We start from the raw sequence: 70,775 nt of genomic DNA, 5'->3' as shown, positions 1-70,775 counted from the left end.
TTCTCGAGGCCAATCACATCTAACCACTGGAACTTCCAAAGGGTCCTTCACACCCTTGCTGCAACTCAAGAAGTTCCCCGACATACCCGTCACCACTCGAGAGGAAGCACGTGGGGTCCCTCACACATCCATGGGAGCCCCATTTCCGCCTCCAAACTCGAGATGAGGGATCCTTTCCCTTTTTCGTAGGGAATGAATTCCCGGCGTTCCCGTCGCATCTCAAGAGGAGGCGCTCTCCACAGGAAAGGCGAGCAGAACTCCAGGGTCGTGCCACCATTCCAAGAGTCCCCCAGATGTGTCAGTCCATTCCAGAGGAATGTGTTTTCCCTGCACTACCTTGACGTTCAAGCCGAGGATCGAGTCCCACCACGTGTGCACGTGGGACAGCCCTGAGGAAAGCCTCGTGGGAAAGCCTCGTGGGAAAGACTCGAGGGAAAACCATAGATCCTTTGATCCACGCGGCGGACTGCGTGACACTGCTGCTACCGCTCTGCAGGAAAGCGCAAGTGCATGCCCGCATTCGAGACGAGGACTGACTCCCCTGGGGAGACTCCAGAAGTACCCCAAGATCCATGTCAGCACTGGAGAGGAATCCTCAGGTTCCGGCCCCGACTCCACAAAAGGTCTTAGGCCCCTCATCGACGGGAGAGGAATCACGAGAGGCCCCCGAGGAACTCGCATGGGGACTGGCCTTTCCTGAGGCCACCAGAGCGGGTCCCTGAGGTCCCCATCGTAAGTCGAGAGCACCTTCCAAAACTCGAGAAAATCCAGGAGGATTTGCCCTCCAGGCGAGATGAGGCCCATTTCCGCTGAGGCTTCTCGAGGCTAATCACGTCTAACCACTGGAACTTCCAAAGGGTCCTTCACACCCTTGCTGCAACTCAAGAAGTTCCCCGACATACCCGTCTCCACTCGAGAGGAAGCACGTGGGGTCCCGCACACATCCAGGGGAGCCCCGTTTCCGCCTCCTAGCTCGAGACGAGGGATTCTTTCCCTGTTTCGTAGGGAAAGAATTCCCGGCGTTCCCGTCGCATCTCAAGAGGAGGCGCTCTCCACAGGAAAGGCGAGAGGAACTCCAGGGTCGTGCCACCATTCCAAGAGTCCCCCAGATGTGTCAGTCCATTCCAGAGGAACCTGTTTTCCCTGCACTGCCTTGACGTTCAAGCCGAGGATCCACTCCCACCACGTGTGCACGTGGGACAGCCCTGTGGGAAAGCCTCGTGGGAAAGCCTCGTGGGAAAGACTCGAGGGAAAATCATAGATCCTTTGATACACGCGGCGGACTGCGTGACACTGCTGCTACCGCTCTGGAGGAAAGCGCAAGTGCATGCCCGCAGTCGAGACGAGGACTGACTCCCCTGGGGAGACTCCAGAAGTACCCCAAGATCCATGTCAGCACTGGAGAGGAATCCTCAGGTTCCGGCCCCGACTCCACACAAGGTCTTAGGCCCCGGCATCGACGGGAGGAGAATGCCGAGAGGCCCCCGAGGAACTCGCATGGGGACTGGCGTTTCCTGAGGCCACCAGAGCGGGTCCCGGAGGTCCCCATCGTAAGTCGAGAGCACCTGTCGCAACTCGAGAAAATCCAGGAGGTTTTGCCCTCCAGGCGAGATGAGGCCCATTTCCGCTGAGGCTTCTCGAGGCTAATCACATCTAACCGCTGGAACTTCCAAAGGGTCCTTCACACCCTTGCTGCCACTCAAGAAGTTCCCCGACATACCCGTCTCCACTCGAGAGGAAGCACGTGGGGTCCCGCACACATCCAGGGGAGCCCCGTTTCCGCCTCCTAGCTCGAGACGAGGGATTCTTTCCCTGTTTCGTAGGGAAAGAATTCCCGGCGTTCCCGTCGCATCTCAAGAGGAGGCGCTCTCCACAGGAAAGGCGAGAGGAACTCCAGGGTCGTGCCACCATTCCAAGAGTCCCCCAGATGTGTCAGTCCATTCCAGAGGAACCTGTTTTCCCTGCACTGCCTTGACGTTCAAGCCGAGGATCCACTCCCACCACGTGTGCACGTGGGACAGCCCTGTGGGAAAGCCTCGTGGGAAAGCCTCGTGGGAAAGACTCGAGGGAAAATCATAGATCCTTTGATACACGCGGCGGACTGCGTGACACTGCTGCTACCGCTCTGGAGGAAAGCGCAAGTGCATGCCCGCAGTCGAGACGAGGACTGACTCCCCTGGGGAGACTCCAGAAGTACCCCAAGATCCATGTCAGCACTGGAGAGGAATCCTCAGGTTCCGGCCCCGACTCCACACAAGGTCTTAGGCCCCGGCATCGACGGGAGGAGAATGCCGAGAGGCCCCCGAGGAACTCGCATGGGGACTGGCCTTTCCTGAGGCCACCAGAGCGGGTCCCGGAGGTCCCCATCGTAAGTCGAGAGCACCTGTCGCAACTCGAGAAAATCCAGGAGGTTTTGCCCTCCAGGCGAGATGAGGCCCATTTCCGCTGAGGCTTCTCGAGGCTAATCACATCTAACCGCTGGAACTTCCAAAGGGTCCTTCACACCCTTGCTGCAACTCAAGAAGTTCCCCGACATACCCGTCTCCACTCGAGAGGAAGCACGTGGGGTCCCGCACACATCCAGGGGAGCCCCGTTTCCGCCTCCTAGCTCGAGATGAGGGATCCTTTCCCTGTTTCGTAGGGAAAGAATTCCCGGCGTTCCCGTCGCATCTCAAGAGGAGGCGCTCTCCACAGGAAAGGCGAGAGGAACTCCAGGGTCGTGCCACCATTCCAAGAGTCCCCCAGATGTGTCAGTCCATTCCAGAGGAACCTGTTTTCCCTGCACTGCCTTGACGTTCAAGCCGAGGATCGACTCCCACCACGTGTGCACGTGGGACAGCCCTGTGGGAAAGCCTCGTGGGAAAGCCTCGTGGGAAAGACTCGAGGGAATACCATAGATCCTTTGATCCACGCGGCGGACTGCGTGACACTGCTGCTACCGCTCTGGAGGAAAGCGCAAGTGCATGCCCGCATTCGAGACGAGGACTGACTCCCCTGGGGAGACTCCAGAAGTACCCCAAGATCCATGTCAGCACTGGAGAGGAATCCTCAGGTTCCGGCCCCGACTCCAGACAAGGTTTTAGGCCCCGGCATCGACGGGAGAGTAATCCCGAGAGGCCCCCGAGGAACTCACATGGGGACTGGCCTTTCCTGAGGTCACCAGAGCGGGTCCCTGAGGTCCTCGTCGTAAGTCGAGAGCACCTGCCGCAACTCGAGAAAATCCAGGAGGTTTTGCCCTCCAGGCGAGATGAGGCCCATTTCCGCTGAGGCTTCTCGAGGCTAATCACATCTAACCACTGGAACTTCCAAAGGGTCCTTCACACCCTTGCTGCAACTCTAGAAATTCCCCGACATACCCGTCTCCACTCAAGAGGAAGCACGTGGGGTCCCGCACACATTCAGGGGAGCCCCGTTTCCGCCTCCTAGCTCGAGATGAGGGATCCTTTCCCTGTTTCGTAGGGAAAGAATTCCCGGCGTTACCGTCGCATCTCAAGAGGAGGCGCTCCCACAGAAAAGGCGAGAGGAACTCCAGGGTCGTGCAACCATTCCAAGAGACCCCAGATGTGTCTGTCCATTACAGAGGAAACTGTTTTCCCTGCACTGCCTTGACGTTCAAGCCGAGGATCGACTCCCACCACGTGTGCTCGTGGGACAGCCCTGTGGGAAAGCCTCGTGGGAAAGCCTCGTGGGAAAGACTCGAGGGAAAACCATAGATCCTTTGATCCACGCGGCGGACTGCGTGACACTGCTGCTACCGCTCTGCAGGAAAGCGCAAGTGCATGCCCGCATTCGAGACGAGGAGTGACTCCCCTGGGGAGACTCCAGAAGTACCCCAAGATCCATGTCAGCACTGGAGAGGAATCCTCAGGTTCCGGCCCTGACTCCACACAAGGTCTTAGGCCCCGGCATCGACGGGAGAGGAATGCCGAGAGGCCCCCGAGGAACTCGCATGGGGACTGGCCTTTCCTGAGGCCACCAGAGCGGGTCCCGGAGGTCCCCATCGTAAGTCGAGAGCACCTGCCACAACTCGAGAAAATCCAGGAGGATTTGCCCTCCAGGCGAGATGAGGCCCATTTCCGCTGAGGCTTCTCGAGGCTAATCACATCTAACCACTGGAACTTCCAAAGGGTGCTTCACACCCTTGCTGCAACTCAAGCAGTTCCGCGACATACCCGTTTCCACTCGAGAGGAAGCACGTGGGGTCCCGCACACATCCAGGGGAGCCCCGTTTCCGCCTCCTAGCTCGAGATGAGGGATCCTTTCCCTGTTTCGTAGGGAAAGAATTCCCGGCGTTCCCGTCGCATCTCAAGAGGAGGCGCTCTCCACAGGAAAGGCGAGAGGAACTCCAGGGTCGTGCCACCATTCCAAGAGTCCCCCAGATGTGTCAGTCCATTCCAGAGGAACCTGTTTTCCCTGCACTGCCTTGACGTTCAAGCCGAGGATCGACTCCCACCACGTGTGCACGTGGGACAGCCCTGTGGGAAAGCCTCGTGGGAAAGCCTCGTGGGAAAGACTCGAGGGAATACCATAGATCCTTTGATCCACGCGGCGGACTGCGTGACACTGCTGCTACCGCTCTGGAGGAAAGCGCAAGTGCATGCCCGCATTCGAGACGAGGACTGACTCCCCTGGGGAGACTCCAGAAGTACCCCAAGATCCATGTCAGCACTGGAGAGGAATCCTCAGGTTCCGGCCCCGACTCCACACAAGGTCTTAGGCCCCGGGATCGACGGGAGAGGAATCCCGAGAGGCCCCCGTGGAACTCGCATGGGGACTGGCCTTTCCTGAGGCCACCAGAGCGGGTCCCTGAGGTCCATGTCGTAAGTCGAGAGCACCTGCCGCAACTCGAGAAAATCCAGGAGGTTTTGCCCTCCATGCGAGATGAGGCCCATTTCCGCTGAGGCTTCTCGAGGCTAATCACGTCTAACCACTTGAACTTCCAAAGGGTCCTTCACACCCTTGCTGCAACTCAAGAAGGTCCCCGACATACCCGTCTCCACTCGAGAGGAAGCACGTGGGGTCCCGCACACATCCAGGGGAGCCCCGTTTCCGCCTCCTAGCTCGAGATGAGGGATCCTTTCCCTGTTTCGTAGGGAAAGAATTCCCGGCGTTCCCGTCGCATCTCAAGAGGAGGCGCTCTCCACTGGAAAGGCGAGAGGAACTCCAGGGTCGTGCCACCATTCCAAGAGTCCCCCAGATGTGTCAGTCCATTCCAGAGGAACCTGTTTTCCCTGCACTGCCTTGACGTTCAAGCCGAGGATCGACTTCCACCACGTGTGCACGTGGGACAGCCCTGTGAGAAAGCCTCGTGGGAAAGCCTCGTGGGAAAGACTCGAGGGAAAACCATAGATCCTTTGATCCACGCGGCGGACTGTGTGACACTGCTGCTACCGCTCTGGAGGAAAGCGCAAGTGCATGCCCGCATTCGAGACGAGGACTGACTCCCCTGGGGAGACTCCAGAAGTACCCCAAGATCCATGTCAGCACTGGAGAGGAATCCTCAGGTTCCGGCCCCGACTCCACACAAGGTCTTAGGCCCCGGCATCGTCGGGAGAGTAATCCCGAGAGGCCCCCGAGGAATTCGCATGGGGACTGGCCTTTCCTGAGGCCACCAGAGCGGGTCCCTGAGGTCCCGGTCGTAAGTCGAGGGCACCTGCCGCAACTCGAGAAAATCCAGGAGGTTTTGCCCTCCAGGGGAGATGAGGCACATTTCCGCTGAGGCTTCTCGAGGCCAATCACGTCTAACCACTGGAACATCCAAAGGGTCCTTCACACCCTTGCTGCAACTCAAGAAGTTCCCCGACATACCCGTCTCCACTAGAGAGGAAGCACGTGGGGTCCCGCACACATCCAGGGGAGCCCCGTTTCCACCTCCTAGCTCGAGATGAGGGATCCTTTCCCTGTTTCGTAGGGAAAGATTTCCCGGCTTTCCAGTCGCATCTCAAAAGGAGGCGCTCTCCACAGGAAAGGCGAGAGGAACTCCAGGGTCGTGCCACCATTCCAAGAGTCCCCCAGATGTGTCAGTCCATTCCAGAAGAACCTGTTTTCCCTGCACTGCCTTGACGTTCAAGACGAGGATCCACTCCCACCACGTGTGCACGTGGGACAGCCCTGTTGGAAAGCCTCGTGCGAAAGCCTCGTGGGAAAGACTCGAGGGAAAACCATAGATCCTTTGATCCACGCGGCGGACTGCGTGACACTGCTGCTACCGCTCTGGAGGAAAGCGCAAGTGCATGCCCGCATTCGAGACGAGGACTGACTCCCCTGTGGAGACTCCAGAAGTACCCCAAGATCCATGTCAGCACTGGAGAGGAATCCTCAGGTTCCGGCCCCGACTCCACACAAGGTCTTAGGCCCCGGCATCGACGGGAGAGGAATCCCGAGAGGCCCCCGAGGAACTCGCATGGGGACTGGCCTTTCCTGAGGCCACCAGAGCGGGTCCCTGAGGTCCCCGTCGTAAGTCGAGAGCACCTGCCGCAACTCGAGAAAATCCAGGAGGTTTTGCCCTCCAGGCGAGATGAGGCCCATTTCCGCTGAGGCTTCTCGAGGCTAATCACGTCTAACCACTGGAACTTCCAATGGGTCCTTCACACCCTTGCTGCAACTCAAGAAGTTCCCCGACATACCCGTCTCCACTCGAGAGGAAGCACTTGGGGTCCCGCACACATCCAGGGGAGCCCCGTTTCCGCCTCCTAGCTCGAGATGAGGGATCCATTCCCTGTTTCGTACGGAAAGAATTCCCGGCGTTCCCGTCGCATCTCAAGAGGAGGCGCTCTCCACAGGAAAGGCGAGAGGAACTCCAGGGTCGTGCCACCATTCCAAGAGTCCCCCAGATGTGTCAGTCCATTCCAGAGGAACATGTTTTCCCTGCACTGCCTTGACGTTCAAGCCGAGGATCCACTGCCACCACGTGTGCACGTGGGACAGCCCTGTGGGAAAGCCTCGTGGGAAAGCCTCGTGGGAAAGACACGAGGGAAAACAATAGATCCTTTGATCCACGCGGCGGACTGCGTGACACTGCTGCTACCGCTCTGGAGGAAAGCGCAAGTGCATGCCCGCATTCGAGAAGAGGACTGACTCCCCTGGGGAGACTCCAGAAGTACCCCAAGATCCATGTCAGCACTGGAGAGGAATCCTCAGGTTCCGGCCCCGACTCCACACAAGGTCTTAGGCCCCGGCATAGACGGGGGAGGAATGCCGAGAGGCCCCCGAGGAACTTGCATGGGGACTGGCCTTTCCTGAGTCCACCAGAGCGGGTCCCTGAGGTCCCCGTCGTAAGTCGAGAGCACCTGCCGCAACTCGAGAAAATCCAGGAGGTTTTGCCCTCCAGGCGAGATGAGGCCCATTTCCGCTGAGGCTTCTCGAGGCTAATCACGTCTAACCACTGGAACTTCCAAAGGGTCCTTCACACCCTTGCTGCAACTCAAGAAGTTCCCCGACATACCCGTCTCCAATCGAGAGGAAGCACGTGGGGTCCCGCACACATCCAGGGGAGCCCCGTTTCCGCCTCCTAGCTCGAGATGAGGGATCCTTTCCCTGTTTCGTAGGGAAAGAATTCCCGGCGTTCCCGTCGCATCTCAAGAGGAGGCGCTCTCCACAGGAAAGGCGAGAGGAACTCCAGGGTCGTGCCACCATTCCAAGAGTCCCCCAGATGTGTCAGTCCATTCCAGAGGAACCTGTTTTCCCTGCACTGCCTTGACGTTCAAGCCGAGGATCCACTCCCACCACGTGTGCACGTGGGACAGCCCTGTGGGAAAGCCTCGTGGGAAAGCCTCGTGGGAAAGACTCGAGGGAAAATCATAGATCCTTTGATACACGCGGCGGACTGCGTGACACTGCTGCTACCGCTCTGGAGGAAAGCGCAAGTGCATGCCCGCATTCGAGACGAGGACTGACTCCCCTGGGGAGACTCCAGAAGTACCCCAAGATCCATGTCAGCACTGGAGAGGAATCCTCAGGTTCCGGCCCCGACTCCACACAAGGTCTTAGGCCCCGGCATAGACGGGGGAGGAATGCCGAGAGGCCCCCGAGGAACTCGCATGGGGACTGGCCTTTCCTGAGGCCACCAGAGCGGGTCCCTGAGGTCCCCGTCATAAGTCGAGAGCACCAGCCGCAACTCGAGAAAATCCAGGAGGTTTTGCCCTCCAGGCGAGATGAGGCCCATTTCCGCTGAGGCTTCTCGAGGCTAATCACGTCTAACAACTGGAACTTCCAAAGGGTCCTTCACACCCTTGCTGCAACTCAAGAAGTTCCCCGACATACCCGTCTCCACTCGAGAGGAAGCACGTGGGGTCCCGCACACATCCAGGGGAGCCCCGTTTCCGCCTCCTAGCTCGAGATGAGGGATCCTTTCCCTGTTTCGTAGGGAAAGAATTCCCGGCGTTCCCGTCGCATCTCAAGAGGAGGCGCTCTCCACAGGAAAGGCGAGAGGAACTCCAGGGTCATGCCACCATTCCAAGAGTCCCCCAGATGTGTCAGTCCATTCCAGAGGAACCTGTTTTCCCTGCACTGCCTTGACGTTCAAGCCGAGGATCGACTCCCACCACGTGTGCACGTGGGACAGCCCTGTGGGAAAGCCTCGTGGGAAAGCCTCGTGGGAAAGACTCGAGGGAAAACCATACATCCTTTGATCCACCCGGCGGACTGCGTGACACTGCTGCTACCGCTCTGGAGGAAAGCGCAAGTGCATGCCCGCATTCGAGACGAGGACTGACTCCCCTGGGGAGACTCCAGAAGTACCCCAAGATCCATGTCAGCACTGGAGAGGAATCCTCAGGTTCCGGCCCCGACTCCACACAAGGTCTTAGGCCCCGGCATCGACGGGAGAGGGATCCCGAGAGGCCCCCGTGGAACTCGCATGGGGACTGGCCTTTCCTGAGTCCACCAGAGCGGGTCCCTGAGGTCCCCGTCGTAAGTCGAGAGCACCTGCCGCAACTCGAGAAAATCCAGGAGGTTTTGCCCTCCAGGCGAGATGAGGCCCATTTCCGCTGAGGCTTCTCGAGGCTAATCACGTCTAACCACTGGAACTTCCAAAGGGTCCTTCACAGCATTGCTGCAACTCAAGAAGTTCCCCGACATACCCGTCTCCACTCGAGAGGAAGCACGTGGGGTCCCGCACACATCCAGGGGAGCCCCGTTTCCGCCTCCTAGCTCGAGATGAGGGATCCTTTCCCTGTTTCGTAGGGAAAGAATTCCCGGCGTTGCCGTCGCATCTCAAGAGGAGGCGCTCTCCACAGGAAAGCCGAGAGGAACTCCAGGGTCATGCCACCATTCCAAGAGTCCCCCTGATATGTCAGTCCATTCCAGTGGAACCTGTTTTCCCTGCACTGCCTTGACGTTCAAGCCGAGGATCCACTCCCACCACGTGTGCACGTGGGACAGCCCTGTGGGAAAGCCTCGTGGGAAAGCCTCGTGGGAAAGACTCGAGGGAAAACCATAGATCCTTTGATCCACGCGGCGGACTGCGTGACACTGCTGCTACCGCTCTGGAGGAAAGCACAAGTGCATGCCCGCATTCGAGACGAGGACTGACTCCCCTGGGGAGACTCCAGAAGTACCCCAAGATCCATGTCAGCACTGGAGAGGAATCCTCAGGTTCCGGCCCCGACTCCACACAAGGTCTTAGGCCCCGGCATCGACGGGAGAGGAATGCCGAGAGGCCCCCGAGGAACTCGAATGGGGACTGGCCTTTCCTGAGGCCACCAGAGCGGGTCCCTGAGGTCCCCATCGTACGTCGAGAGCACCTGCCGCAACTCGAGAAAATCCAGGAGGTTTTGCCCACCAGGCGAGATGAGGCCCATTTCCGCTGAGGCTTCTCGAGGCTAATCACATCTAACCGCTGGAACTTCCAAAGGGTCCTTCACACCCTTGCTGCAACTCAAGAAGTTCCCCGACATACCCGTCTCCACTCGAGAGGAAGCACGTGGGGTCCCGCACACATCCAGGGGAGCCCCGTTTCCGCCTCCTAGCTCGAGATGAGGGATCCTTTCCCTGTTACGTAGGGAAAGAATTCCCGGCGTTCCCGTCGCATCTCAAGAGGAGGCGCTCTCCACAGGAAAGGCGAGAGGAACTCCAGGGTCGTGCCACCATTCCAAGAGTCCCCCAGATGTGTCAGTCCATTCCAGAGGAACCTGTTTTCCCTGCACTGCCTTGACGTTCAAGCCGAGGATCCACTCCCACCACGTGTGCACGTGGGACAGCCCTGTGGGAAAGCCTCGTGGGAAAGCCTCGTGGGAAAGACTCGAGGGAAAACCATAGATCCTTTGATCCAAGCGGCGGACTGCGTGACACTGCTGCTACCGCTCTGGAGTAAAGTGCAAGTGCATGCCCGCATTCGAGACGAGGACTGACTCCCCTGGGGAGACTCCAGAAGTACCCCAAGATCCATGTCAGCACTGGAGAGGAATCCTCAGGTTCCGGCCCCGACTCCACACAAGGTCTTAGGCCCCGGCATCGACGGGAGAGGGATCCCGAGAGGCCCCCGAGGAACTCGCATGGGGACTGGCCTTTCCTGAGGCCACCAGAGCGGGTCCCTGAGGTCCCCGTCGTAAGTCGAGAGCACCTGCCGCAACTCGAGAAAATCCAGGAGGTTTTGCCCTCCAGGCAGATGAGGCCTATTTCCGCTGAGGCTTCTCGAGGCTAATCACGTCTAACCACTGGAACTTCCAAAGGGTCCTTCACACCATTGCTGCAACTCAAGAAGTTCCCCGACATACCCGTCTCCAGTCGAGAGGAAGCACGTGGGGTCCCGCACACATCCAGGGGAGCCCCGTTTCCGCCTCCTAGCTCGAGATGAGGGATCCTTTCCCTGTTTCGTAGGGAAAGAATTCCCGGCGTTCCCGTCGCATCTCAAGAGGAGGCGCTCTCCACAGGAAAGGCGAGAGGAACTCCAGGGTCGTGCCACCATTCCAAGAGTCCCCCAGATGTGTCAGTCCATTCCAGAGGAACCTGTTTTCCCTGCACTGCCTTGACGTTCAAGCCGAGGATCGAGTCCCACCACGTGTGCACGTGGGACAGCCCTGTGGAAAGCCTCGTGGGAAAGCCTCGTGGGAAAGACTCGAGTGAAAACCATAGATCCTTTGATCCACGCGGCGGACTGCGTGACACTGCTGCTACCGCTCTGGAGGAAAGCGCAAGTGCATGCCCGCATTCGAGACGAGGACTGACTCCCCTGGGTAGACTCCAGAAGTACCCCAAGATCCATGTCAGCACTGGAGCGGAATCCTCAGGTCCCGGCCCCGACTCCACACAAGGTCTTAGGCCCCGGCATCGACGGGAGAGGAATCCCGAGAGGCCCCCGAGGAACTCGCATGGGGACTGGCCTTTCCTGAGGCCACCAGAGCGGGTCCCTGAGGTCCCCGTCGTAAGTCGAGAGCACCTGCCGCAACTCGAGAAAATCCAGGAGGTTTTGCCCTCCAGGCGAGATGAGGCCCATTTCCGCTGAGGCTTCTCGAGGCTAATCACGTCTAACCACTGGAACTTCCAAAGGGTCCTTCACACCCTTGCAGCAACTCAAGAAGTTCCCCGACATACCCGTCTCCACTCGAGAGGAAGCACGTGCGGTCCCGCACATATCCAGGGGAGCCCCGTTTCCGCCTCCTAGCTCGAGATGAGGGATCCTTTCCCTGTTTGGTAGGGAAAGAATTCCCGGCGTTCCCGTCGCATCTCAAGAGGAGGCGCTCTCCACAGGAAAGGGGAGAGGAACTCCAGGGTCGTGTCACCATTCCAAGAGTCCCCCAGATGTGTCAGTCCATTCCAGAGGAACCTGTTTTCCCTGCACTGCCTTGACGTTCAAGCCGAGGATTGATTCCCACCACGTGTGCACGTCGGACAGCCCTGTGGGAAAGCCTCGTGGGAAAGCCTCGTGGGAAAGACTCGAGGGAAAACCATAGATCCTTTGATCCACGCGGCCGACTGCGTGACACTGCTGCTACCGCTCTGGAGGAAAGCGCAAGTGCATGCCCGCATTCGAGACGAGGACTGACTCCCCTGGGGAGACTCCAGAAGTACCCCAAGATCCATTTCAGCACTGGAGAGGAATCCTCAGGTTCCGGCCCCGACTCCACACAAGGTCTTAGGCCGTGGCATCGACGGGAGAGGAATGCCGAGAGGCCCCCGAGGAACTCGCATGGGGACTGGCCTTTCCTGAGGCCACCAGAGCGGGTCCCTGAGGTCCCCGTCGTAAGTCGAGAGCACCTGCCGCAACTCGAGAAAATCCAGGAGGTTTTGCCCTCCAAGCGAGATGAGGCCCATTTCCGCTGAGGCTTCTCGAGGCTAATCACGTCTAACCACTGGAACTTCCAAAGGGTCCTTCACACCCTTGCTGCAACTCAAGAAGTTCCCCGACATACCCGTCTCCACTCGAGAGGAAGCACGTGTGGTCCTGCACACATCCAGGGGAGCCCCGTTTCCGCCTCCTAGCTCGAGATGAGGGATCCTTTCCCTCTTTCTTGGGGAAAGAATTCCCGGCGTTGCCGTAGCATCTCAAGAGGAGGCCCTCTCCACAGGAAAGGCGAGAGGAACTCCAGGGTCGTGCCACCATTCCAAGAGTCCCCCAGATGTGTCAGTCCATTCCAGAGGAACCTGTTTTCCCTGCACTGCCTTGACGTTCAAGCCGAGGATCCACTCCCAACACGTGTGCACGTGGGACAGCCCTGTGGGAAAGCCTCGTGGGAAAGCCTCGTGGGAAAGACTCGAGGGAAAACCATAGATCCTTTGATCCACGCGGCGGACTGCGTGACACTGCTGCTACCGCTCTGGAGGAAAGCGCAAGTGCATGCCCGCATTCGAGACGAGGACTGACTCCCCTGGGGAGACTCCAGAAGTACCCCAAGATCCATGTCAGCACTGGAGAGGAATCCTCAGGTTCCGGCCCCGACTCCACACAAGGACTTAGGCCCCGGCATCGACGGGAGAGGAATCCCGAGAGGCCCCCGAGGAACTCGCATGGGGACTGGCCTTTCCTGAGGCCACCAGAGCGGGTCCCTGAGGTCCCCGTCGTAAGTCGAGAGCACCTGCCGCAACTCGAGAAAATCCAGGAGGTTTTGCCCTCCAGGCGAGATGAGGCCCATTTCCGCTGAGGCTTCTCGAGGCTAATCACGTCTAACCACTGGAACTTCCAAAGGGTCCTTCACACCCTTGCTGCAACTCAAGAAGTTCCCCGACATACCCGTCTCCACTCGAGAGGAAGCACGTGTGGTCCCGCACACATCCAGGGGAGCCCCGTTTCCGCCTCCTAGCTCGAGATGAGGGATCCTTTCCCTGTTTCGTAGGGAAAGAATTCCCGGCGTTCCCGTCGCATCTCAAGAGGAGGCGCTCTCCACAGGAAAGGCGAGAGGAACTCCAGGGTCGTGCCACCATTCCAAGAGTCCCCCAGATGTGTCAGTCCATTCCAGGGGAACCTGTTTTCCCTGCACTGCCTTGACGTTCAAGCCGAGGATCCACTCCCACCACGTGTGCACGTGGGACAGCCCTGTGGGAAAGCCTCGTGGGAAAGCCTCGTGGGAAAGACTCGAGGGAAAATCATAGATCCTTTGATACACGCGGCGGACTGCGTGACACTGCTGCTACCGCTCTGGAGGAAAGCGCAAGTGCATGCCCGCAGTCGAGACGAGGACTGACTCCCCTGGGGAGACTCCAGAAGTACCCCAAGATCCATGTCAGCACTGGAGAGGAATCCTCAGGTTCCGGCCCCGACTCCACACAAGGTCTTAGGCCCCGGCATCGACGGTAGGAGAATGCCGAGAGGCCCCAGAGGAACTCGCATGGGGACTGGCCTTTCCTGAGGCCACCAGAGCGGGTCCCTGAGGTCCCCATCGTAAGTCGAGAGCACCTGTCGCAACTCGAGAAAATCCAGGAGGTTTTGCCCTCCAGGCGAGATGAGGCCCATTTCCGCTGAGGCTTCTCTAGGCTAATCACATCTAACCGCTGGAACTTCCAAAGGGTCCTTCACACCCTTGCTGCAACTCAAGAAGTTCCCCGACATACCCGTCTCCACTTGAGAGGAAGCACGTGGGGTCCCGCACACATCCAGGGGAGCCCCGTTTCCGCCTCCTAGCTCGAGATGAGGGATCCTTTCCCTGTTTCGTAGGGAAAGAATTCCCGGCGTTCCCGTCGCATCTCAAGAGGAGGCGCTCTCCACAGGAAAGGCGAGAGGAACTCCAGGGTCGTGCCACCATTCCAAGAGTCCCCCAGATGTGTCAGTCCATTCCAGAGGAACCTGTTTTCCCTGCACTGCCTTGACGTTCAAGCCGAGGATCCACTCCCACCACGTGTGCACGTGGGACAGCCCTGTGGGAAAGCCTCGTGGGAAAGCCTCGTGGGAAAGACTCGAGGGAAAACCATAGATCCTTTGATCCACGCGGCGGACTGCGTGACACTGCTGCTACCGCTCTGGAGGAAAGCGCAAGTGCATGCCCGCATTCGAGACGAGGACTGACTCCCCTGGGGAGACTCCAGAAGTACCCCAAGATCCATGTCAGCACTGGAGAGGAATCCTCAGGTTCCGGCCCCGACTCCACACAAAGTCTTAGGCCCCGGCATCGACGGGAGAGGAATCCCGAGAGGCCCCCGAGGAACTCGCATGGGGACTCTCCTTTCCTGAGGTCACCAGAGCGGGTCCCCGAGGTCCCCGTCGTAAGTCGAGAGCACCTGCCGCAACTCGGGAAAATCCAGGAGGTTTTGCCCTCCAGGCGAGATGAGGCCCATTTCCGCTGAGGCTTCTCGAGGCTAATCACATCTAACCACTGGAACTTCCAAAGGGTCCTTCACACCCTTGCTGCAACTCAAGAAGTTCCCCGACATACCCGTCTCCACTCGAGAGGAAGCACGTGGGGTCCCGCACACATCCAGGGGAGCCCCGTTTCCGCCTCCTAGCTCGAGATGAGGGATCCTTTCCCTGTTTCGTAGGGAAAGAATTCCCGGCGTTCCCGTCGCATCTCAAGAGGAGGCGATCTCCACAGGAGAGGCGAGAGGAACTCCAGGGTCGTACCACCATTCCTAGAGACGCCCAGATGTGTCAGTCCATTCCAGAGGAACCTGTTTTCCCTGCAGTGCCTTGACGTTCAAGCCGAGGATCGACTCCCACCACGTGTGCACGTGGGACAGCCCTGTGGGAAAGCCTCGTGGGAAAGCCTCGTGGGAAAGACTCGAGGGAAAACCATAGATCCTTTGATCCACGCGGCGGACTTCATGACACTGCTGCTACCGCTCTAGAGGAAAGCGCAAGTGCATGCCCGCATTCGAGACGAGGACTGACTCCCCTGGGGAGACTCCAGAAGTACCCCAAGATCCATGTCAGCACTGGAGAGGAATCCTCAGGTTCCGGCCCCGACTCCACACAAGGTCTTAGGCCCCGGCATCGTCGGGAGAGTAATCCCGATAGGCCCCCGAGGAATTCGCATGGGGACTGGCCTTTCCTGAGGCCACCAGAGCGGGTCCCTGAGGTCCCCATCGTAAGTCGAGAGCACCTGCCGCAACTCGAGAAAATCCAGGAGGTTTTGCCCTCCAGGGGAGATGAGGCACATTTCCGCTGAGGCTTCTGGAGGCCAATCACGTCTAACCACTGGAACTTCCAAAGGGTCCTTCACACCCTTGCTGCAACTCAAGAAGTTCCCCGACATACCCGTCTCCACTCGAGAGGAAGCACGTGGGGTCCCGCACACATCCAGGGGAGCCCCGTTTCCGCCTCCTAGCTCGAGATGAGGGATCCTTTCCCTGTTTCGTAGGGAAAGAATTCCTGGCGTTCCCGTCGCATCTCAAGAGGAGGCGCTCTCCACAGGAAAGGCGAGAGGAACTCCAGGGTCGTGCCACCATTCCAAGAGTCCCCCAGATGTGTCAGTTCATTCCAGAGGAACCTGTTTTCCCTGCACTGCCTTGACGTTCAAGCCGAGGATCGACTCCCACCACGTGTGCACGTGGGACAGCCCTGTGGGAAAGCCTCGTGGGAAAGCCTCGTGGGAAAGACTCGAGGGAAAACCATAGATCCTTTGATCCACGCGGCGGACTGCGTGACACTGCTGCTACCGCTCTGGAGGAAAGCGCAGGTGCATGCCCGCATTCGAGACGAGGACTGACTACCCTGGGGAGACTCCAGAAGTACCCCAAGATCCATGTCAGCACTGGAGAGGAATCCTCAGGTTCCGGCCCCGACTCCACACAAGGTCTTAGGCCCCGGCATCGACGGGAGAGGAATGCCGAGAGGCCCCCGGGGAACTCGCATGGGGACTGGCCTTTCCTGAGGCCACCAGAGCGGGTCCCTGAGGTCCCCGTCGTAATTCGAGAGCACCTGCCGCAACTCGGGAAAATCCAGGAGGTTTTGCCCTCCAGGCGAGATGAGGCCCATTTCCGCTGAGGCTTCTCGAGGCTAATCACGTCTAACCACTGGAACTTCCAAAGGGTCCTTCACACCCTTGCTGCAACTCAAGAAGTTCCCCGACATACCCGTCTCCACTCGAGAGGAAGCACGTGGGGTCCCGCACACATCCAGGGGAGCCCCGTTTCCGCCTCCTAGCTCGAGATGAGGGATCCTTTCCCTCTTTCTTGGGGAAAGAATTCCCGGCGTTGCCGTCGCATCTCAAGAGGAGGCGCTCTCCACAGGAAAGGCGAGAGGAACTCCAGGGTCGTGCCACCATTCCAAGAGTCCCCCAGATGTGTCAGTCCATTCCAGAGGAACCTGTTTTCCCTGCACTGCCTTGACGTTCAAGCCGAGGATCCACTCCCACCACGTGTGCACGTGGGACAGCCCTGTGGGAAAGCCTCGTGGGAAAGCCTCGTGGGAAAGACTCGAGGGAAAACCATAGATCCTTTGATCCACGCGGCGGACTGCGTGACACTGCTGCTACCGCTCTGGAGGAAAGCGCAAGTGCATGCCCGCATTCGAGACGAGGACTGACTCCCCTGGGGAGACTCCAGAAGTACCCCAAGATCCATGTCAGCACTGGAGAGGAATCCTCAGGTTCCGGCCCCGACTCCACACAAAGTCTTAGGCCCCGGCATCGACGGGAGAGGAATCCCGAGAGGCCCCCGAGGAACTCGCATGGGGACTGGCCTTTCCTGAGGTCACCAGAGCGGGTCCCCGAGGTCCCCGTCGTAAGTCGAGAGCACCTGCCGCAACTCGAGAAAATCCATGAGGTTTTGCCCTCCAGGCGAGATGAGGCCCATTTCCGCTGAGGCTTCTCGAGGCTAATCACATCTAACCACTGGAACTTCCAAATGGTCCTTCACACCCTTGCTGCAACTCAAGAAGTTCCCCGACATACCCGTCTCCACTCGAGAGGAAGCACGTGGGGTCCCGCACACATCCAGGGGAGCCCCGTTTCCGCCTCCTAGCTCGAGATGAGGGATCCTTTCCCTGTTTCTTAGGGAAAGAATTCCCGGCGTACCCGTCACATCTCAAGAGGAGGCGATCTCCACAGGAGAGGCGAGAGGAACTCCAGGGTCGTGCCACCATTCCTAGAGACGCCCAGATGTGTCAGTCCATTACAGAGGAACCTGTTTTCCCTGCACTGCCTTGACGTTCAAGCCGAGGATCGACTCCCACCACCTGTGCACGTGGGACAGCCCTGTGGGAAAGCCTCGTGGGAAAGCCTCGTGGGAAAGACTCCAGGGAAAACCATAGATCCTTTGATCCACGCGGCGGACTGCGTGACACTGCTGCTACCGCTCTGGAGGAAAGCGCAGGTGCATGCCCGCATTCGAGACGAGGACTGACTCCCCTGGGGAGACTCCAGAAGTACCCCAAGATCCATGTCAGCACTGGAGAGGAATCCTCAGGTTCCGGCCCCGACTCCACACAAGGTCTTAGGCCCCGGCATCGACGGGAGAGGAATGCCGAGAGGCCCCCGAGGAACTCGCATGGGGACTGGCCTTCCTGAGGCCACCAGAGCGGGTCCCTGAGGTCCCCGTCGTAAGTCGAGAGCACCTGCCGCAACTCGAGAAAATCCAGGAGGTTTTGCCCTCCAGGCGAGATGAGGCCCATTTCCGCTGAGGCTTCTCGAGGCTAATCACGTCTAACCACTGGAACATCCAATGGCTCCTTCACACCCTTGCTGCAACTCAAGAAGTTCCCCGACATACCCGTCTCCACTCGAGAGGAAGCACTTGGGGTCCAGCACACATCCAGGGGAGCCCCGTTTCCGCCTCCTAGCTCGAGATGAGGGATCCATTCCCAGTTTCGTAGGGAAAGAATTCCCGGCGTTCCCGTCGCATCTCAAGAGGAGGCGCTCTCCACAGGAAAGGCGAGAGGAACTCCAGGGTCGTGCCACCATTCCAAGAGTCCCCCAGATGTGTTAGTCCAGTCCAGAGGAACCTGTTTTCCCTGCACTGCCTTGACGTTCAAGCCGAGGATCCACTCCCACCACGTGTGCAGGTGGGACAGCCCTGTGGGAAAGCCTCGTGGGAAAGACTCGAGGGAAAACCATAGATCCTTTGGTCCACGCGGCGGACTGCGTGACACTGCTGCTACCGCTCTGGAGGAAGGCGCAAGTGCATGCCCGCATTCGAGACGAGGACTGACTCCCCTGGGGAGACTCCAGAAGTACCCCAAGATCCATGTCAGCACTGGAGAGGAATCCTCAGGTTCCGGCCCCGACTCCGCACAAGGTCTTAGGCCCCGGCATCGACGGGAGAGGAATCCCGAGAGGCCCCCGAGGAACTCGCATGGGGACTGGCCTTTCCTGAGGCCACCAGAGCGGGTCCCTGAGGTCCCCGTTGTAAGTCAAGAGCACCTGCCGCAACTCGAGAAAATCCAGGAGGTTTTGCCCTCCAGGCGAGATGAGGCCCATTTCCGCTGAGGCTTCTCGAGGCTAATCACGTCTAACCACTGGAACTTCCAAAGGGTCCTTCACACCCTTGCTGCAACTCAAGAAGTTCCCCGACATACCCGTCTCCACTCGAGAGGAAGCACGTGGGGTCCCGCACACATCCAGGGGAGCCCCGTTTCCGCCTCCTAGCTCGAGATGAGGGATCCTTTCCCTGTTTCGTAGGGAAAGAATTCCTGGCGTTCCCGTCGCATCTCAAGAGGAGGCGCTCTCCACAGGAAAGGCGAGAGGAACTCCAGGGTCGTGCCACCATTCCAAGAGTCCCCCAGATGTGTCAGTCCATTCCAGAGGAACCTGTTTTCCCTGCACTGCCTTGACGTTCAAGCCGAGGATCGACTCCCACCACGTGTGCACGTGGGACAGCCCTGTGGGAAAGCCTCGTGGGAAAGCCTCGTGGGAAAGACTCGAGGGAAAACCATAGATCCTTTGATCCACGCGGCGGACTGCGTGACACTGCTGCTACCGCTCTGGAGGAAAGCGCAGGTGCATGCCCGCATTCGAGACGAGGACTGACTCCCCTGGGGAGACTCCAGAAGTACCCCAAGATCCATGTCAGCACTGGAGAGGAATCCTCAGGTTCCGGCCCCGACTCCACACAAGGTCGTAGGCCGCGGCATCGACGGGAGAGGAATGCCGAGAGGCCCCCGTGGAACTCGCATGGGGACTGGCCTTTCCTGAGGCCACCAGAGCGGGTCCCTGAGGTCCCCGTCGTAAGTCGAGAGCACCTGCCGCAACTCGGGAAAATCCAGGAGGTTTTGCCCTCCAGGCGAGATGAGGCCCATTTCCGCTGAGGCTTCTCGAGGCTAATCACGTATAACCACTGGAACTTCCAAAGGGTGCTTCACACCCTTGCTGCAACTCAAGCAGTTCCCCGACATACCCGTCTACACTCGAGAGGAAGCACGTGGGGTCCCGCACACATCCAGGGGAGCCCCGTTTCCGCCTCCTAGCTCGAGATGAGGGATCCTTTCCCTGTTTCGTAGGGAAAGAATTCCCGGCGTTCCCGTCGCATCTCAAGAGGAGGCGCTCTCCGCAGGAAAGGCGAGAGGAACTCCAGGGTGGTGGCACCATTCCAAGAGACCCCCAGATGTGTCAGTCCATTCCAGAGGAACCTGTTTTCCCTGCACTGCCTTGACGTTCAAGCCGAGGATCGACTCCCACCACGTGTGCACGTGGGACAGCCCTGTGGGAAAGCCTCGTGGGAAAGCCTAGTGGGAAAGACTCGAGGGAAAACCATAGATCCTTTGATCCACGCGGAGGACTGCGTGACACTGCTGCTACCGCTCTGGAGGAAAGCGCAAGTGCATGCCCGCATTCGAGACGAGGACTGACTCCCCTGGGGAGACTCCAGAAGTACCCCAATATCCATGTCAGCACTGGAGAGGAATCCTCAGTTTCCGGCCCCGACTCCACAAAAGGTCTTAGGCCCCGGCATCGACGGGAGAGGAATCCCGAGAGGCCCCCGAGGAACTCGCATGGGGACTGGCCTTTCCTGAGGCCACCAGAGCGGGTCGCTGTGGTCCCCATCGTAAGTAGAGAGCACCTGCCGCAACTCGAGAAAATCCAGGAGGTTTTGCCCTCCAGGTGAGATGAGGCCCATTTCCGCTGAGGCTTCTCGAGGCTAATCACGTCTAACCACTGGAACTTCCAAAGGGTCCTTCACACCCTTGCTGCAACTCAAGAAGTTCCCCGACATACCCTTCTCCACTCGAGAGGAAGCACGTGGGGTCCCGCACACATCCAGGGGAGCCCCGTTTCCGCCTCCTAGCTCGAGATGAGGGATCCTTTCCCTGTTTCGTAGGGAAAGAATTCCCGGCGTTCCCGTCGCATCTCAAGAGGAGGCGCTCTCCACAGGAAAGGCGAGAGGAACCCCAGGGTCGTGCCACCATTCCAAGAGTCCCCCAGATGTGTCAGTCCATTCCAGAAGAACCTGTTTTCCCTGCACTGCCTTGACGTTCAAGCCGAGGATCCACTCCCACCACGTGTGCACGTGGGACAGCCCTGTGGGAAAGCCTCGTGGGAAAGCCTCGTGGGAAAGACTCGAGGGAAAACCGTAGATCCTTTGATCCACGCGGCGGACTGCGTGACACTGCTGCTACCGCTCTGGAGGAAAGCACAAGTGCATGCCCGCATTCGAGACGAGGACTGACTCCCCTGGGGAGACTCCAGAAGTACCCCAAGATCCATGTCAGCACTGGAGAGGAATCCTCAGGTTCCGGCCCCGACTCCACACAAGGTCTTAGGCCCCGGCATCGACGGGAGGAGAATGCCGAGAGGCCCCCGAGGAACTCGCATGGGGACTGGCCTTTCCTGAGGCCACCAGAGCGGGTCCCCGAGGTCCCCATCGTAAGTCGAGAGCACATGCCGCAACTCGAGAAAATCCAGGAGGTTTTGCCCTCCAGGCGAGATGAGGCCCATTTCCGCTGAGGCTTCTCGAGGCTAATCACATCTAACCACTGGAACTTCCAAAGGGTCCTTCACACCCTTGCTGCAACTCAAGAAGTTCCCCGACATACCCGTCTCCACTCGAGAGGAAGCACGTGGGGTCCCGCACACATCCAGGGGAGCCCCGTTTCCGCCTCCTAGCTCGAGATGAGGGATCCTTTCCCTGTTTCTTAGGGAAAGAATTCCCGGCGTTCCCGTCGCATCTCAAGAGGAGGCACTCTCCACAGGAGAGGCGAGAGGAACTCCAGGGTCGTGCCACCATTCCAAGAGACGCCCAGATATGTCAGTCCATTATAGAGGAACCTGTTTTCCCTGCACTGCCTTGACGTTCAAGCCGAGGATCGACTCCCACCACGTGTGCACGTGGGACAGCCCTGTGGGAAAGCCTCGTGGGAAAGCCTCGTGGGAAAGACTCGAGGGAAAACCATAGATCCTTTGATCCACGCGGTGGACTGCGTGACACTGCTGCTACCGCTCTGGAGGAAAGCGCAAGTGCATGCCCGCATTCGAGACGAGGACTGACTCCCATGGGGAGACTCCAGAAGTACCCCAAGATCCATGTCAGCACTGGAGAGGAATCCTCACGTTCCGGCCCCGACTCCACACAAGGTCTTCGGCGCCGGCATCGACGGGAGAGGAATCCCGAGAGGCCCCGGAGGAACTCGCATGGGGACTGGCCTTTCCTGAGGCCACCAGAGCGGGTCGCTGTGGTCCCCATCGTAAGTCGAGAGCACCTGCCGCAACTCGAGAAAATCCAGGAGGTTTTGCCCTCCAGGCGAGATGAGGCCCATTTCCGCTGAGGCTTCTCGAGGCTAATCACGTCTAACCACTGGAACTTCCAAAGGGTCCTTCACACCCTTGCTGCAACTCAAGAAGTTCCCCGACATACCCTTCTCCACTCGAGAGGAAGCACGTTGGGTCCCGCACACATCCAGGGGAGCCCCGTTTCCGCCTCCTAGCTCAAGATGAGGGATCCTTTCCCTGTTTCGTAGGGAAAGAATTCCCGGCGTTCCCGTCGCATCTCAAGAGGAGGCGCTCTCCACAGGAAAGGCGAGAGGAACCCCAGGGTCGTGCCACCATTCCAAGAGTCCCCCAGATGTGTCAGTCCATTCCAGGTGAACCTGTTTTCTCTGCACTGCCTTGACGTTCAAGCCGAGGATCCACTCCCACCACGTGTGCACGTGGGACAGCCCTGTGGGAAAGCCTCGTGGGAAAGCCTCGTGGGAAAGACTCGAGGGAAAACCGTAGATCCTTTGATCCACGCGGCGGACTGCGTGACACTGCTGCTACCGCTCTGGAGGAAAGCACAAGTGCATGCCCGCATTCGAGACGAGGACTGACTCCCCTGGGGAGACTCCAGAAGTACCCCAAGATCCATGTCAGCACTGGAGAGGAATCCTCAGGTTCCGGCCCCGACTCCACACAAGGTCTTAGGCCCCGGCATCGACGGGAGGAGAATGCCGAGAGGCCCCCGAGGAACTCGCATGGGGACTGGCCTTTCCTGAGGCCACCAGAGCGGGTCCCCGAGGTCCCCATTGTAAGTCGAGAGCACATGCCGCAACTCGAGAAAATCCAGGAGGTTTTGCCCTCCAGGCGAGATGAGGCCCATTTCCGCTGAGGCTTCTCGAGGCTAATCACATCTAACCACTGGAACTTCCAAAGGGTCCTTCACACCCTTGCTGCAACTCAAGAAGTTCCCCGACATACCCGTCTCCACTCGAGAGGAAGCACGTGGGGTCCCGCACACATCCAGGGGAGCCCCGTTTCCGCCTCCTAACTCGAGATGAGGGATCCTTTCCCTGTTTCTTAGGGAAAGAATTCCCGGCGTTCCCGTCGCATCTCAAGAGGAGGCACTCTCCACAGGAGAGGCGAGAGGAACTCCAGGGTCGTGCCACCATTCCAAGAGTCCCCCAGATGTGTCAGTACATTCCAGAGGAACCTGTTTTCCCTGCACTGCCTTGACGTTCAAGCCGAGGATCGACTCCCACCACGTGTGCACGTGGGACAGCCCTGTGGGAAAGCCTCGTGGGAAAGCCTCGTGGGAAAGACTCGAGGGAAAACCATAGATCCTTTGATCCACGCGGCGGACTGCGTGACACTGCTGCTACCGCTCTGGAGGAAAGCGCAGGTGCATGCCCGCATTCGAGACGAGGACTGACTCCCCTGGGGAGACTCCAGAAGTACCCCAAGATCCATGTCAGCACTGGAGAGGAATCCTCAGGTTCCGGCCCCGACTCCACACAAGGTCGTAGGCCGCGGCATCGACGGGAGAGGAATGCCGAGAGGCCCCCGGGGAACTCGCATGGGGACTGGCCTTTCCTGAGGCCACCAGAGCGGGTCCCTGAGGTCCCCGTCGTAAGTCGAGAGCACCTGCCGCAACTCGGGAAAATCCAGGAGGTTTTGCCCTCCAGGCGAGATGAGGCCCATTTCCGCTGAGGCTTCTCGAGGCTAATCACATCTAACCACTGGAACTTCCAAAGGGTGCTTCACACCCTTGCTGCAACTCAAGCAGTTCCGCGACATACCCGTCTACACTCGAGAGGAAGCACGTGGGGTCCCGCACACATCCAGGGGAGCCCCGTTTCCGCCTCCTAGCTCGAGATGAGGGATCCTTTCCCTGTTTCGTAGGGAAAGAATTCCCGGCGTTCCCGTCGCATCTCAAGAGGAGGCGCTCTCCGCAGGAAAGGCGAGAGGAACTCCAGGGTGGTGGCACCATTCCAAGAGACCCCCAGATGTGTCAGTCCATTCCAGAGGAACCTGTTTTCCCTGCACTGCCTTGACGTTCAAGCCGAGGATCGACTCCCACCACGTGTGCACGTGGGACAGCCCTGTGGGAAAGCCTCGTGGGAAAGCCTAGTGGGAAAGACTCGAGGGAAAACCATAGATCCTTTGATCCACGTGGAGGACTGCGTGACACTGCTGCTACCGCTCTGGAGGAAAGCGCAAGTGCATGCCCGCATTCGAGACGAGGACTGACTCCCCTGGGGAGACTCCAGAAGTACCCCAAGATCCATGTCAGCACTGGAGAGGAATCCTCAGTTTCCGGCCCCGACTCCACAAAAGGTCTTAGGCCCCGGCATCGACGGGAGAGGAATCCCGAGAGGCCCCCGAGGAACTCGCATGGGGACTGGCCTTTCCTGAGGCCACCAGAGCGGGTCGCTGTGGTCCCCATCGTAAGTAGAGAGCACCTGCCGCAACTCGAGAAAATCCAGGAGGTTTTGCCCTCCAGGCGAGATGAGGCCCATTTCCGCTGAGGCTTCTCGAGGCTAATCACGTCTAACCACTGGAACTTCCAAAGGGTCCTTCACACCCTTGCTGCAACTCAAGAAGTTCCCCGACATACCCTTCTCCACTCGAGAGGAAGCACGTGGGGTCCCGCACACATCCAGGGGAGCCCCGTTTCCGCCTCCTAGCTCGAGATGAGGGATCCTTTCCCTGTTTCGTAGGGAAAGAATTCCCGGCGTTCCCGTCGCATCTCAAGAGGAGGCGCTCTCCACAGGAAAGGCGAGAGGAACCCCAGGGTCGTGCCACCATTCCAAGAGTCCCCCAGATGTGTCAGTCCATTCCAGGTGAACCTGTTTTCCCTGCACTGCCTTGACGTTCAAGCCGAGGATCCACTCCCACCACGTGTGCACGTGGGACAGCCCTGTGGGAAAGCCTCGTGGGAAAGCCTCGTGGGAAAGACTCGAGGGAAAACCGTAGATCCTTTGATCCACGCGGCGGACTGCGTGACACTGCTGCTACCGCTCTGGAGGAAAGCACAAGTGCATGCCCGCATTCGAGACGAGGACTGACTCCCCTGGGGAGACTCCAGAAGTACCCCAAGATCCATGTCAGCACTGGAGAGGAATCCTCACGTTCCGGCCCCGACTCCACACAAGGTCTTCGGCGCCGGCATCGACGGGAGAGGAATCCCGAGAGGCCCCGGAGGAACTCGCATGGGGACTGGCCTTTCCTGAGGCCACCAGAGCGGGTCCCTGAGGTCCCCGTCGTAAGTCAAGAGCACCTGCCGCAACTCGAGAAAATCCAGGAGGTTTTGCCCTCCAGGCGAGATGAGGCCCATTTCCGCTGAGGCTTCTCGAGGCCAATCACATCTAACCACTGGAACTTCCAAAGGGTCCTTCACACCCTTGCTGCAACTCAAGAAGTTCCCCGACATAGCCGTCTCCACTCGAGAGGAAGCACGTGGGGTCCCTCACACATCCAGGGGAGGCCCATTTCCGCCTCCAAGCTCGAGATGAGGGATCCTTTCCCTTTTTCGTAGGGAATGAATTCCCGGCGTTCCTGTCGCATCTCAAGAGGAGGCGCTCTCCACAGGAAGGGCGAGAGGAACTCCAGGGTCGTGCCACCATTCCAAGAGTCCCCCAGATGTGTCAGTCCATTCCAGAGGAATGTGTTTTCCCTGCACTACCTTGACGTTCAAGCCGAGGATCGAGTCCCACCACGTGTGAACGTGGGACAGCCCTGAGGAAAGCCTCGTGGGAAAGCCTCGTGGGAAAGACTCGAGGGAAAACCATAGATCCTTTGATCCACGCGGCGGACTGCGTGACACTGCTGCTACCGCTCTGCAGGAAAGCGCAAGTGCATGCCCGCATTCGAGACGAGGACTGACTCCCCTGGGGAGACTCCAGAAGTACCCCAAGATCCATGTCAGCACTGGAGAGGAATCCTCATGTTCCGGCCCCGACTCCACACAAGGTCTTAGGCCCCGGCATCGACGGGAGAGGAATGCCGAGAGGCCCCCGAGGATCTCGCATGGGGACTGGCCTTTCCTGAGGCCACCAGAGCGGGTCCCTGAGGTCCCCGTCGTAAGTCGAGAGCACCTGCCGCAACTAGAGAAAATCCAGGAGGTTTTGCCCTCCAGGCGAGATGAGGGCCATTTCCGCTGAGGCTTCTCGAGGCTAATCACGTCTAACCACTGGAACTTCCAAAGGGTCCTTCACACCCTTGCTGCAACTCAAGAAGTTCCCCGACATACCCGTCTCCACTCGAGAGGAAGCACGTGGGGTCCCGCAGACATCCAGGGGAGCCCCGTTTTCGCCTCCTAGCTCGAGATGAGGGATCCTTTCCCTGTTTCGTAGGGAAAGAATTCCCGGCGTTCCCGTCGCATCTCAAGAGGAGGCGCTCTCCACAGGAAAGGCGAGAGGAACTCCAGGGTCGTGCCACCATTCCAAGAGTCCCCCAGATGTGTCAGTCCATTCCAGAGGAACCTGTTTTCCCTGCACTGCCTTGACGTTCAAGCCGAGGATCCACTCCCACCACGTGTGCACGTGGGACAGCCCTGTGGTAAAGCCTCGTGGGAAAGCCTCGTGGGAAAGACTCGAGGGAAAACCATAGATCCTTTGATCCACGCGGCGGACTGCGTGACACTGCTGCTACCGCTCTGGAGGAAAGCGCAAGTGCATGCCCGCATTCGAGACGAGGACTGACTCCCCTGGAGAGACTCCAGAAGTACCCCAAGATCCATGTCAGCACTGGAGAGGAATCCTCAGGTTCCGGCCCCGACTCCACACAAAGTCTTAGGCCCCGGCATCGACGGGAGAGGAATCCCGAGAGGCCCCCGAGGAACTCGCATGGGGACTGGCCTTTCCTGAGGTCACCAGAGCGGGTCCCCGAGGTCCCCGTCGTAAGTCGAGAGCACCTGCCGCAACTCGAGAAAATCCAGGAGGTTTTGCCCTCCAGGCGAGATGAGGCCCATTTCCGCTGAGGCTTCTCGAGGCTAATCACATCTAACCACTGGAACTTCCAAAGGGTCCTTCACACCCTTGCTGCAACTCAAGAAGTTCCCCGACATACCCGTCTCCACTCGAGAGGAAGCACGTGGGGTCCCGCACACATCCAGGGGAGCACCGTTTCCGCCTCCTAGCTCGAGATGAGGGATCCTTTCCCTGTTTCTTAGGGAAAGAATTCCCGGCGTTCCCGTCACATCTCAAGAGGAGGCGATCTCCACAGGAGAGGCGAGAGGAACTCCAGGGTCGTGCCACCATTCCTAGAGACGCCCAGATGTGTCAGTCCATTACAGAGGAACCTTTTTTCCCTGCACTGCCTTGACGTTCAAGCCGAGGATCGACTCCCACCACGTGTGCACGTGGCACAGCCCTGTGGGAAAGCCTCGTGGGAAAGCCTCGTGGGAAAGACTCGAGGGAAAACCATAGATCCTTTGATCCACGCGGCGGACTGCGTTACACTGCTGCTACCGCTCTGGAGGAAAGCGCAGGTGCATGCCCGCATTCGAGACGAGGACTGACTCCCCTGGGGAGACTCCAGAAGTACCCCAAGATCCATGTCAGCACTGGAGAGGAATCCTCAGGTTCCGGCCCCGACTCCACACAAGGTCTTAGGCCCCGGCATCGACGGGAGAGGAATGCCGAGAGGCCCCCGAGGAACTCGCATGGGGACTGGCCTTTCCTGAGGCCACCATAGCGTGTCCCTGAGGTCCCCGTCGTAAGTCGAGAGCACCTGCCGCAACTCGAGAAAATCCAGGAGGTTTTGCCCTCCAGGCGAGATGAGGCCCATTTCCGCTGAGGCTTCTCGAGGCTAATCACGTCTAACCACTGGAACTTCCAATGGCTCCTTCACACCCTTGCTGCAACTCAAGAAGTTCCCCGACATACCCGTCTCCACTCGAGAGGAAGCACTTGGGGTCCCGCACACATCCAGGGGAGCCCCGTTTCCGCCTCCTAGCTCGAGATGAGGGATCCATTCCCAGTTTCGTAGGGAAAGAATTCCCGGCGTTCCCGTCGCATCTCAAGAGGAGGCGCTCTCCACAGGAAAGGCGAGAGGAACTCCAGGGTCGTGCCACCATTCCAAGAGTCCCCCAGATGTGTTAGTCCAGTCCAGAGGAACCTGTTTTCCCTGCACTGCCTTGACGTTCAAGCCGAGGATCCACTCCCAACACGTGTGCACGTGGGACAGCCCTGTGGGAAAGCCTCGTGGGAAAGACTCGAGGGAAAACCATAGATCCTTTGGTCCACGCGGCGGACTGCGTGACACTGCTGCTACCGCTCTGGAGGAAGGCGCAAGTGCATGCCCGCATTCGAGACGAGGACTGACTCCCCTGGGGAGACTCCAGAAGTACCCCAAGATCCATGTCAGCACTGGAGAGGAATCCTCAGGTTCCGGCCCCGACTCCGCACAAGGTCTTAGGCCCCGGCATCGACGAGAGAGGAATGCAGAGAGGCCCCCGAGGAACTCGCATGGGGACTGGCCTTTCCTGAGGCCACCAGAGCGGGTCCCTGAGGCCCCGTTGTAAGTCAAGAGCACCTGCCGCAACTCGAGAAAATCCAGGAGGTTTTGCCCTCCAGGCGAGATGAGGCCCATTTCCGCTGAGGCTTCTCGAGGCTAATCACGTCTAACCACTGGAACTTCCAAAGGGTCCTTCACACCCTTGCTGCAACTCAAGAAGTTCCCCGACATACCCGTCTCCACTCGAGAGGAAGCACGTGGGGTCCCGCACACATCCAGGGGAGCCCCGTTTCCGCCTCCTAGCTCGAGATGAGGGATCCTTTCCCTGTTTCGTAGGGAAAGAATTCCTGGCGTTCCCGTCGCATCTCAAGAGGAGGCGCTCTCCACAGGAAAGGCGAGAGGAACTCCAGGGTCGTGCCACCATTCCAAGAGTCCCCCAGATGTGTCAGTCCATTCCAGAGGAACCTGTTTTCCCTGCACTGCCTTGACGTTCAAGCCGAGGATCGACTCCCACCACGTGTGCACGTGGGACAGCCCTGTGGGAAAGCCTCGTGGGAAATCCTCGTGGGAAAGACTCGAGGGAAAAACATAGATCCTTTGATCCACGCGGCGGACTGCGTGACACTGCTGCTACCGCTCTGGAGGAAAGCGCAGGTGCATGCCCGCATTCGAGACGAGGACTGACTCCCCTGGGGAGACTCCAGAAGTACCCCAAGATCCATGTCAGCACTGGAGAGGAATCCTCAGGTTCCGGCCCCGACTCCACACAAGGTCTTAGGCCGCGGCATCGACGGGAGAGGAATGCCGAGAGGCCCCCGGGGAACTCGCATGGGGACTGGCCTTTCCTGAGGCCACCAGAGCGTGTCCCTGAGGTCCCCGTCGTAAGTCGAGAGCACCTGCCGCAACTCGGGAAAATCCAGGAGGTTTTGCCCTCCAGGCGAGATGAGGCCCATTTCCGCTGAGGCTTCTCGAGGCTAATCACGTCTAACCACTGGAACTTCCAAAGGGTGCTTCACACCCTTGCTGCAACTCAAGCAATTCCGCGACATACCCGTCTACACTCGAGAGGAAGCACGTGGGGTCCCGCACACATCCAGGGGAGCCCCGTTTCCGCCTCCTAGCTGGAGATGAGGGATCCTTTCCCTGTTTCGTAGGGAAAGAATTCCCGGCGTTCCCGTCGCATGTCAAGAGGAGGCGCTCTCCACAGGAAAGGCGAGAGGAACTCCAGGGTCGTGCCACCATTCCAAGAGTCCCCCAGATGTGTCAGTCCATTCCAGAGGAACCTGTTTTCCCTGCACTGCCTTGACGTTCAAGCCGAGGATCGACTCCCACCACGTGTGCACGTGGGACAGCCCTGTGGGAAAGCCTCGTGGGAAAGCCTCGTGGGAAAGACTCGAGGGAAAACCATAGATCCTTTGATCCACGCGGCGGACTGCGTGACACTGCTGCTACCGCTCTGGAGGAAAGCGCAAGTGCATGCCCGCATTCGAGACGAGGACTGACTCCCCTGGGGAGACTCCAGAAGTACCCCAAGATCCATGTCAGCACTGGAGAGGAATCCTCACGTTCCGGCCCCGACTCCACACAAGGTCTTAGGCCCCGGCATCGACGGGAGAGGAATGCCGAGAGCCCCCCGAGGAACTCGCATGGGGACTGGCCTTTCCTGAGGCCACCAGAGCGGGTCCCTGAGGTCCCCATCGTAAGTCGAGAGCACCTGCCGCAACTCGAGAAAATCCAGGAGGTTTTGCCCTCCAGGCGAGATGAGGCCCATTTCCGCTGAGGCTTCTCGAGGCTAATCACATCTAACCACTGGAACTTCCAAAGGGTCCTTCACACCCTTGCTGCAACTCAAGAAGTTCCCCGACATACCCGTCTCCACTCGAGAGGAAGCACGTGGGGTCCCGCACACATCCAGGGGAGCCCCGTTTCCGCCTCCTAGCTCGAGATGAGGGATCCTTTCCCTGTTTCTTAGGGAAAGAATTCCCGGCGTTCCCGTCGCATCTCAAGAGGAGGCACTCTCCACAGGAGAGGCGAGAGGAACTCCAGGGTCGTGCCACCATTCCAAGAGACGCCCAGATATGTCAGTCCATTATAGAGGAACCTGTTTTCCCTGCACTGCCTTGACGTTCAAGCCGAGGATCGACTCCCACCACGTGTGCACGTGGGACAGCCCTGTGGGAAAGCCTCGTGGGAAAGCCTCGTGGGAAAGACTCGAGGGAAAACCATAGATCCTTTGATCCACGCGGAGGACTGCGTGACACTGCTGCTACCGCTCTGGAGGAAAGCGCAAGTGCATGCCCGCATTCGAGACGAGGACTGACTCCCATGGGGAGACTCCAGAAGTACCCCAAGATCCATGTCAGCACTGGAGAGGAATCCTCACGTTCCGGCCCCGATTCCACACAAGGTCTTCGGCGCCGGCATCGACGGGAGAGGAATCCCGAGAGGCCCCGGAGGAACTCGCATGGGGACTGGCCTTTCCTGAGGCCACCAGAGCGGGTCGCTGTGGTCCCCATCGTAAGTCGAGAGCACCTGCCGCAACTCGAGAAAATCCAGGAGGTTTTGCCCTCCAGGCGAGATGAGGCCCATTTCCGCTGAGGCTTCTCGAGGCTAATCACGTCTAACCACTGGAACTTCCAAAGGGTCCTTCACACCCTTGCTGCAACTCAAGAAGTTCCCCGACATACCCTTCTCCACTCGAGAGGAAGCACGTTGGGTCCCGCACACATCCAGGGGAGCCCCGTTTCCGCCTCCTAGCTCAAGATGAGGGATCCTTTCCCTGTTTCGTAGGGAAAGAATTCCCGGCGTTCCCGTCGCATCTCAAGAGGAGGCGCTCTCCACAGGAAAGGCGAGAGGAACCCCAGGGTCGTGCCACCATTCCAAGAGTCCCCCAGATGTGTCAGTCCATTCCAGGTGAACCTGTTTTCTCTGCACTGCCTTGACGTTCAAGCCGAGGATCCACTCCCACCACGTGTGCACGTGGGACAGCCCTGTGGGAAAGCCTCGTGGGAAAGCCTCGTGGGAAAGACTCGAGGGAAAACCGTAGATCCTTTGATCCACGCGGCGGACTGCGTGACACTGCTGCTACCGCTCTGGAGGAAAGCACAAGTGCATGCCCGCATTCGAGACGAGGACTGACTCCCCTGGGGAGACTCCAGAAGTACCCCAAGATCCATGTCAGCACTGGAGAGGAATCCTCAGGTTCCGGCCCCGACTCCACACAAGGTCTTAGGCCCCGGCATCGACGGGAGGAGAATGCCGAGAGGCCCCCGAGGAACTCGCATGGGGACTGGCCTTTCCTGAGGCCACCAGAGCGGGTCCCCGAGGTCCCCATTGTAAGTCGAGAGCACATGCCGCAACTCGAGAAAATCCAGGAGGTTTTGCCCTCCAGGCGAGATGAGGCCCATTTCCGCTGAGGCTTCTCGAGGCTAATCACATCTAACCACTGGAACTTCCAAAGGGTCCTTCACACCCTTGCTGCAACTCAAGAAGTTCCCCGACATACCCGTCTCCACTCGAGAGGAAGCACGTGGGGTCCCGCACACATCCAGGGGAGCCCCGTTTCCGCCTCCTAACTCGAGATGAGGGATCCTTTCCCTGTTTCTTAGGGAAAGAATTCCCGGCGTTCCCGTCGCATCTCAAGAGGAGGCACTCTCCACAGGAGAGCCGAGAGGAACTCCAGGGTCGTGCCACCATTCCAAGAGTCCCCCAGATGTGTCAGTACATTCCAGAGGAACCTGTTTTCCCTGCACTGCCTTGACGTTCAAGCCGAGGATCGACTCCCACCACGTGTGCACGTGGGACAGCCCTGTGGGAAAGCCTCGTGGGAAAGCCTCGTGGGAAAGACTCGAGGGAAAACCATAGATCCTTTGATCCACGCGGCGGACTGCGTGACACTGCTGCTACCGCTCTGGAGGAAAGCGCAGGTGCATGCCCGCATTCGAGACGAGGACTGACTCCCCTGGGGAGACTCCAGAAGTACCCCAAGATCCATGTCAGCACTGGAGAGGAATCCTCAGGTTCCGGCCCCGACTCCACACAAGGTCGTAGGCCGCGGCATCGACGGGAGAGGAATGCCGAGAGGCCCCCGGGGAACTCGCATGGGGACTGGCCTTTCCTGAGGCCACCAGAGCGGGTCCCTGAGGTCCCCGTCGTAAGTCGAGAGCACCTGCCGCAACTCGGGAAAATCCAGGAGGTTTTGCCCTCCAGGCGAGATGAGGCCCATTTCCGCTGAGGCTTCTCGAGGCTAATCACGTCTAACCACTGGAACTTCCAAAGGGTGCTTCACACCCTTGCTGCAACTCAAGCAGTTCCGCGACATACCCGTCTACACTCGAGAGGAAGCACGTGGGGTCCCGCACACATCCAGGGGAGCCCCGTTTCCGCCTCCTAGCTCGAGATGAGGGATCCTTTCCCTGTTTCGTAGGGAAAGAATTCCCGGCGTTCCCGTCGCATCTCAAGAGGAGGCGCTCTCCGCAGGAAAGGCGAGAGGAACTCCAGGGTGGTGGCACCATTCCAAGAGACCCCCAGATGTGTCAGTCCATTCCAGAGGAACCTGTTTTCCCTGCACTGCCTTGACGTTCAAGCCGAGGATCGACTCCCACCACGTGTGCACGTGGGACAGCCCTGTGGGAAAGCCTCGTGGGAAAGCCTAGTGGGAAAGACTCGAGGGAAAACCATAGATCCTTTGATCCACGCGGAGGACTGCGTGACACTGCTGCTACCGCTCTGGAGGAAAGCGCAAGTGCATGCCCGCATTCGAGACGAGGACTGACTCCCCTGGGGAGACTCCAGAAGTACCCCAAGATCCATGTCAGCACTGGAGAGGAATCCTCAGTTTCCGGCCCCGACTCCACAAAAGGTCTTAGGCCCCGGCATCGACGGGAGAGGAATCCCGAGAGGCCCCCGAGGAACTCGCATGGGGACTGGCCTTTCCTGAGGCCACCAGAGCGGGTCGCTGTGGTCCCCATCGTAAGTAGAGAGCACCTGCCGCAACTCGAGAAAATCCAGGAGGTTTTGCCCTCCAGGCGAGATGAGGCCCATTTCCGCTGAGGCTTCTCGAGGCTAATCACGTCTAACCACTGGAACTTCCAAAGGGTCCTTCACACCCTTGCTGCAACTCAAGAAGTTCCCCGACATACCCTTCTCCACTCGAGAGGAAGCACGTGGGGTCCCGCACACATCCAGGGGAGCCCCGTTTCCGCCTCCTAGCTCGAGATGAGGGATCCTTTCCCTGTTTCGTAGGGAAAGAATTCCCGGCGTTCCCGTCGCATCTCAAGAGGAGGCGCTCTCCACAGGAAAGGCGAGAGGAACCCCAGGGTCGTGCCACCATTCCAAGAGTCCCCCAGATGTGTCAGTCCATTCCAGGTGAACCTGTTTTCCCTGCACTGCCTTGACGTTCAAGCCGAGGATCCACTCCCACCACGTGTGCACGTGGGACAGCCCTGTGGGAAAGCCTCGTGGGAAAGCCTCGTGGGAAAGACTCGAGGGAAAACCGTAGATCCTTTGATCCACGCGGCGGACTGCGTGACACTGCTGCTACCGCTCTGGAGGAAAGCACAAGTGCATGCCCGCATTCGAGACGAGGACTGACTCCCCTGGGGAGACTCCAGAAGTACCCCAAGATCCATGTCAGCACTGGAGAGGAATCCTCACGTTCCGGCCCCGACTCCACACAAGGTCTTCGGCGCCGGCATCGACGGGAGAGGAATCCCGAGAGGCCCCGGAGGAACTCGCATGGGGACTGGCCTTTCCTGAGGCCACCAGAGCGGGTCCCTGAGGTCCCCGTCGTAAGTCAAGAGCACCTGCCGCAACTCGAGAAAATCCAGGAGGTTTTGCCCTCCAGGCGAGATGAGGCCCATTTCCGCTGAGGCTTCTCGAGGCCAATCACATCTAACCACTGGAACTTCCAAAGGGTCCTTCACACCCTTGCTGCAACTCAAGAAGTTCCCCGACATAGCCGTCTCCACTCGAGAGGAAGCACGTGGGGTCCCTCACACATCCAGGGGAGGCCCATTTCCGCCTCCAAGCTCGAGATGAGGGATCCTTTCCCTTTTTCGTATGGAATGAATTCCCGGCGTTCCTGTCGCATCTCAAGAGGAGGCGCTCTCCACAGGAAAGGCGAGAGGAACTCCAGGGTCGTGCCACCATTCCAAGAGTCCCCCAGATGTGTCAGTCCATTCCAGAGGAATGTGTTTTCCCTGCACTACCTTGACGTTCAAGCCGAGGATCGAGTCCCACCACGTGTGAACGTGGGACAGCCCTGAGGAAAGCCTCGTGGGAAAGCCTCGTGGGAAAGACTCGAGGGAAAACCATAGATCCTTTGATCCACGCGGCGGACTGCGTGACACTGCTGCTACCGCTCTGCAGGAAAGCGCAAGTGCATGCCCGCATTCGAGACGAGGACTGACTCCCCTGGGGAGACTCCAGAAGTACCCCAAGATCCATGTCAGCACTGGAGAGGAATCCTCAGGTTCTGGCCCCGACTCCACACAAGGTCTTAGGCCCCGGCATCGACGGGAGAGGAATGCCGAGAGGCCCCCGAGGATCTCGCATGGGGACTGGCCTTTCCTGAGGCCACCAGAGCGGGTCCCTGAAGTCCCCGTCGTAAGTCGAGAGCACCTGCCGCAACTAGAGAAAATCCAGGAGGTTTTGCCCTCCAGGCGAGATGAGGGCCATTTCCGCTGAGGCTTCTCGAGGCTAATCACGTCTAACCACTGGAACTTCCAAAGGGTCCTTCACACCCTTGCTGCAACTCAAGAAGTTCCCCGACATACCCGTCTCCACTCGAGAGGAAGCACGTGGGGTCCCGCAGACATCCAGGGGAGCCCCGTTTTCGCCTCCTAGCTCGAGATGAGGGATCCTTTCCCTGTTTCGTAGGGAAAGAATTCCCGGCGTTCCCGTCGCATCTCAAGAGGAGGCGCTCTCCACAGGAAAGGCGAGAGGAACTCCAGGGTCGTGCCACCATTCCAAGAGTCCCCCAGATGTGTCAGTCCATTCCAGAGGAACCTGTTTTCCCTGCACTGCCTTGACGTTCAAGCCGAGGATCCACTCCCACCACGTGTGCACGTGGGACAGCCCTGTGGTAAAGCCTCGTGGGAAAGCCTCGTGGGAAAGACTCGAGGGAAAACCATAGATCCTTTGATCCACGCGGCGGACTGCGTGACACTGCTGCTACCGCTCTGGAGGAAAGCGCAAGTGCATGCCCGCATTCGAGACGAGGACTGACTCCCCTGGAGAGACTCCAGAAGTACCCCAAGATCCATGTCAGCACTGGAGAGGAATCCTCAGGTTCCGGCCCCGACTCCACACAAAGTCTTAGGCCCCGGCATCGACGGGAGAGGAATCCCGAGAGGCCCCCGAGGAACTCGCATGGGGACTGGCCTTTCCTGAGGTCACCAGAGCGGGTCCCCGAGGTCCCCGTCGTAAGTCGAGAGCACCTGCCGCAACTCGAGAAAATCCAGGAGGTTTTGCCCTCCAGGCGAGATGAGGCCCATTTCCGCTGAGGCTTCTCGAGGCTAATCACATCTAACCACTGGAACTTCCAAAGGGTCCTTCACACCCTTGCTGCAACTCAAGAAGTTCCCCGACATACCCGTCTCCACTCGAGAGGAAGCACGTGGGGTCCCGCACACATCCAGGGGAGCACCGTTTCCGCCTCCTAGCTCGAGATGAGGGATCCTTTCCCTGTTTCTTAGGGAAAGAATTCCCGGCGTTCCCGTCACATCTCAAGAGGAGGCGATCTCCACAGGAGAGGCGAGAGGAACTCCAGGGTCGTGCCACCATTCCTAGAGACGCCCAGATGTGTCAGTCCATTACAGAGGAACCTTTTTTCCCTGCACTGCCTTGACGTTCAAGCCGAGGATCGACTCCCACCACCTGTGCACCTGGGACAGCCCTGTGGGAAAGCCTCGTGGGAAAGCCTCGTGGGAAAGACTCGAGGGAAAACCATAGATCCTTTGATCCACGCGGCGGACTGCGTTACACTGCTGCTACCGCTCTGGAGGAAAGCGCAGGTGCATGCCCGCATTCGAGACGAGGACTGACTCCCCTGGGGAGACTCCAGAAGTACCCCAAGATCCATGTCAGCACTGGAGAGGAATCCTCAGGTTCCGGCCCCGACTCCACACAAGGTCTTAGGCCCCGGCATCGACGGGAGAGGAATGCCGAGAGGCCCCCGAGGAACTCGCATGGGGACTGGCCTTTCCTGAGGCCACCATAGCGTGTCCCTGAGGTCCCCGTCGTAAGTCGAGAGCACCTGCCGCAACTCGAGAAAATCCAGGAGGTTTTGCCCTCCAGGCGAGATGAGGCCCATTTCCGCTGAGGCTTCTCGAGGCTAATCACGTCTAACCACTGGAACTTCCAATGGCTCCTTCACACCCTTGCTGCAACTCAAGAAGTTCCCCGACATACCCGTCTCCACTCGAGAGGAAGCACTTGGGGTCCCGCACACATCCAGGGGAGCCCCGTTTCCGCCTCCTAGCTCGAGATGAGGGATCCATTCCCAGTTTCGTAGGGAAAGAATTCCCGGCGTTCCCGTCGCATCTCAAGAGGAGGCGCTCTCCACAGGAAAGGCGAGAGGAACTCCAGGGTCGTGCCACCATTCCAAGAGTCCCCCAGATGTGTTAGTCCAGTCCAGAGGAACCTGTTTTCCCTGCACTGCCTTGACGTTCAAGCCGAGGATCCACTCCCAACACGTGTGCACGTGGGACAGCCCTGTGGGAAAGCCTCGTGGGAAAGACTCGAGGGAAAACCATAGATCCTTTGGTCCACGCGGCGGACTGCGTGACACTGCTGCTACCGCTCTGGAGGAAGGCGCAAGTGCATGCCCGCATTCGAGACGAGGACTGACTCCCCTGGGGAGACTCCAGAAGTACCCCAAGATCCATGTCAGCACTGGAGAGGAATCCTCAGGTTCCGGCCCCGACTCCGCACAAGGTCTTAGGCCCCGGCATCGACGAGAGAGGAATGCAGAGAGGCCCCCGAGGAACTCGCATGGGGACTGGCCTTTCCTGAGGCCACCAGAGCGGGTCCCTGAGGCCCCGTTGTAAGTCAAGAGCACCTGCCGCAACTCGAGAAAATCCAGGAGGTTTTGCCCTCCAGGCGAGATGAGGCCCATTTCCGCTGAGGCTTCTCGAGGCTAATCACGTCTAACCACTGGAACTTCCAAAGGGTCCTTCACACCCTTGCTGCAACTCAAGAAGTTCCCCGACATACCCGTCTCCACTCGAGAGGAAGCACGTGGGGTCCCGCACACATCCAGGGGAGCCCCGTTTCCGCCTCCTAGCTCGAGATGAGGGATCCTTTCCCTGTTTCGTAGGGAAAGAATTCCTGGCGTTCCCGTCGCATCTCAAGAGGAGGCGCTCTCCACAGGAAAGGCGAGAGGAACTCCAGGGTCGTGCCACCATTCCAAGAGTCCCCCAGATGTGTCAGTCCATTCCAGAGGAACCTGTTTTCCCTGCACTGCCTTGACGTTCAAGCCGAGGATCGACTCCCACCACGTGTGCACGTGGGACAGCCCTGTGGGAAAGCCTCGTGGGAAAGCCTCGTGGGAAAGACTCGAGGGAAAACCGTAGATCCTTTGATCCACGCGGCGGACTGCGTGACACTGCTGCTACCGCTCTGGAGGAAAGCACAAGTGCATGCCCGCATTCGAGACGAGGACTGACTCCCCTGGGGAGACTCCAGAAGTACCCCAAGATCCATGTCAGCACTGGAGAGGAATCCTCACGTTCCGGCCCCGACTCCACACAAGGTCTTCGGCGCCGGCATCGACGGGAGAGGAATCCCGAGAGGCCCCGGAGGAACTCGCATGGGGACTGGCCTTTCCTGAGGCCACCAGAGCGGGTCCCTGAGGTCCCCGTCGTAAGTCAAGAGCACCTGCCGCAACTCGAGAAAATCCAGGAGGTTTTGCCCTCCAGGCGAGATGAGGCCCATTTCCGCTGAGGCTTCTCGAGGCCAATCACATCTAACCACTGGAACTTCCAAAGGGTCCTTCACACCCTTGCTGCAACTCAAGAAGTTCCCCGACATAGCCGTCTCCACTCGAGAGGAAGCACGTGGGGTCCCTCACACATCCAGGGGAGGCCCATTTCCGCCTCCAAGCTCGAGATGAGGGATCCTTTCCCTTTTTCGTAGGGAATGAATTCCCGGCGTTCCTGTCGCATCTCAAGAGGAGGCGCTCTCCACAGGAAAGGCGAGAGGAACTCCAGGGTCGTGCCACCATTCCAAGAGTCCCCCAGATGTGTCAGTCCATTCCAGAGGAATGTGTTTTCCCTGCACTACCTTGACGTTCAAGCCGAGGATCGAGTCCCACCACGTGTGAACGTGGGACAGCCCTGAGGAAAGCCTCGTGGGAAAGCCTCGTGGGAAAGACTCGAGGGAAAACCATAGATCCTTTGATCCACGCGGCGGACTGCGTGACACTGCTGCTACCGCTCTGCAGGAAAGCGCAAGTGCATGCCCGCATTCGAGACGAGGACTGACTCCCCTGGGGAGACTCCAGAAGTACCCCAAGATCCATGTCAGCACTGGAGAGGAATCCTCATGTTCCGGCCCCGACTCCACACAAGGTCTTAGGCCCCGGCATCGACGGGAGAGGAATGCCGAGAGGCCCCCGAGGATCTCGCATGGGGACTGGCCTTTCCTGAGGCCACCAGAGCGGGTCCCTGAGGTCCCCGTCGTAAGTCGAGAGCACCTGCCGCAACTAGAGAAAATCCAGGAGGTTTTGCCCTCCAGGCGAGATGAGGGCCATTTCCGCTGAGGCTTCTCGAGGCTAATCACGTCTAACCACTGGAACTTCCAAAGGGTCCTTCACACCCTTGCTGCAACTCAAGAAGTTCCCCGACATACCCGTCTCCACTCGAGAGGAAGCACGTGGGGTCCCGCAGACATCCAGGGGAGCCCCGTTTTCGCCTCCTAGCTCGAGATGAGGGATCCTTTCCCTGTTTCGTAGGGAAAGAATTCCCGGCGTTCCCGTCGCATCTCAAGAGGAGGCGCTCTCCACAGGAAAGGCGAGAGGAACTCCAGGGTCGTGCCACCATTCCAAGAGTCCCCCAGATGTGTCAGTCCATTCCAGAGGAACCTGTTTTCCCTGCACTGCCTTGACGTTCAAGCCGAGGATCCACTCCCACCACGTGTGCACGTGGGACAGCCCTGTGGGAAAGCCTCGTGGGAAAGCCTCGTGGGAAAGACTCGAGGGAAAACCATAGATCCTTTGATCCACGCGGAGGACTGCGTGACACTGCTGCTACCGCTCTGGAGGAAAGTGCAAGTGCATGCCCGCATTCGAGACGAGGACTGACTCCCCTGGGGAGACTCCAGAAGTACCCCAAGATCCATGTCAGCACTGGAGAGGAATCCTCAGTTTCCGGCCCCGACTCCACACAAGGTCTTAGGCCCCGGCATCGATGGGAGAGGAGTCCCGAGAGGCCCCCGAGGAACTCGCATGGGGACTGGCCTTTCCTGAGGCCACCAGAGCGGGTCGCTGTGGTCCCCATCGTAAGTCGAGAGCACCTGCCGCAACTCGAGAAAATCCAGGAGGTTTTGCCCTCCAGGCGAGATGAGGCCCATTTCCGCTGAGGCTTCTCGAGGCTAATCACGTCTAACCACTGGAACTTCCAAAGGGTCCTTCACACCCTTGCTGCAACTCAAGAAGTTCCCCGACATACCCGTCTCCACTCGAGAGGAAGCACGTGGGGTCCCGCACACATCCAGGGGAGCCCCGTTTCCGCCTCCTAGCTCGAGATGAGGGATCCTTTCCCTGTTTCGTAGGGAAAGAATTCCCGGCGTTCCCGTCGCATCTCAAGAGGAGGCGCTCTCCACAGGAAAGGCGAGAGGAACTCCAGGGTCGTGCCACCATTCCAAGAGTCCCCCAGATGTGTCAGTCCATTCCAGGTGAACCTGTTTTCCCTGCACTGCCTTGACGTTCAAGCCGAGGATCCACTCCCACCACGTGTGCACGTGGGACAGCCCTGTGGGAAAGCCTCGTGGGAAAGCCTCGTGGGAAAGACTCGAGGGAAAACCGTAGATCCTTTGATCCACGCGGCGGACTGCGTGACACTGCTGCTACCGCTCTGGAGGAAAGCACAAGTGCATGCCCGCATTCGAAACGAGGACTGACTCCCCTGGGGAGACTCCAGAATTACCCCAAGATCCATGTCAGCACTGGAGAGGAATCCTCAGGTTCCGGCCCCGACTCCACACAAGGTCTTAGGCCCCGGCATCGACGGGAGGAGAATGCCGAGAGGCCCCCGAGGAACTCGCATGGGGACTGGCCTTTCCTGAGGCCACCAGAGCAGGTCCCCGAGGTCCCCGTCGTAAGTCGAGAGCACATGCCGCAACTCGAGAAAATCCAGGAGGTTTTGCCCTCCAGGCGAGATGAGGCCCATTTCCGCTGAGGCTTCTCGAGGCTAATCACATCTAACCACTGGAACTTCCAAAGGGTCCTTCACACCCTTGCTGCAACTCAAGAAGTTCCCCGACATACCCGTCTCCACTCGAGAGGAAGCACGTGGGGTCCCGCACACATCCAGGGGAGCCCCGTTTCCGCCTCCTAGCTCGAGATGAGGGATCCTTTCCCTGTTTCTTAGGGAAAGAATTCCCGGCGTTCCCGTCGCATCTCAAGAGGAGGCGCTCTCCACAGGAGAGGCGAGAGGAACTCCAGGGTCGTGCCACCATTCCAAGAGACGCCCAGATGTGTCAGTCCATTATAGAGGAACCTGTTTTCCCTGCACTGCCTTGACGTTCAAGCCGAGGATCGACTCCCACCACGTGTGCACGTGGGACAGCCCTGTGGGAAAGCCTCGTGGGAAAGCCTCGTGGGAAAGACTCGAGGGAAAACCATAGATCCTTTGATCCACGCGGTGGACTGCGTGACACTGCTGCTACCGCTCTGGAGGAAAGCGCAAGTGCATGCCCGCATTCGAGACGAGGACTGACTCCCATGGGGAGACTCCAGAAGTACCCCAAGATCCATGTCAGCACTGGAGAGGAATCCTCACGTTCCGGCCCCGACTCCACACAAGGTCTTCGGCGCCGGCATCGACGGGAGAGGAATCCCGAGAGGCCCCGGAGGAACTCGCATGGGGACTGGCCTTTCCTGAGGCCACCAGAGCGGGTCCCTGAGGTCCCCGTCGTAAGTCGAGAGCACCTGCCGCAACTCGAGAAAATCCAGGAGGTTTTGCCCTCCAGGCGAGATGAGGCCCATTTCCGCTGAGGCTTCTCGAGGCCAATCACATCTAACCACTGGAACTTCAAAAGGGTCCTTCACACCCTTGCTGCAACTCAAGAAGTTCCCCGACAAAGCCGTCTCCACTCGAGAGGAAGCACGTGGGGTCCCTCACACATCCAGGGGAGCCCCATTTCCGCCTCCAAGCTCGAGATGAGGGATCCTTTCCCTTTTTCGTAGGGAATGAATTCCCGGCGTTCCCGTCGCATCTCAAGAGGAGGCGCTCTCCACAGGAAAGGCGAGAGGAACTCCAGGGTCGTGCCACCATTCCAAGAGTCCCCCAGATGTGTCAGTCCATTCCAGAGGAATGTGTTTTCCCTGCACTACTTTGACGTTCAAGCCGAGGATCGAGTCCCACCACGTGTGCACGTGGGACAGCCCTGAGGAAAGCCTCGTGGGAAAGCCTCGTGGGAAAGACTCGAGGGAAAACCATAGATCCTTTGATCCTCGTGGCGGACTGCGTGACACTGCTGCTACCGCTCTGCAGGAAAGCGCAAGTGCATGCCCGCATTCGAGACGAGGACTGACTCCCCTGGGGAGACTCCAGAAGTACCCCAAGATCCATGTCACCACTGGAGAGGAATCCTCAGGTTCCGGCCCCGACTCCACAAAAGGTCTTAGGCCCCTCATCGACGGGAGAGGAATCACGAGAGGCCCCCGAGGAACTCGCATGGGGACTGGCCTTTCCTGAGGCCACCAGAGCGGGTCCCTGAGGTCCCCATCGTAAGTCGAGAGCAACTTCCACAACTCGAGAAAATCCAGGAGGATTTGCCCTCCAGGCGAGATGAGGCCCATTTCCGCTGAGGCTTCTCGAGGCTAATCACATCTAACCACTGGAACTTCCAAAGGGTGCTTCACACCCTTGCTGCAACTCAAGCAGTTCCGCGACATACCCGTCTACACTCGAGAGGAAGCACGTGGGGTCCCGCACACATCCAGGGGAGCCCCGTTTCCGCCTCCTAGCTGGAGATGAGGGATCCTTTCCCTGTTTCGTAGGGAAAGAATTCCCGGCGTTCCCGTCGCATCTCAAGAGGAGGCGCTCTCCACAGGAAAGGCGAGAGGAACTCCAGGGTCGTGCCACCATTCCAAGAGTCCCCCAGATGTGTCAGTCCATTCCAGAGGAACCTGTTTTCCCTGCACTGCCTTGACGTTCAAGCCGAGGATCGACTCCCACCACGTGTGCACGTGGGACAGCCCTGTGGGAAAGCCTCGTGGGAAAGCCTCGTGGGAAAGACTCGAGGGAAAACCATAGATCCTTTGATCCACGCGGCGGACTGCGTGACACTGCTGCTACCGCTCTGGAGGAAAGCGCAAGTGCATGCCCGCATTCGAGACGAGGACTGACTCCCCTGGGGAGACTCCAGAAGTACCCCAAGATCCATGTCAGCACTGGAGAGGAATCCTCACGTTCCGGCCCCGACTCCACACAAGGTCTTAGGCCCCGGCATCGACGGGAGAGGAATGCCGAGAGGCCCCCGAGGAACTCGCATGGGGACTGGCCTTTCCTGAAGCCACCAGAGCGGGTCCCCGAGGTCCCCGTCGTAAGTCGAGAGCACATGCCGCAACTCGAGAAAATCCAGGAGGTTTTGCCCTCCAGGCGAGATGAGGCCCATTTCCGCTGAGGCTTCTCGAGGCTAATCACGTCTAACCACTGGAACTTCCAAAGGGTCCTTCACACCCTTGCTGCAACTCAAGAAGTTCCCCGACATACCCGTCTCCACTCGAGAGGAAGCACGTGGAGTCCCGCACACATCCAGGGGAGCCCCGTTTCCGCCTCCTAGCTCGAGATGAGGGATCCTTTCCCTGTTTCGTAGGGAAAGAATTCCCGGCGTTCCCGTCGCCTCTCAAGAGGAGGCGATCTCCACAGGAGAGGCGAGAGGAACTCCAGGGTCGTGCCACCATTCCTAGAGACGCCCAGATGTGTCAGTCCATTCCAGAGGAACCTGTTTTCCCTGCACTGCCTTGACGTTCAAGCGGAGGATCGACTCCCACCACCTGTGCACGTGGGACAGCCCTGTGGGAAAGCCTCGTGGGAAAGCCTCGTTGGAAAGACTCGAGGGAAAACCATAGATCCTTTGATCCACGCGGCGGACTGCGTGACACTGCTGCTACCGCTCTAGAGGAAAGCGCAAGTGCATGCCCGCATTCGAGACGAGGACTGACTCCCCTGGGGAGACTCCAGAAGTACCCCAAGATCCATGTCAGCACTGGAGAGGAATCCTCAGGTTCCGGCCCCGACTCCACACAAGGTCTTAGGCCCCGGCATCGTCGGGAGAGTAATCCCGAGAGGCCCCCGAGGAATTCGCATGGGGACTGGCCTTTCCTGAGGCGACCAGAGCGGGTCCCTGAGGTCCCCGTCGTAAGTCGAGAGCACCTGCCGCAACTCGAGAAAATCCAGGAGGTTTTGCCCTCCAGGCGAGATGAGGCCCATTTCCGCTGAGGCTTCTCGAGGCTAATCACGTCTAACCACTGGAACTTCCAAAGGGTCCTTCACACCCTTGCTGCAACTCAAGAAGTTCCCCGACATACCCGTCTCCACTCAAGAGGAAGCACGTGGGGTCCCGCACACATCCAGGGGAGCCCCGTTTCCGCCTCCTAGCTCGAGATGAGGGATTCTTTCCCTGTTTCTTAGGGAAAGAATTCCCGGCGTTCCCGTCGCCTCTCAAGAGGAGGCGATCTCCACAGGAGAGGCGAGAGGAACTCCAGGGTCGTGCCACCATTCCTAGAGACGCCCAGATGTGTCAGTCCATTCCAGAGGAACCTGTTTTCCCTGCACTGCCTTGACGTTCAAGCCGAGGAGCGACTCCCACCACCTGTGCACGTGGGACAGCCCTGTGGGAAAGCCTCGTGGGAAAGCCTCGTGGGAAAGACTCGAGGGAAAACCATAGATCCTTTGATCCACCCGGCGGACTGCGTGACACTGCTGCTACCGCTCTAGAGGAAAGCGCAGGAGCATGCCCGCATTCGAGACGAGGACTGACTCCCCTGGGGAGACTCCAGAAGTACCCCAAGATCCATGTCAGCACTGGAGAGGAATCCTCAGGTTCCGGCCCCGACTCCACACAAGGTCATAGGCCCCGGCATCGTCGGGAGAGTAATCCCGAGAGGCCCCCGAGGAATTCGCATGGGGACTGGCCTTTCCTGAGGCCACCAGAGCGGGTCCCTGAGGTCCCCGTCGTAAGTCGAGGGCACCTGCCACAACTCGAGAAAATCCAGGAGGTTTTGCCCTCCAGGGGAGATGAGGCACATTTCCGCTGAGGCTTCTCGAGGCCAATCACGTCTAACCACTGGAACATCCAAAGGGTCCTTCACACCCTTGCTGCAACTCAAGAAGTTCCCCGACATACCCGTCTCCACTCGAGAGGAAGCACGTGGGGTCCCGCACACATCCAGGGGAGCCCCGTTTCCGCCTCCTAGCTCGAGATGAGGGATCCTTTCCCTGTTTCGTAGGGAAAGAATTCCCGGCTTTCCAGTCGCATCTCAAAAGGAGGCGCTCTCCACAGGAAAGGCGAGAGGAACTCCAGGGTCGTGCCACCATTCCAAGAGTCCCCCAGATGTGTCAGTCCATTCCAGAAGAACCTGTTTTCCCTGCACTGCCTTGACGTTCAAGACGAGGATCCACTCCCACCACGTGTGCACGTGGGACAGCCCTGTGGGAAAGCCTCGTGGGAAAGCCTCGTGGGAAAGACTCGAGGGAAAACCATAGATCCTTTGATCCACGCGGCGGACTGCGTGACACTGCTGCTACCGCTCTGGAGGAAAGCGCAAGTGCATGCCCGCATTCGAGACGAGGACTGACTCCCCTGGGGAGACTCCAGAAGTACCCCAAGATCCATGTCAGCACTGGAGAGGAATCCTCAGGTTCCGGCCCCGACTCCACACAAGGTCTTAGGCCCCGGCATCGACGGGAGAGGAATCCCGAGAGGCCCCCGAGGAACTCGCATGGGGACTGGCCTTTCCTGAGGCCACCAGAGCGGGTCCCTGAGGTCCCCGTCGTAAGTCGCGAGCACCTGCCGCAACTCGAGAAAATCCAGGAGGTTTTGCCTTCCAGGCGAGATGAGGCCCATTTCCGCTGAGGCTTCTCGAGGCTAATCACGTCTAACCACTGGAACTTCCAATGGGTCCTTCACACCCTTGCTGCAACTCAAGAAGTTCCCCGACATACCCGTCTCCACTCGAGAGGAAGCACTTGGGGTCCCGCACACATCCAGGGGAGCCCCGTTTCCGCCTCCTAGCTCGAGATGAGGGATCCATTCCCTGTTTCGTACGGAAAGAATTCCCGGCGTTCCCGTCGCATCTCAAGAGGAGGCGCTCTCCACAGGAAAGGCGAGAGGAACTCCAGGGTCGTGCCACCATTCCTAGAGACGCCCAGATGTGTCAGTCCATTCCAGAGGAACCTGTTTTCCCTGCACTGCCTTGACGTTCAAGCCGAGGATCGACTCCCACCACCTGTGCACGTGGGACAGCCCTGTGGGAAAGCCTCGTGGGAAAGCCTCGTGGGAAAGACTCGAGGGAAAACCATAGATCCTTTGATCCACGCGGCGGACTGCGTGACACTGCTGCTACCGCTCTAGAGGAAAGCGCAGGAGCATGCCCGCATTCGAGACGAGGACTGACTCCCCTGGGGAGACTCCAGAAGTACCCCAAGATCCATGTCAGCACTGGAGAGGAATCCTCAGGTTCCGGCCCCGACTCCACACAAGGTCTTAGGCCCCGGCATCGTCGGGAGAGTAATCCCGAGAGGCCCCCGAGGAATTCGCATGGGGACTGGCCTTTCCTGAGGCCACCAGAGCGGGTCCCTGAGGTCCCGGTCGTAAGTCGAGGGCACCTGCCGCAACTCGAGAAAATCCAGGAGGTTTTGCCCTCCAGGGGAGATGAGGCACATTTCCGCTGAGGCTTCTCGAGGCCAATCACGTCTAACCACTGGAACATCCAAAGGGTCCTTCACACCCTTGCTGCAACTCAAGAAGTTCCCCGACATACCCGTCTCCACTAGAGAGGAAGCACGTGGGGTCCCGCACACATCCAGGGGAGCCCCGTTTCCACCTCCTAGCTCGAGATGAGGGATCCTTTCCCTGTTTCGTAGGGAAAGAATTCCCGGCTTTCCAGTCGCATCTCAAAAGGAGGCGCTCTCCACAGGAAAGGCGAGAGGAACTCCAGGGTCGTGCCACCATTCCAAGAGTCCCCCAGATGTGTCAGTCCATTCCAGAAGAACCTGTTTTCCCTGCACTGCCTTGACGTTCAAGACGAGGATCCACTCCCACCACGTGTGCACGTGGGACAACCCTGTGGGAAAGCCTCGTGGGAAAGCCTCGTGGGAAAGACTCGAGGGAAAACCATAGATCCTTTGATCCACGCGGCGGACTGCGTGACACTGCTGCTACCGCTCTGGAGGAAAGCGCAAGTGCATGCCCGCATTCGAGACGAGGACTGACTCCCCTGTGGAGACTCCAGAAGTACCCCAAGATCCATGTCAGCACTGGAGAGGAATCCTCAGGTTCCGGCCCCGACTCCACACAAGGTCTTAGGCCCCGGCATCGACGGGAGAGGAATCCCGAGAGGCCCCCGAGGAACTCGCATGGGGACTGGCCTTTCCTGAGGCCACCAGAGCGGGTCCCTGAGGTCCCCGTCGTAAGTCGAGAGCACCTGCCGCAACTCGAGAAAATCCAGGAGGTTTTGCCCTCCAGGCGAGATGAGGCCCATTTCCGCTGAGGCTTCTCGAGGCTAAACACGTCTAACCACTGGAACTTCCAATGGTCCTTCACACCCTTGCTGCAACTCAAGAAGTTCCCAGACATACCCGTCTCCACTCGAGTGGAAGCACTTGGGGTCCCGCACACATCCAGGGGAGCCCCGTTTCCGCCTCCTAGCTCGAGATGAGGGATCCATTCCCTGTTTCATAGGGAAAGAATTCCCGGCGTTCCCGTCGCATCTCAAGAGGAGGCGCTCTCCACAGGAAAGGCGAGAGGAACTCCAGGGTCGTGCCACCATTCCAAGAGTCCCCCAGATGTGTCAGTCCATTCCAGAGGAACATGTTTTCCCTGCACTGCCTTGACGTTCAAGCCGAGGATCCACTGCCACCACGTGTGCACGTGGGACAGCCCTGTGGGAAAGCCTCGTGGGAAAGCCTCGTGGGAAAGACACGAGGGAAAACAATAGATCCTTTGATCCACGCGGCGGACTGCGTGACACTGCTGCTACCGCTCTGGAGGAAAGCGCAAGTGCATGCCCGCATTCGAGAAGAGGACTGACTCCCCTGGGGAGACTCCAGAAGTACCCCAAGATCCATGTCAGCACTGGAGAGGAATCCTCAGGTTCCGGCCCCGACTCCACACAAGGTCTTAGGCCCCGGCATAGACGGGGGAGGAATGCCGAGAGGCCCCCGAGGAACTCGCATGGGGACTGGCCTTTCCTGAGTCCACCAGAGCGGGTCCCTGAGGTCCCCGTCGTAAGTCGAGAGCACCTGCCGCAACTCGAGAAAATCCAGGAGGTTTTGCCCTCCAGGCGAGATGAGGCCCATTTCCGCTGAGGCTTCTCGAGGCTAATCACGTCTAACCACTGGAACTTCCAAAGGGTCCTTCACACCCTTGCTGCAACTCAAGAAGTTCCCCGACATACCCGTCTCCAATCGAGAGGAAGCACGTGGGGTCCCGCACACATCCAGGGGAGCCCCGTTTCCGCCTCCTAGCTCGAGATGAGGGATCCTTTCCCTGTTTCGTAGGGAAAGAATTCCCGGCGTTCCCGTCGCATCTCAAGAGGAGGCGCTCTCCACAGGAAAGGCGAGAGGAACTCCAGGGTCGTGCCACCATTCCAAGAGTCCCCCAGATGTGTCAGTCCATTCCAGAGGAACCTGTTTTCCCTGCACTGCCTTGACGTTCAAGCCGAGGATCCACTCCCACCACGTGTGCACGTGGGACAGCCCTGTGGGAAAGCCTCGTGGGAAAGCCTCGTGGGAAAGACTCGAGGGAAAATCATAGATCCTTTGATACACGCGGCGGACTGCGTGACACTGCTGCTACCGCTCTGGAGGAAAGCGCAAGTGCATGCCCGCATTCGAGACGAGGACTGACTCCCCTGGGGAGACTCCAGAAGTACCCCAAGATCCATGTCAGCACTGGAGAGGAATCCTCAGGTTCCGGCCCCGACTCCACACAAGGTCTTAGGCCCCGGCATAGACGGGGGAGGAATGCCGAGAGGCCCCCGAGGAACTCGCATGGGGACTGGCCTTTCCTGAGGCCACCAGAGCGGGTCCCTGAGGTCCCCGTCGTAAGTCGAGAGCACCAGCCGCAACTCGAGAAAATCCAGGAGGTTTTGCCCTCCAGGCGAGATGAGGCCCATTTCCGCTGAGGCTTCTCGAGGCTAATCACGTCTAACAACTGGAACTTCCAAAGGGTCCTTCACACCCTTGCTGCAACTCAAGAAGTTCCCCGACATACCCGTCTCCACTCGAGAGGAAGCACGTGGGGTCCCGCACACATCCAGGGGAGCCCCGTTTCCGCATCCTAGCTCGAGATGAGGGATCCTTTCCCTGTTTCTTAGGGAAAGAATTCCCGGCGTTCCCGTCGCATCTCAAGAGGAGGCGCTCTCCACAGGAAAGGCGAGAGGAACTCCAGGGTCATGCCACCATTCCAAGAGTCCCCCAGATGTGTCAGTCCATTCCAGAGGAACCTGATTTCCCTGCACTGCCTTGACGTTCAAGCCGAGGATCGACTCCCACCACGTGTGCACGTGGGACAGCCCTGTGGGAAAGCCTTGTGGGAAAGCCTCGTGGGAAAGACTCGAGGGAAAACCATAGATCCTTTGATCCACGCGGCGGACTGCGTGACACTGCTGCTACCGCTCTGGAGGAAAGCGCAAGTGCATGCCCGCATTCGAGACGAGGACTGACTCCCCTGGGGAGACTCCAGAAGTACCCCAAGATCCATGTCAGCACTGGAGAGGAATCCTCAGGTTCCGGCCCCGACTCCACACAAGGTCTTAGGCCCCGGCATCGACGGGAGAGGGATCCCGAGAGGCCCCCGAGGAACTCGCATGGGGACTGGCATTTCCTGAGTCCACCAGAGCGGGTCCCTGAGGTCCCCGTCGTAAGTCGAGAGCACCTGCCGCAACTCGAGAAAATCCAGGAGGTTTTGCCCTCCAGGCGAGATGAGGCCCATTTCCGCTGAGGCTTCTCGAGGCTAATCACGTCTAACCACTGGAACTTCCAAAGGGTCCTTCACAGCATTGCTGCAACTCAAGAAGTTCCCCGACATACCCGTCTCCACTCGAGAGGAAGCACGTGGGGTCCCGCACACATCCAGGGGAGCCCCGTTTCCGCCTCCTAGCTCGAGATGAGGGATCCTTTCCCTGTTTCGTAGGGAAAGAATTCCCGGCGTTGCCGTCGCATCTCAAGAGGAGGCGCTCTCCACAGGAAAGCCGAGAGGAACTCCAGGGTCATGCCACCATTCCAAGAGTCCCCCAGATATGTCAGTCCATTCCAGTGGAACCTGTTTTCCCTGCACTGCCTTGACGTTCAAGCCGAGGATCCACTCCCACCACGTGTGCACGTGGGACAGCCCTGTGGGAAAGCCTCGTGGGAAAGCCTCGTGGGAAAGACTCGAGGGAAAACCATAGATCCTTTGATCCACGCGGCGGACTGCGTGACACTGCTGCTACCGCTCTGGAGGAAAGCGCAAGTGCATGCCCGCATTCGAGACGAGGACTGACTCCCCTGGGGAGACTTCAGAAGTACCCCAAGATCCATGTCAGCACTGGAGAGGAATCCTCAGGTTCCGGCCCCGACTCCACACAAGGTCTTAGGCCCCGGCATCGACGGGAGAGGAATGCCGAGAGGCCCCCGAGGAACTCACATGGGGACTGGCCTTTCCTGAGGCCACCAGAGCGGGTCCCTGAGGTCCCCATCGTAAGTCGAGAGCACCTGCCGCAACTCGAGAAAATCCAGGAGGTTTTGCCCACCAGGCGAGATGAGGCCCATTTCCGCTGAGGCTTCTCGAGGCTAATCACATCTAACCGCTGGAACTTCCAAAGGGTCCTTCACACCCTTGCTGCAACTCAAGAAGTTCCCCGACATACCCGTCTCCACTCGAGAGGAAGCACGTGGGGTCCCGCACACATCCAGGGGAGCCCCGTTTCCGCCTCCTAGCTCGAGATGAGGGATCCTTTCCCTGTTTCGTAGGGAAAGAATTCCCGGCGTTCCCGTCGCATCTCAAGAGGAGGCGCTCTCCACAGGAAAGGCGAGAGGAACTCCAGGGTCGTGCCACCATTCCAAGAGTCCCCCAGATGTGTCAGTCCATTCCAGAGGAACCTGTTTTCCCTGCACTGCCTTGACGTTCAAGCCGAGGATCCACTCCCACCACGTGTGCACGTGGGACAGCCCTGTGGGAAAGCCTCGTGGGAAAGCCTCGTGGGAAAGACTCGAGGGAAAACCATAGATCCTTTGATCCACGCGGGGGACTGCGTGACACTGCTGCTACCGCTCTGGAGGAAAGCGCAAGTGCATGCCCGCATTCGAGACGAGGACTGACTCCCCTGGGGAGACTCCAGAAGTACCCCAAGATCCATGTCAGCACTGGAGAGGAATCCTCAGGTTCCGGCCCCGACTCCACACAAGGTCTTAGGCCCCGGCATCGACGGGAGAGGGATCCCGAGAGGCCCCCGAGGAACTCGCATGGGGACTGGCCTTTCCTGAGGCCACCAGAGCGGGTCCCTGAGGTCCCCGTCGTAAGTCGAGAGCACCTGCCGCAACTCGAGAAAATCCAGGAGGTTTTGCCCTCCAGGCAGATGAGGCCTATTTCCGCTGAGGCTTCTCGAGGCTAATCACGTCTAACCACTGGAACTTCCAAAGGGTCCTTCACACCATTGCTGCAACTCAAGAAGTTCCCCGACATACCCGTCTCCAGTCGAGAGGAAGCACGTGGGGTCCCGCACACATCCAGGGGAGCCCCGTTTCCGCCTCCTAGCTCGAGATGAGGGATCCTTTCCCTGTTTCGTAGGGAAAGAATTCCCGGCGTTCCCGTCGCATCTCAAGAGGAGGCGCTCTCCACAGGAAAGGCGAGAGGAACTCCAGGGTCGTGCCACCATTCCAAGAGTCCCCCAGATGTGTCAGTCCATTCCAGAGGAACCTGTTTTCCCTGCACTGCCTTGACGTTCAAGCCGAGGATCGAGTCCCACCACGTGTGCACGTGGGACAGCCCTGTGGAAAGCCTCGTGGGAAAGCCTCGTGGGAAAGACTCGAGTGAAAACCATAGATCCTTTGATCCACGCGGCGGACTGCGTGACACTGCTGCTACCGCTCTGGAGGAAAGCGCAAGTGCATGCCCGCATTCGAGACGAGGACTGACTCCCCTGGGTAGACTCCAGAAGTACCCCAAGATCCATGTCAGCACTGGAGAGGAATCCTCAGGTCCCGGCCCCGACTCCACACAAGGTCTTAGGCCCCGGCATCGACGGGAGAGGAATCCCGAGAGGCCCCCGAGGAACTCGCATGGGGACTGGCCTTTCCTGAGGCCACCAGAGCGGGTCCCTGAGGTCCCCGTCGTAAGTCGAGAGCACCTGCCGCAACTCGAGAAATTCCAGGAGGTTTTGCCCTCCAGGCGAGATGAGGCCCATTTCCGCTGAGGCTTCTCGAGGCTAATCACGTCTAACCACTGGAACTTCCAAAGGGTCCTTCACACCCTTGCTGCAACTCAAGAAGTTCCCCGACATACCCGTCTCCACTCGAGAGGAAGCACGTGCGGTCCCGCACACATCCAGGGGAGCCCCGTTTCCGCCTCCTAGCTCGAGATGAGGGATCCTTTCCCTGTTTGGTAGGGAAAGAATTCCCGGCGTTCCCGTCGCATCTCAAGAGGAGGCGCTCTCCACAGGAAAGGGGAGAGGAACTCCAGGGTCGTGCCACCATTCCAAGAGTCCCCCAGATGTGTCAGTCCATTCCAGAGGAACCTGTTTTCCCTGCACTGCCTTGACGTTCAAGCCGAGGATCGATTCCCACCACGTGTGCACGTCGGACAGCCCTGTGGGAAAGCCTCGTGGGAAAGCCTCGTGGGAAAGACTCGAGGGAAAACCATAGATCCTTTGATCCACGCGGCCGACTGCGTGACACTGCTGCTACCGCTCTGGAGGAAAGCGCAAGTGCATGCCCGCATTCGAGACGAGGACTGACTCCCCTGGGGAGACTCCAGAAGTACCCCAAGATCCATTTCAGCACTGGAGAGGAATCCTCAGGTTCCGGCCCCGACTCCACACAAGGTCTTAGGCCGTGGCATCGACGGGAGAGGAATGCCGAGAGGCCCCCGAGGAACTCGCATGGGGACTGGCCTTTCCTGAGGCCACCAGAGCGGGTCCCTGAGGTCCCCGTCGTAAGTCGAGAGCACCTGCCGCAACTCGAGAAAATCCAGGAGGTTTTGCCCTCCAGGCGAGATGAGGCCCATTTCCGCTGAGGCTTCTCGAGGCTAATCACGTCTAACCACTGGAACTTCCAAAGGGTCCTTCACACCCTTGCTGCAACTCAAGAAGTTCCCCGACATACCCGTCTCCACTCGAGAGGAAGCACGTGTGGTCCCGCACACATCCAGGGGAGGCCCGTTTCCGCCTCCTAGCTCGAGATGAGGGATCCTTTCCCTCTTTCTTGGGGAAAGAATTCCCGGCGTTGCCGTCGCATCTCAAGAGGAGGCGCTCTCCACAGGAAAGGCGAGAGGAACTCCAGGGTCGTGCCACCATTCCAAGAGTCCCCCAGATGTGTCAGTCCATTCCAGAGGAACCTGTTTTCCCTGCACTGCCTTGACGTTCAAGCCGAGGATCCACTCCCAACACGTGTGCACGTGGGACAGCCCTGTGGGAAAGCCTCGTGGGAAAGCCTCGTGGGAAAGACTCGAGGGAAAACCATAGATCCTTTGATCCACGCGGCGGACTGCGTGACACTGCTGCTACCGCTCTGGAAGAAAGCGCAAGTGCATGCCCGCATTCGAGACGAGGACTGACTCCCCTGGGGAGACTCCAGAAGTACCCCAAGATCCATGTCAGCACTGGAGAGGAATCCTCAGGTTCCGGCCCCGACTCCACACAAGGTCTTAGGCCCCGGCATCGACGGGAGGAGAATGCCGAGAGGCCCCCGAGGAACTCGCATGGGGACTGGCGTTTCCTGAGGCCACCAGAGCGGGTCCCGGAGGTCCCCATCGTAAGTCGAGAGCACCTGTCGCAACTCGAGAAAATCCAGGAGGTTTTGCCCTCCAGGCGAGATGAGGCCCATTTCCGCTGAGGCTTCTCGAGGCTAATCACATCTAACCGCTGGAACTTCCAAAGGGTCCTTCACACCCTTGCTGCAACTCAAGAAGTTCCCCGACATACCCGTCTCCACTCGAGAGGAAGCACGTGGGGTCCCGCACACATCCAGGGGAGCCCCGTTTCCGCATCCTAGCTCGAGACGAGGGATTCTTTCCCTGTTTCGTAGGGAAAGAATTCCCGGCGTTCCCGTCGCATCTCAAGAGGAGGCGCTCTCCACAGGAAAGGCGAGAGGAACTCCAGGGTCGTGCCACCATTCCAAGAGTCCCCCAGATGTGTCAGTCCATTCCAGAGGAACCTGTTTTCCCTGCACTGCCTTGACGTTCAAGCCGAGGATCCACTCCCACCACGTGTGCACGTGGGACAGCCCTGTGGGAAAGCCTCGTGGGAAAGCCTCGTGGGAAAGACTCGAGGGAAAATCATAGATCCTTTGATACACGCGGCGGACTGCGTGACACTGCTGCTACCGCTCTGGAGGAAAGCGCAAGTGCATGCCCGCAGTCGAGACGAGGACTGACTCCCCTGGGGAGACTCCAGAAGTACCCCAAGATCCATGTCAGCACTGGAGAGGAATCCTCAGGTTCCGGCCCCGACTCCACACAAGGTCTTAGGCCCCGGCATCGACGGGAGGAGAATGCCGAGAGGCCCCCGAGGAACTCGCATGGGGACTGGCCTTTCCTGAGGCCACCAGAGCGGGTCCCGGAGGTCCCCATCGTAAGTCGAGAGCACCTGTCGCAACTCGAGAAAATCCAGGAGGTTTTGCCCTCCAGGCGAGATGAGGCCCATTTCCGCTGAGGCTTCTCGAGGCTAATCACATCTAACCGCTGGAACTTCCAAAGGGTCCTTCACACCCTTGCTGCAACTCAAGAAGTTCCCCGACATACCCGTTTCCACTCGAGAGGAAGCACGTGGGGTCCCGCACACATCCAGGGGAGCCCCGTTTCCGCCTCCTAGCTCGAGATGAGGGATCCTTTCCCTGTTTCGTAGGGAAAGAATTCCCGGCGTTCCCGTCGCATCTCAAGAGGAGGCGCTCTCCACAGGAAAGGCGAGAGGAACTCCAGGGTCGTGCCACCATTCCAAGAGTCCCCCAGATGTGTCAGTCCATTCCAGAGGAACCTGTTTTCCCTGCACTGCCTTGACGTTCAAGCCGAGGATCGACTCCCACCACGTGTGCACGTGGGACAGCCCTGTGGGAAAGCCTCGTGGGAAAGCCTCGTGGGAAAGACTCGAGGGAATACCATAGATCCTTTGATCCAGTGGGCGGACTGCGTGACACTGCTGCTACCGCTCTGGAGGAAAGCGCAAGTGCATGCCCGCATTCGAGACGAGGACTGACTCCCCTGGGGAGACTCCAGAAGTACCCCAAGATCCATGTCAGCACTGGAGAGGAATCCTCAGGTTCCGGCCCCGACTCCAGACAAGGTTTTAGGCCCCGGCATCGACGGGAGAGTAATCCCGAGAGGCCCCCGAGGAACTCGCATGGGGACTGGCCTTTCCTGAGGTCACCAGAGCGGGTCCCTGAGGTCCTCGTCGTAAGTCGAGAGCACCTGCCGCAACTCGAGAAAATCCAGGAGGTTTTGCCCTCCAGGCGAGATGAGGCCCATTTCCGCTGAGGCTTCTCGAGGCTAATCACATCTAACCACTGGAACTTCCAAAGGGTCCTTCACACCCTTGCTGCAACTCTAGAAATTCCCCGACATACCCGTCTCCACTCAAGAGGAAGCACGTGGGGTCCCGCACACATTCAGGGGAGCCCCGTTTCCGCCTCCTAGCTCGAGATGAGGGATCCTTTCCCTGTTTCGTAGGGAAAGAATTCCCGGCGTTACCGTCGCATCTCAAGAGGAGGCGCTCCCACAGAAAAGGCGAGAGGAACTCCAGGGTCGTGCAACCATTCCAAGAGACCCCAGATGTGTCTGTCCATTACAGAGGAAACTGTTTTCCCTGCACTGCCTTGACGTTCAAGCCGAGGATCGACTCCCACCACGTGTGCTCGTGGGACAGCCCTGTGGGAAAGCCTCGTGGGAAAGCCTCGTGGGAAAGACTCGAGGGAAAACCATAGATCCTTTGATCCACGCGGCGGACTGCGTGACACTGCTGCTACCGCTCTGCAGGAAAGCGCAAGTGCATGCCCGCATTCGAGACGAGGAGTGACTCCCCTGGGGAGACTCCAGAAGTACCCCAAGATCCATGTCAGCACTGGAGAGGAATCCTCAGGTTCCGGCCCTGACTCCACACAAGGTCTTAGGCCCCGGCATCGACGGGAGAGGAATGCCGAGAGGCCCCCGAGGAACTCGCATGGGGACTGGCCTTTCCTGAGGCCACCAGAGCGGGTCCCGGAGGTCCCCATCGTAAGTCGAGAGCACCTGCCACAACTCGAGAAAATCCAGGAGGATTTGCCCTCCAGGCGAGATGAGGCCCATTTCCGCTGAGGCTTCTCGAGGCTAATCACATCTAACCACTGGAACTTCCAAAGGGTGCTTCACACCCTTGCTGCAACTCAAGCAGTTCCGCGACATACCCGTTTCCACTCGAGAGGAAGCACGTGGGGTCCCGCACACATCCAGGGGAGCCCCGTTTCCGCCTCCTAGCTCGAGATGAGGGATCCTTTCCCTGTTTCGTAGGGAAAGAATTCCCGGCGTTCCCGTCGCATCTCAAGAGGAGGCGCTCTCCACAGGAAAGGCGAGAGGAACTCCAGGGTCGTGCCACCATTCCAAGAGTCCCCCAGATGTGTCAGTCCATTCCAGAGGAACCTGTTTTCCCTGCACTGCCTTGACGTTCAAGCCGAGGATCGACTCCCACCACGTGTGCACGTGGGACAGCCCTGTGGGAAAGCCTCGTGGGAAAGCCTCGTGGGAAAGACTCGAGGGAATACCATAGATCCTTTGATCCACGCGGCGGACTGTGTGACACTGCTGCTACCGCTCTGGAGGAAAGCGCAAGTGCATGCCCGCATTCGAGACGAGGACTGACTCCCCTGGGGAGACTCCAGAAGTACCCCAAGATCCATGTCAGCACTGGAGAGGAATCCTCAGGTTCCGGCCCCGACTCCACACAAGGTCTTAGGCCCCGGGATCGACGGGAGAGGAATCCCGAGAGGCCCCCGTGGAACTCGCATGGGGACTGGCCTTTCCTGAGGCCACCAGAGCGGGTCCCTGAGGTCCATGTCGTAAGTCGAGAGCACCTGCCGCAACTCGAGAAAATCCAGGAGGTTTTGCCCTCCATGCGAGATGAGGCCCATTTCCGCTGAGGCTTCTCGAGGCTAATCACGTCTAACCACTTGAACTTCCAAAGGGTCCTTCACACCCTTGCTGCAACTCAAGAAGGTCCCCGACATACCCGTCTCCACTCGAGAGGAAGCACGTGGGGTCCCGCACACATCCAGGGGAGCCCCGTTTCCGCCTCCTAGCTCGAGATGAGGGATCCTTTCCCTGTTTCGTAGGGAAAGAATTCCCGGCGTTCCCGTCGCATCTCAAGAGGAGGCGCTCTCCACTGGAAAGGCGAGAGGAACTCCAGGGTCGTGCCACCATTCCAAGAGTCCCCCAGATGTGTCAGTCCATTCCAGAGGAACCTGTTTTCCCTGCACTGCCTTGACGTTCAAGCCGAGGATCGACTTCCACCACGTGTGCACGTGGGACAGCCCTGTGAGAAAGCCTCGTGGGAAAGCCTCGTGGGAAAGACTCGAGGGAAAACCATAGATCCTTTGATCCACGCGGCGGACTGTGTGACACTGCTGCTACCGCTCTGGAGGAAAGCGCAAGTGCATGCCCGCATTCGAGACGAGGACTGACTCCCCTGGGGAGACTCCAGAAGTACCCCAAGATCCATGTCAGCACTGGAGAGGAATCCTCAGGTTCCGGCCCCGACTCCACACAAGGTCTTAGGCCCCGGCATAGACGGGGGAGGAATGCCGAGAGGCCCCCGAGGAACTCGCATGGGGACTGGCCTTTCCTGAGTCCACCAGAGCGGGTCCCTGAGATCCCCGTCGTAAGTCGAGAGCACCTGCCGCAACTCGAGAAAATCCAGGAGGTTTTGCCCTCCAGGCGAGATGAGGCCCATTTCCGCTGAGGCTTCTCGAGGCTAATCACATCTAACCACTGGAACTTCCAAAGGGTCCTTCACACCCTTGCTGCAACTCAAGAAGTTCCCCGACATACCCGTCTCCAATCGAGAGGAAGCACGTGGGGTCCCGCACACATCCAGGGGAGCCCCGTTTCCGCCTCCTAGCTCGAGATGAGGGATCCTTTCCCTGTTTCGTAGGGAAAGAATTCCCGGCGTTCCCGTCGCATCTCAAGAGGAGGCGCTCTCCACAGGAAAGGCGAGAGGAACTCCAGGGTCGTGCCACCATTCCAAGAGTCCCCCAGATGTGTCAGTCCATTCCAGAGGAACCTGTTTTCCCTGCACTGCCTTGACGTTCAAGCCGAGGATCCACTCCCACCACGTGTGCACGTGGGACAGCCCTGTGGGAAAGCCTCGTGGGAAAGCCTCGTGGGAAAGACTCGAGGGAAAATCATAGATCCTTTGATACACGCGGCGGACTGCGTGACACTGCTGCTACCGCTCTGGAGGAAAGCGCAAGTGCATGCCCGCATTCGAGACGAGGACTGACTCCCCTGGGGAGACTCCAGAAGTACCCCAAGATCCATGTCAGCACTGGAGAGGAATCCTCAGGTTCCGGCCTCGACTCCACACAAGGTCTTAGGCCCCGGCATAGACGGGGGAGGAATGCCGAGAGGCCCCCGAGGAACTCGCATGGGGACTGGCCTTTCCTGAGGCCACCAGAGCGGGTCCCTGAGGTCCCCGTCGTAAGTCGAGAGCACCAGCCGCAACTCGAGAAAATCCAGGAGGTTTTGCCCTCCAGGCGAGATGAGGCCCATTTCCGCTGAGGCTTCTCGAGGCTAAACACGTCTAACAACTGGAACTTCCAAAGGGTCCTTCACACCCTTGCTGCAACTCAAGAAGTTCCCCGACATACCCGTCTCCACTCGAGAGGAAGCACGTGGGGTCCCGCACACATCCAGGGGAGCCCCGTTTCTGCCTCCTAGCTCGAGATGAGGGATCCTTTCCCTGTTTCGTAGGGAAAGAATTCCCGGCGTTCCCGTCGCATCTCAAGAGGAGGCGCTCTCCACAGGAAAGGCGAGAGGAACTCCAGGGTCATGCCACCATTCCAAGAGTCCCCCAGATGTGTCAGTCCATTCCAGAGGAACCTGTTTTCCCTGCACTGCCTTGACGTTCAAGCCGAGGATCGACTCCCACCACGTGTGCACGTGGGACAGCCCTGTGGGAAAGCCTCGTGGGAAAGCCTCGTGGGAAAGACTCGAGGGAAAACCATAGATCCTTTGATCCACGCGGCGGACTGCGTGACACTGCTGCTACCGCTCTGGAGGAAAGCGCAAGTGCATGCCCGCATTCGAAACGAGGACTGACTCCCCTGGGGAGACTCCAGAAGTACCCCAAGATCCATGTCAGCACTGGAGAGGAATCCTCAGGTTCCGGCCCCGACTCCACACAAGGTCTTAGGCCCCGGCATCGACGGGAGAGGGATCCCGAGAGGCCCCCGAGGAACTCGCATGGGGACTGGCCTTTCCTGAGTCCACCAGAGCGGGTCCCTGAGGTCCCCGTCGTAAGTCGAGAGCACCTGCCGCAACTCGAGAAAATCCAGGAGGTTTTGCCCTCCAGGCGAGATGAGGCCCATTTCCGCTGAGGCTTCTCGAGGCTAATCACGTCTAACCACTGGAACTTCCAAAGGGTCCTTCACAGCATTGCTGCAACTCAAGAAGTTCCCCGACATACCCGTCTCCACTCGAGAGGAAGCACGTGGGGTCCCGCACACATCCAGGGGAGCCCCGTTTCCGCCTCCTAGCTCGAGATGAGGGATCCTTTCCCTGTTTCGTAGGGAAAGAATTCCCGGCGTTGCCGTCGCATCTCAAGAGGAGGCGCTCTCCACAGGAAAGCCGAGAGGAACTCCAGGGTCATGCCACCATTCCAAGAGTCCCCCTGATATGTCAGTCCATTCCAGTGGAACCTGTTTTCCCTGCACTGCCTTGACGTTCAAGCCGAGGATCCACTCCCACCACGTGTGCACGTGGGACAGCCCTGTGGGAAAGCCTCGTGGGAAAGCCTCGTGGGAAAGACTCGAGGGAAAACCATAGATCCTTTGATCCACGCGGCGGACTGCGTGACACTGCTGCTACCGCTCTGGAGGAAAGCACAAGTGCATGCCCGCATTCGAGACGAGGACTGACTCCCCTGGGGAGACTCCAGAAGTACCCCAAGATCCATGTCAGCACTGGAGAGGAATCCTCAGGTTCCGGCCCCGACTCCACACAAGGTCTTAGGCCCCGGCATCGACGGGAGAGGAATGCCGAGAGGCCCCCGAGGAACTCGAATGGGGACTGGCCTTTCCTGAGGCCACCAGAGCGGGTCCCTGAGGTCCCCATCGTACGTCGAGAGCACCTGCCGCAACTCGAGAAAATCCAGGAGGTTTTGCCCACCAGGCGAGATGAGGCCCATTTCCGCTGAGGCTTCTCGAGGCTAATCACATCTAACCGCTGGAACTTCCAAAGGGTCCTTCACACCCTTGCTGCAACTCAAGAAGTTCCCCGACATACCCGTCTCCACTCGAGAGGAAGCACGTGGGGTCCCGCACACATCCAGGGGAGCCCCGTTTCCGCCTCCTAGCTCGAGATGAGGGATCCTTTCCCTGTTACGTAGGGAAAGAATTCCCGGCGTTCCCGTCGCATCTCAAGAGGAGGCGCTCTCCACAGGAAAGGCGAGAGGAACTCCAGGGTCGTGCCACCATTCCAAGAGTCCCCCAGATGTGTCAGTCCATTCCAGAGGAACCTGTTTTCCCTGCACTGCCTTGACGTTCAAGCCGAGGATCCACTCCCACCACGTGTGCACGTGGGACAGCCCTGTGGGAAAGCCTCGTGGGAAAGCCTCGTGGGAAAGACTCGAGGGAAAACCATAGATCCTTTGATCCAAGCGGCGGACTGCGTGACACTGCTGCTACCGCTCTGGAGTAAAGTGCAAGTGCATGCCCGCATTCGAGACGAGGACTGACTCCCCTGGGGAGACTCCAGAAGTACCCCAAGATCCATGTCAGCACTGGAGAGGAATCCTCAGGTTCCGGCCCCGACTCCACACAAGGTCTTAGGCCCCGGCATCGACGGGAGAGGGATCCCGAGAGGCCCCCGAGGAACTCGCATGGGGACTGGCCTTTCCTGAGGCCACCAGAGCGGGTCCCTGAGGTCCCCGTCGTAAGTCGAGAGCACCTGCCGCAACTCGAGAAAATCCAGGAGGTTTTGCCCTCCAGGCAGATGAGGCCTATTTCCGCTGAGGCTTCTCGAGGCTAATCACGTCTAACCACTGGAACTTCCAAAGGGTCCTTCACACCATTGCTGCAACTCAAGAAGTTCCCCGACATACCCGTCTCCAGTCGAGAGGAAGCACGTGGGGTCCCGCACACATCCAGGGGAGCCCCGTTTCCGCCTCCTAGCTCGAGATGAGGGATCCTTTCCCTGTTTCGTAGGGAAAGAATTCCCGGCGTTCCCGTCGCATCTCAAGAGGAGGCGCTCTCCACAGGAAAGGCGAGAGGAACTCCAGGGTCGTGCCACCATTCCAAGAGTCCCCCAGATGTGTCAGTCCATTCCAGAGGAACCTGTTTTCCCTGCACTGCCTTGACGTTCAAGCCGAGGATCGAGTCCCACCACGTGTGCACGTGGGACAGCCCTGTGGAAAGCCTCGTGGGAAAGCCTCGTGGGAAAGACTCGAGTGAAAACCATAGATCCTTTGATCCACGCGGCGGACTGCGTGACACTGCTGCTACCGCTCTGGAGGAAAGCGCAAGTGCATGCCCGCATTCGAGACGAGGACTGACTCCCCTGGGTAGACTCCAGAAGTACCCCAAGATCCATGTCAGCACTGGAGCGGAATCCTCAGGTCCCGGCCCCGACTCCACACAAGGTCTTAGGCCCCGGCATCGACGGGAGAGGAATCCCGAGAGGCCCCCGAGGAACTCGCATGGGGACTGGCCTTTCCTGAGGCCACCAGAGCGGGTCCCTGAGGTCCCCGTCGTAAGTCGAGAGCACCTGCCGCAACTCGAGAAAATCCAGGAGGTTTTGCCCTCCAGGCGAGATGAGGCCCATTTCCGCTGAGGCTTCTCGAGGCTAATCACGTCTAACCACTGGAACTTCCAAAGGGTCCTTCACACCCTTGCTGCAACTCAAGAAGTTCCCCGACATACCCGTCTCCACTCGAGAGGAAGCACGTGCGGTCCCGCACATATCCAGGGGAGCCCCGTTTCCGCCTCCTAGCTCGAGATGAGGGATCCTTTCCCTGTTTGGTAGGGAAAGAATTCCCGGCGTTCCCGTCGCATCTCAAGAGGAGGCGCTCTCCACAGGAAAGGGGAGAGGAACTCCAGGGTCGTGCCACCATTCCAAGAGTCCCCCAGATGTGTCAGTCCATTCCAGAGGAACCTGTTTTCCCTGCACTGCCTTGACGTTCAAGCCGAGGATTGATTCCCACCACGTGTGCACGTCGGACAGCCCTGTGGGAAAGCCTCGTGGGAAAGCCTCGTGGGAAAGACTCGAGGGAAAACCATAGATCCTTTGATCCACGCGGCCGACTGCGTGACACTGCTGCTACCGCTCTGGAGGAAAGCGCAAGTGCATGCCCGCATTCGAGACGAGGACTGACTCCCCTGGGGAGACTCCAGAAGTACCCCAAGATCCATTTCAGCACTGGAGAGGAATCCTCAGGTTCCGGCCCCGACTCCACACAAGGTCTTAGGCCGTGGCATCGACGGGAGAGGAATGCCGAGAGGCCCCCGAGGAACTCGCATGGGGACTGGCCTTTCCTGAGGCCACCAGAGCGGGTCCCTGAGGTCCCCGTCGTAAGTCGAGAGCACCTGCCGCAACTCGAGAAAATCCAGGAGGTTTTGCCCTCCAGGCGAGATGAGGCCCATTTCCGCTGAGGCTTCTCGAGGCTAATCACGTCTAACCACTGGAACTTCCAAAGGGTCCTTCACACCCTTGCTGCAACTCAAGAAGTTCCCCGACATACCCGTCTCCACTCGAGAGGAAGCACGTGTGGTCCCACACACATCCAGGGGAGCCCCGTTTCCGCCTCCTAGCTCGAGATGAGGGATCCTTTCCCTCTTTCTTGGGGTAAGAATTCCCGGCGTTGCCGTAGCATCTCAAGAGGAGGCCCTCTCCACAGGAAAGGCGAGAGGAACTCCAGGGTCGTGCCACCATTCCAAGAGTCCCCCAGATGTGTCAGTCCATTCCAGAGGAACCTGTTTTCCCTGCACTGCCTTGACGTTCAAGCCGAGGATCCACTCCCAACACGTGTGCACGTGGGACAGCCCTGTGGGAAAGCCTCGTGGGAAAGCCTCGTGGGAAAGACTCGAGGGAAAACCATAGATCCTTTGATCCACGCGGCGGACTGCGTGACACTGCTGCTACCGCTCTGGAGGAAAGCGCAAGTGCATGCCCGCATTCGAGACGAGGACTGACTCCCCTGGGGAGACTCCAGAAGTACCCCAAGATCCATGTCAGCACTGGAGAGGAATCCTCAGGTTCCGGCCCCGACTCCACACAAGGACTTAGGCCCCGGCATCGACGGGAGAGGAATCCCGAGAGGCCCCCGAGGAACTCGCATGGGGACTGGCCTTTCCTGAGGCCACCAGAGCGGGTCCCTGAGGTCCCCGTCGTAAGTCGAGAGCACCTGCCGCAACTCGAGAAAATCCAGGAGGTTTTGCCCTCCAGGCGAGATGAGGCCCATTTCCGCTGAGGCTTCTCGAGGCTAATCACGTCTAACCACTGGAACTTCCAAAGGGTCCTTCACACCCTTGCTGCAACTCAAGAAGTTCCCCGACATACCCGTCTTCACTCGAGAGGAAGCACGTGTGGTCCCGCACACATCCAGGGGAGCCCCGTTTCCGCCTCCTAGCTCGAGATGAGGGATCCTTTCCCTGTTTCGTAGGGAAAGAATTCCCGGCGTTCCCGTCGCATCTCAAGAGGAGGCGCTCTCCACAGGAAAGGCGAGAGGAACTCCAGGGTCGTGCCACCATTCCAAGAGTCCCCCAGATGTGTCAGTCCATTCCAGGGGAACCTGTTTTCCCTGCACTGCCTTGACGTTCAAGCCGAGGATCCACTCCCACCACGTGTGCACGTGGGACAGCCCTGTGGGAAAGCCTCGTGGGAAAGCCTCGTGGGAAAGACTCGAGGGAAAATCATAGATCCTTTGATACACGCGGCGGACTGCGTGACACTGCTGCTACCGCTCTGGAGGAAAGCGCAAGTGCATGCCCGCAGTCGAGACGAGGACTGACTCCCCTGGGGAGACTCCAGAAGTACCCCAAGATCCATGTCAGCACTGGAGAGGAATCCTCAGGTTCCGGCCCCGACTCCACACAAGGTCTTAGGCCCCGGCATCGACGGTAGGAGAATGCCGAGAGGCCCCAGAGGAACTCGCATGGGGACTGGCCTTTCCTGAGGCCACCAGAGCGGGTCCCTGAGGTCCCCATCGTAAGTCGAGAGCACCTGTCGCAACTCGAGAAAATCCAGGAGGTTTTGCCCTCCAGGCGAGATGAGGCCCATTTCCGCTGAGGCTTCTCTAGGCTAATCACATCTAACCGCTGGAACTTCCAAAGGGTCCTTCACACCCTTGCTGCAACTCAAGAAGTTCCCCGACATACCCGTCTCCACTCGAGAGGAAGCACGTGGGGTCCCGCACACATCCAGGGGAGCCCCGTTTCCGCCTCCTAGCTCGAGATGAGGGATCCTTTCCCTGTTTCGTAGGGAAAGAATTCCCGGCGTTCCCGTCGCATCTCAAGAGGAGGCGCTCTCCACAGGAAAGGCGAGAGGAACTCCAGGGTCGTGCCACCATTCCAAGAGTCCCCCAGATGTGTCAGTCCATTCCAGAGGAACCTGTTTTCCCTGCACTGCCTTGACGTTCAAGCCGAGGATCCACTCCCACCACGTGTGCACGTGGGACAGCCCTGTGGGAAAGCCTCGTGGGAAAGCCTCGTGGGAAAGACTCGAGGGAAAACCATAGATCCTTTGATCCACGCGGCGGACTGCGTGACACTGCTGCTACCGCTCTGGAGGAAAGCGCAAGTGCATGCCCGCATTCGAGACGAGGACTGACTCCCCTGGGGAGACTCCAGAAGTACCCCAAGATCCATGTCAGCACTGGAGAGGAATCCTCAGGTTCCGGCCCCGACTCCACACAAAGTCTTAGGCCCCGGCATCGACGGGAGAGGAATCCCGAGAGGCCCCCGAGGAACTCGCATGGGGACTCTCCTTTCCTGAGGTCACCAGAGCGGGTCCCCGAGGTCCCCGTCGTAAGTCGAGAGCACCTGCCGCAACTCGGGAAAATCCAGGAGGTTTTGCCCTCCAGGCGAGATGAGGCCCATTTCCGCTGAGGCTTCTCGAGGCTAATCACATCTAACCACTGGAACTTCCAAAGGGTCCTTCACACCCTTGCTGCAACTCAAGAAGTTCCCCGACATACCCGTCTCCACTCGAGAGGAAGCACGTGGGGTCCCGCACACATCCAGGGGAGCCCCGTTTCCGCCTCCTAGCTCGAGATGAGGGATCCTTTCCCTGTTTCGTAGGGAAAGAATTCCCGGCGTTCCCGTCGCATCTCAAGAGGAGGCGATCTCCACAGGAGAGGCGAGAGGAACTCCAGGGTCGTACCACCATTCCTAGAGACGCCCAGATGTGTCAGTCCATTCCAGAGGAACCTGTTTTCCCTGCAGTGCCTTGACGTTCAAGCCGAGGATCGACTCCCACCACGTGTGCACGTGGGACAGCCCTGTGGGAAAGCCTCGTGGGAAAGCCTCGTGGGAAAGACTCGAGGGAAAACCATAGATCCTTTGATCCACGCGGCGGACTTCATGACACTGCTGCTACCGCTCTAGAGGAAAGCGCAAGTGCATGCCCGCATTCGAGACGAGGACTGACTCCCCTGGGGAGACTCCAGAAGTACCCCAAGATCCATGTCAGCACTGGAGAGGAATCCTCAGGTTCCGGCCCCGACTCCACACAAGGTCTTAGGCCCCGGCATCGTCGGGAGAGTAATCCCGATAGGCCCCCGAGGAATTCGCATGGGGACTGGCCTTTCCTGAGGCCACCAGAGCGGGTCCCTGAGGTCCCCATCGTAAGTCGAGAGCACCTGCCGCAACTCGAGAAAATCCAGGAGGTTTTGCCCTCCAGGGGAGATGAGGTACATTTCCGCTGAGGCTTCTCGAGGCTAATCACATCTAACCGCTGGAACTTCCAAAGGGTCCTTCACACCCTTGCTGCAACTCAAGAAGTTCCCCGACATACCCGTCTCCACTCGAGAGGAAGCACGTGGGGTCCCGCACACATCCAGGGGAGCCCCGTTTCCGCCTCCTAGCTCGAGATGAGGGATCCTTTCCCTGTTACGTAGGGAAAGAATTCCCGGCGTTCCCGTCGCATCTCAAGAGGAGGCGCTCTCCACAGGAAAGGCGAGAGGAACTCCAGGGTCGTGCCACCATTCCAAGAGTCCCCCAGATGTGTCAGTCCATTCCAGAGGAACCTGTTTTCCCTGCACTGCCTTGACGTTCAAGCCGAGGATCCACTCCCACCACGTGTGCACGTGGGACAGCCCTGTGGGAAAGCCTCGTGGGAAAGCCTCGTGGGAAAGACTCGAGGGAAAACCATAGATCCTTTGATCCAAGCGGCGGACTGCGTGACACTGCTGCTACCGCTCTGGAGTAAAGTGCAAAGTGCATGCCCGCATTCGAGACGAGGACTGACTCCCCTGGGGAGACTCCAGAAGTACCCCAAGATCCATGTCAGCACTGGAGAGGAATCCTCAGGTTCCGGCCCCGACTCCACACAAGGTCTTAGGCCCCGGCATCGACGGGAGAGGGATCCCGAGAGGCCCCCGAGGAACTCGCATGGGGACTGGCCTTTCCTGAGGCCACCAGAGCGGGTCCCTGAGGTCCCCGTCGTAAGTCGAGAGCACCTGCCGCAACTCGAGAAAATCCAGGAGGTTTTGCCCTCCAGGCAGATGAGGCCTATTTCCGCTGAGGCTTCTCGAGGCTAATCACGTCTAACCACTGGAACTTCCAAAGGGTCCTTCACACCATTGCTGCAACTCAAGAAGTTCCCCGACATACCCGTCTCCAGTCGAGAGGAAGCACGTGGGGTCCCGCACACATCCAGGGGAGCCCCGTTTCCGCCTCCTAGCTCGAGATGAGGGATCCTTTCCCTGTTTCGTAGGGAAAGAATTCCCGGCATTCCCGTCGCATCTCAAGAGGAGGCGCTCTCCACAGGAAAGGCGAGAGGAACTCCAGGGTCGTGCCACCATTCCAAGAGTCCCCCAGATGTGTCAGTCCATTCCAGAGGAACCTGTTTTCCCTGCACTGCCTTGACGTTCAAGCCGAGGATCGAGTCCCACCACGTGTGCACGTGGGACAGCCCTGTGGAAAGCCTCGTGGGAAAGCCTCGTGGGAAAGACTCGAGTGAAAACCATAGATCCTTTGATCCACGCGGCGGACTGCGTGACACTGCTGCTACCGCTCTGGAGGAAAGCGCAAGTGCATGCCCGCATTCGAAACGAGGACTGACTCCCCTGGGTAGACTCCAGAAGTACCCCAAGATCCATGTCAGCACTGGAGCGGAATCCTCAGGTCCCGGCCCCGACTCCACACAAGGTCTTAGGCCCCGGCATCGACGGGAGAGGAATCCCGAGAGGCCCCCGAGGAACTCGCATGGGGACTGGCCTTTCCTGAGGCCACCAGAGCGGGTCCCTGAGGTCCCCGTCGTAAGTCGAGAGCACCTGCCTCAACTCGAGAAAATCCAGGAGGTTTTGCCCTCCAGGCGAGATGAGGCCCATTTCCGCTGAGGCTTCTCGAGGCTAATCACGTCTAACCACTGGAACTTCCAAAGGGTCCTTCACACCCTTGCTGCAACTCAAGAAGTTCCCCGACATACCCGTCTCCACTCGAGAGGAAGCACGTGCGGTCCCGCACATATCCCGGGGAGCCCCGTTTCCGCCTCCTAGCTCGAGATGAGGGATCCTTTCCCTGTTTGGTAGGGAAAGAATTCCCGGCGTTCCCGTCGCATCTCAAGAGGAGGCGCTCTCCACAGGAAAGGGGAGAGGAACTCCAGGGTCGTGCCACCATTCCAAGAGTCCCCCAGATGTGTCAGTCCATTCCAGAGGAACCTGTTTTCCCTGCACTGCCTTGACGTTCAAGCCGAGGATTGATTCCCACCACGTGTGCACGTCGGACAGCCCTGTGGGAAAGCCTCGTGGGAAAGCCTCGTGGGAAAGACTCGAGGGAAAACCATAGATCCTTTGATCCACGCGGCCGACTGCGTGACACTGCTGCTACCGCTCTGGAGGAAAGCGCAAGTGCATGCCCGCATTCGAGACGAGGACTGACTCCCCTGGGGAGACTCCAGAAGTACCCCAAGATCCATTTCAGCACTGGAGAGGAATCCTCAGGTTCCGGCCCCGACTCCACACAAGGTCTTAGGCCGTGGCATCGACGGGAGAGGAATGCCGAGAGGCCCCCGAGGAACTCGCATGGGGACTGGCCTTTCCTGAGGCCACCAGAGCGGGTCCCTGAGGTCCCCGTCGTAAGTCGAGAGCACCTGCCGCAACTCGAGAAAATCCAGGAGGTTTTGCCCTCCAGGCGAGATGAGGCCCATTTCCGCTGAGGCTTCTCGAGGCTAATCACGTCTAACCACTGGAACTTCCAAAGGGTCCTTCACACCCTTGCTGCAACTCAAGAAGTTCCCCGACATACCCGTCTCCACTCGAGAGGAAGCACGTGTGGTCCCACACACATCCAGGGGAGCCCCGTTTCCGCCTCCTAGCTCGAGATGAGGGATCCTTTCCCTCTTTCTTGGGGAAAGAATTCCCGGCGTTGCCGTAGCATCTCAAGAGGAGGCCCTCTCCACAGGAAAGGCGAGAGGAACTCCAGGGTCGTGCCACCATTCCAAGAGTCCCCCAGATGTGTCAGTCCATTCCAGAGGAACCTGTTTTCCCTGCACTGCCTTGACGTTCAAGCCGAGGATCCACTCCCAACACGTGTGCACGTGGGACAGCCCTGTGGGAAAGCCTCGTGGGAAAGCCTCGTGGGAAAGACTCGAGGGAAAACCATAGATCCTTTGATCCACGCGGCGGACTGCGTGACACTGCTGCTACCGCTCTGGAGGAAAGCGCAAGTGCATGCCCGCATTCAAGACGAGGACTGACTCCCCTGGGGAGACTCCAGAAGTACCCCAAGATCCATGTCAGCACTGGAGAGGAATCCTCAGGTTCCGGCCCCGACTCCACACAAGGACTTAGGCCCCGGCATCGACGGGAGAGGAATCCCGAGAGGCCCCCGAGGAACTCGCATGGGGACTGGCCTTTCCTGAGGCCACCAGAGCGGGTCCCTGAGGTCCCCGTCGTAAGTCGAGAGCACCTGCCGCAACTCGAGAAAATCCAGGAGGTTTTGCCCTCCAGGCGAGATGAGGCCCATTTCCGCTGAGGCTTCTCGAGGCTAATCACGTCTAACCACTGGAACTTCCAAAGGGTCCTTCACACCCTTGCTGCAACTCAAGAAGTTCCCCGACATACCCGTCTTCACTCGAGAGGAAGCACGTGTGGTCCCGCACACATCCAGGGGAGCCCCGTTTCCGCCTCCTAGCTCGAGATGAGGGATCCTTTCCCTGTTTCGTAGGGAAAGAATTCCCGGCGTTCCCGTCGCATCTCAAGAGGAGGCGCTCTCCACAGGAAAGGCGAGAGGAACTCCAGGGTCGTGCCACCATTCCAAGAGTCCCCCAGATGTGTCAGTCCATTCCAGGGGAACCTGTTTTCCCTGCACTGCCTTGACGTTCAAGCCGAGGATCCACTCCCACCACGTGTGCACGTGGGACAGCCCTGTGGGAAAGCCTCGTGGGAAAGCCTCGTGGGAAAGACTCGAGGGAAAATCATAGATCCTTTGATACACGCGGCGGACTGCGTGACACTGCTGCTACCGCTCTGGAGGAAAGCGCAAGTGCATGCCCGCAGTCGAGACGAGGACTGACTCCCCTGGGGAGACTCCAGAAGTACCCCAAGATCCATGTCAGCACTGGAGAGGAATCCTCAGGTTCCGGCCCCGACTCCACACAAGGTCTTAGGCCCCGGCATCGACGGTAGGAGAATGCCGAGAGGCCCCAGAGGAACTCGCATGGGGACTGGCCTTTCCTGAGGCCACCAGAGCGGGTCCCTGAGGTCCCCATCGTAAGTCGAGAGCACCTGTCGCAACTCGAGAAAATCCAGGAGGTTTTGCCCTCCAGGCGAGATGAGGCCCATTTCCGCTGAGGCTTCTCTAGGCTAATCACATCTAACCGCTGGAACTTCCAAAGGGTCCTTCACACCCTTGCTGCAACTCAAGAAGTTCCCCGACATACCCGTCTCCACTCGAGAGGAAGCACGTGGGGTCCCGCACACATCCAGGGGAGCCCCGTTTCCGCCTCCTAGCTCGAGATGAGGGATCCTTTCCCTGTTTCGTAGGGAAAGAATTCCCGGCGTTCCCGTCGCATCTCAAGAGGAGGCGCTCTCCACAGGAAAGGCGAGAGGAACTCCAGGGTCGTGCCACCATTCCAAGAGTCCCCCAGATGTGTCAGTCCATTCCAGAGGAACCTGTTTTCCCTGCACTGCCTTGACGTTCAAGCCGAGGATCCACTCCCACCACGTGTGCACGTGGGACAGCCCTGTGGGAAAGCGTCGTGGGAAAGCCTCGTGGGAAAGATTCGAGGGAAAACCATAGATCCTTTGATCCACGCGGCGGACTGCGTGACACTGCTGCTACC

Source organism: Ovis canadensis, chromosome 26, assembly GCF_042477335.2.
Source record: "Ovis canadensis isolate MfBH-ARS-UI-01 breed Bighorn chromosome 26, ARS-UI_OviCan_v2, whole genome shotgun sequence".
Lineage (NCBI taxonomy): Eukaryota > Metazoa > Chordata > Mammalia > Artiodactyla > Bovidae > Ovis > Ovis canadensis.
The sequence above is the reverse complement of the archived record's forward strand: the minus strand, read 5'-3'. Positions refer to the sequence as shown.